The following is a 60,948-nucleotide window of genomic DNA, read 5'->3' on the forward strand; positions in this document are numbered from 1 at the left end:
TTTTCATCCTAATTCTGGAAAATGTCAAAGTTGTCCGATGTAGAAAGAAGCAGACTTTCCAACTGCATAACCCAGACCCCCTATTTGCAATGGCACCGTCTGAACCTTGACAATGCGAACGCCAGGTGTGTGTGCATGAGTTTAAAGTTTGAGCACACTTTGTAACTGGTTTTAATGTTGAAGTTTTCGAATGTATATGTCGAAATATACAATCATCCGAACCCTTATATAAGCCTGAACATACACTGTTATCAGTGACTTTTTTAGGTTTCAACATACGATGTAAACTTGGGGGGGAAACAATGTCAAGCTTAATTTCACTTTCTTAAACTAAAACACAAAAAAGTATTCCTTCATAAGTTTAAAATATTCCATGCAATTAGCTTATGGAATGCGTCTAAGCATATTTAGATTGGTATACAAAAACACGTAATGAATGTATTCTTGCGAATTAATTTTGTTTTCCTGGTGGCAAACGTAAAAGAAGTATACGCATAGCGCCGTTCAAAATTTGCCGGATGATCAACGGAGCATAACGGAGGTTAAAACGGAATGCAGATACCGTCTTCAGTCAACCAGAGCCCGTGGGGCCGCAGTATCATGGATGAGAGTGGGACGGACGGATTCATCAGGTGTGTATGTGTGTATATACATATCCACAGACACTGACACAGCTTGGCTGCTCTACAATCTGACAGCCTTTAATACTATATACTGCGAGCTGTGGGATTTGTTCTGACAATATTGTCACGGGTGCGCTTTATAACCTATATACACCAGGTAAGTCAGCACCCACCAGGAAAACTGTGAATTCATGTAATTCATGTTACTTAATTTGCAATCTAACAAAACCTTGTCCTTGGCTGTGGATTATATTTTCGCCAGATAATTACATGTATCTACATATGTAGACCTCTATGCTCGTTGACGGGACAGATGGTAGGCATATGGGCCTATGACTCACGGCTTGGACTCCGTTATGGTTGGACTGGAAACCACTAGTGAAATGCTCTTTTCGCATATTTTGGCCTTCTAATCGAATCAATTAATTGTGACTGCGTCACATCGTACTAATTGTCAAAGAAAACATTTTTAGTCTTACCTAAATCTAGCTACGAAATTATGCAGAGCTTTGATTTTTTATTTGATTATTGTATGGTCAAAACATTTTGCGATTTAAGCGGAAACCGTGAACCGTCGACCTTTGGCAAGTTACTGGTGAACTTTTCCACATGACGTACAATCTTGATGACCATACTGGCGGCAGACAAGTCGTCTTCAACGAATTAACGTTAAGGCTGCGTTAACCAACACAAGACAGCCACCGACAGCTGGCTGTCACAAAGGCACCGCGCACAGTTTGAGAGCAAGGGAATCAAGCGTGAACAGTGAATTTTTAACTGTACATATTTTCAGGCTGCAAAACTCCTGTAATGTTGTATGCGTGCAGATATTGTGCTGAAAGTGATCAGGCAATATGCCTGAAATTTCGTCATGTCCCTCAGCCTATATATGTATATAAATATATATATACTCCCACATACTCATAAAACATACCTCTACAGGCTTTAACATTACCACTAAGTCTGCTGGCGTAGACATCTTTTTTTGTATAAAGTTTGAGATGCGATCACGATTATATGCCCTGCCAAGCATATCAAAAAATCTCAAAATTATAAGCCTATACACTGTTTGTTCACTGTTCCTGATCAAGGTGTTCTTGGAGATATCACGTACACATCTTGCACAAGTGTTGCTACAAGTGCTAGTTGACTGTATGTGTCAATCTCTTAAAACTGAATTCATGTATGACATCCTTGTGTATTACACGTGGGCTTCGGTGATTGAACAGCACATTTATATCCTGCTAAAGGGACGTAATTATGTAGCACACTTTATACATCGACGTCATACATGTAGTATACAGCGCGCTGAGTAGTTGTATAAGGTTGAGAGGCAGGATACAATCACTGTGAACTGTATGTTTTTCTTTTCTAATAAATGCACATTAGGCCTAAAGGGTGGTTTTATTCACGCTAAAATATACATGCATTATATACGTGAGCAATGTGAAGGAACCCAAAACTCTTTGTAAATACGGACCTGTAGAATGTTGAACACTTGCTAGTTAAACGATCCAATACGGGCCTCCTTGACCTAGTCCTTAGCGTACTAACACAGCACAATGGCCCATTTAACTAAAGGGCCCAGGGTCCGTATTTATCAAGCAACGTAAGACTTAAGTCATAAATTGCATGTCCTTAAAATGCAAAACAGGAAAGAACTCAAATTGAGGTTGGTACATTGTTCTGTAGTAAAGAATGAGTGTACAAATATTAAACTTTCCAGAGCAAAACATCTTATTTGTAGCTGTTTTTGAATATTTGACTTGAGTCCAAAGACATTTGATAAATGCGGGCCCAGTTCAAGCTGGCTTCCTCTCCGGCCGTAGGTAGGAAAATCTGTCAACGATGGTCGTGGGTTTCCCCTCTGGTTCTCTCCAGTGTCCTCCCACCACGATGCTACCCCGCCCCCCCGTGAGGAAAGGTTCCTAAGTAAAACCCCAATCACATTTGTTGTGATAAATATGAAGTAAGCAAGGTAAGAACCTGTCTGTATGATGTTGAAGTTACATGTACATACCTTTGTGGTACAATTTTCAGAATGGGGTTACTTGGGATCGTGCTCTTGTTCCTGGGCGTGCAAGTGGGCGTGGACTCATGGCCGCACGGAGCCCCTGCTAGTGCCTGTGACACCATGCTTCCCGCCCATCACGGACAACCCCCATCCAACACCGAATCACCGTATAGCATTATTGTGTACGACGCAACTTACACACCGGGCCAACCGTTCACAAGTGAGTATAACCACGTATGTTTTACAGTCGTTATGGAAGAGCCTAACCATGAATATTGTTATTTGCTAACGTAATAAATGTTCCCTTGTTTTGAGATAGAAACTGTGGTTTTTAGGTCGTTACTCGATCTCTGCCGGCTTAACGTTCTTAGAAAACTACGATAGGTTTCTAGGCACACTGGCAAGCTTATACACGGCCGGGGTTATCAGTCATATGTGGATATCACTAGATCTGACATCTGTTTCCTTCTTCTCACCTTGACCTTTAGAAGCAATGTGAAAATCAATCTCTAATATTTTGAAAACCCATCTTAGATTTTAGAACATTCCGTGCCTCAAAAAAGTCTCAATCTTGACAGTGTGGTCATTATTTAAGTGGCATACTTTTGAAAAATGCTCGTTTTTTGTGTCACTTCAAATTTGATGAAACAATATTTTTAGTGATTGTAGACCAGTGACATCTAATGGACTGCTATGAATATTACTATATGTGCATTTTTTTCTCAAAAAATCTGCTTAAACAGGGGTATGAGGGGATGCATGTGTTTGTACTGTTTTAGTATTTGCATGAACAGTTAGAATAAAACCGTAACTAAGGGAAATGAGCAGAAGGCCAACTATCCCATAGCCAACTGTAACATTGCCAACTGTCACACTGCCAACTATCCCCACTGCCAACTGTCACATTGTCGTCGCTGGTCTGGTTTTACGTTGTAGTCTTTTGTATCGTAAACAAAAGACAATCCTTAGAACAATAATGCTAGATGTCACACAAATGTTTTCTCACTTCAAATATCAGCAGTACCAGCATAACAACAGAAAACATTGCTACATGGACGGAACATCGCTGAATGCAGGTAAGCATGGCTGTGTGCAGAATTCATGACTGATGAAAAGGAACATGGCTGTTTGCAAAAATCATTAACACTTACAGCGAAGATTGGTACTTACAGAGAACACTGATGCTTACAGAGAACAGTGGTGTTTACAGAGAACACTGATGCTTACAGAGAACAGTGGTGCTTTCAGAGAACAGTGGCGCTTACAGAGAACAGTGGTGCTTACAGAGAACATTGGTGCTTACAGAGAACACTGATGCTTACACAGAACACTGATGTTTACAGAGAACACTGATGCTTACAGAGAACACTGGTGCTTACAGAGAACTGTGGTGCTTACAGAGAACAATGATGCTTACAGAGAACACTGATGCTTAAAGAGAACAGTGGTGCTTACAAAGAACAGTGGTGCTTACAGAGAACGCTGACACATGCAGAGGACACTGACACATGCAGAGAGAACGGCGACTTGCAGAAATCATGGCTATTGAATAATATAGCATGGATATTTCTAAAGAACACTGTGTCCAGAAATGCGTAGCAGCTTTAGGCACTCTCATGCATAGGTTTACATACCTGTTGTCATCCATTTGTTAAATTTTGTTAAACTGAGTGAAGGATACAGTCATTGAATGCTAGGTTCAGAGGACATGGCTGGTTGCCGTCATTATGACTACATACAAAATGGGGCGCATACATAAATTACTGTTTGCAGACGGCATAATAGAGACGATTTCAGAAAGCAACGATGCTCGCCAAGACCATAGCTGCTGATATACAAGCCCGTGTCTCTTTGCTGATCATAGCAGCCTGTATGCTGTAGAGAACTACTTGCAGAGAACATGCTAACTGAAAGAGAACAAAGCTGCTTGCAGAGAGTATAACTATTGGAAGATGCTACGGTTGTTCAAAGAGAGCATAGCTACTGATAGAGAGCATAGTTGTTATTCAAAGAGAGCATGACTGCTGCTGGCATATAGCTGCTGAAAGAGAGTGTGGTTGCACAAAGGGAGCATAGCTCTTGAAAGAGAGCATAGCTCCTGAAAGAGAACAATGCTGCTGAAGGAGAGCAATATTGCTGAAAGGGAGCACGGTTGCTGAAAGGGAGCATTGGTTCTCACAGAGAGCACGGGTGTTGAGAGCACACATGTAGCTCCTGAAAGAGAGCATTGTTGCTGAAAGAGGACTTGGTTTCCACAGAGAAGAGATTCTGGCAGAAATCATTGCCGTTTGCACAAGAAGCAAAATAGGTTATCAAAAGCTAGAAATGAAAAAAACTGCTAGTATTTATTAATAAAGTATCTTAATAATAGCGCATATCAAATAAACAAAGGAATTGTATAATAATGAATTTCTGACTGCCTGAACTACAATATTCTTAAGTACTAAAATGGCGTTGACACAGGCAAATTACAAACTATCAAGATTTATTTGAAAAACATAAAAATGTGTTAAATACAGCCTGAAGACGTGTACATCTAGCACTAGACTGAGTGTATTACTGATCAAGCAATCACCAAATTCATAAACATACAATGAAAACCATTCTTGAAATTCATGTCACGTCTGTCGACGTAATACTGACCGCAGTCAACATAATATCCAAGAACGTACCAAATGACAATGCACTACTGATGAAGAATTTATTGACCGTAAGAAACATTAAATCCATGAACATAACACATGACCCCAAGTCAATGGTGAAGATAACAAGAAACCTATTAAACATGTCACATGATGTTGACCAAAAAAAAAAACATCAAATATATGAAAATACCACATGACATTGTGAGCTATTTGTGACCTACTTCTTTAACTTCACATGCATTTCTTAACTGAAGAAACAGCAGTGAAGGGCTGATTTTCCTCCACCCGAAAACCTGACCGCCGTCATTTAAGGGAAAAGTTCTTATTGAGTACGGCGTTAAACAGCAAACAATAGATCAATCAGTTAATCAAATTGATGTATTATTGGCATTTTTTTCACTAGACTGTTCCACGCAGAATCCATTAACAACATAATGCTTTCTCTCTCCCCAGTTTCTCTACTTGCTCTGAAGTCAGACCCGTTCCTTGGTTTTCTCTTGGAGATAAGGCAAAGCGACGGCGCCAGTACTGGAGGTTATATTGGTAGTATATCTCCGGTGGACGGAACCCAAAATATAAACGGATGTGGGGTGAGTAAAGTTGGGTCTATTGACTTTATTTTTTATTAAAGAAACAGAGTACTGTTAATTAATATAGAAGGACCCGTGCGAATGAAAATTAGTCATGAAAGACTCCCCTCCAGGTCTTCAAACATCATGGTCCTTGATCGTAATAGCAAGGAATTTAGAACCGTGATACAAGAACTGAGCACCAACATGTAACATGTAACCTGTTTGCGTTTGAAGAAAGATTAAACCAAGTGAAGAAATAATCTGCTAAAATTATTGTTATTAAAAAGTATGCATGTATATACAAAATAGTTGAATTCTTTGGGCAATGTTGATTTGTTTGCGCCATTGATATTTGTTCTATAGTATAGAGGGGGAGGGGGCTTCGTGCCCAAACCTTCGTGGTAAGCAAAATGACCCAGAACCCCCTCACCAATGCGGCCGCTGTGAGTTCAAGTCCAGTTCAGGTTGGCTTCCTTTCCGGTTGTACGTGAAAAGGTGTGTCAGCAACCTGCGGAAAGTCGTGGTTTTCCTCTGTCCGGTTTCATCCCATCACAATGCTCCCAATAGTAAACTATTATTGAGTTCGGCGTAAAATACCTTCATATATTCACAGCCAGCGACCTTGACTCACACGGACTCTAGCAAGAGATCCTTCCACAACCTAACCGTCGTATGGACACCTCCAGCTCAGACAGACGGGTCTGTTGTCATCAGGTAACAGCTTATTAAGGGAATCACTGTGATTCCAACAACAAGTCAGTCACAGTGAATCCAAACGCAATTTATTCACACTGACTCCAGTAAAAAGTTAAACAGAGTGCCTTCAATAGCAAGCGTATCATAAAACCCAACCAAAATCCGTCTCCTTCGATGTATAGACTACAGATTGAACATACTACATAGTTAAAGACGTACAGCCTAGAGAGTAAAACCAGAGCAGCGACGACAGTGTGTTAGCTGGCAAATGGTCACACGAAACCGGTGAAATACGGTAGTTTTGTAAATTTTTCTGTCAGGGTTTATTTCAACTGTTCACGTCTATGCACAAATAGTAACAATTTACACTCCCCCTAAAAGCATGGTTTAAGCAGAATTGGGTAAAAAAAAAATGTTATTTGATACTACGAAAATCTTGCTCCATATCCTGATTTCGGCTTACATGAATTTCATGACGTTTTATGTATGTGCGATCGCCGTGATTTCCAGTCCAGTCCTACATGGGAAGACTTGCCAGCAGCAGTGGGTGGACATGGGTTTTCCACGGAGTCTGTCCGGATTCCTTCCACCATAATGCTGGTCGTCGTCGCATAAGTGAAATAGTTTTGAGTATGGCGTAAAACTCCAGTCAGATCATTAAATTTTTATTTATGATAACATGACCTTATGATAATCGCTGTGATATCTCATGAGACAGACTATTAATGAACCTCAGAAGACTAATTAGACTCATGTTTTATGAATCTCTCGAACCATACTCATGCTTTACGAGCAGCGTGAGGCACAAGCCTCATGAAACAGATTCATGTTTTATCTGTTATAATGATAAAAGTCTTCTATTTTTTTTTTGCTTTAGAGCCACCTTAGTAAAGTCTTTCTCTACCTTTTGGGTGGACGTCAAGTCCCCTGTCATCAAGAAGGCAGCAGCAAGCCCTCATGTCGTGCAACATGGGGAGGGGCGGTTTGCCAAGCCTGGCACAACCAAGCCTGCAACAGAAGTAACAACCATGGTTAGTCCGGCAACTCAAATATCAGGCATACCTCCAGAAAACGACCGCGATCTGCAATCTCCAGCATTCTTAAGCGGGGTTTGCAAGGTAGGCATTGTTTCTGGTCTGTACGGGGAATATCGATGTCGGCTTTTCTGTATAGGTGAATTGACGGTAGCCTGGAAAAAACGTAATTTTAAAGGCAAAGAAGACAACAAATTGAAGTACATGTGAGATGAAAGACTATTAAACATTGTTTATAAAAATAGTTCCATTTACCTTTTCTTTAGAATAATTTCAACCTAGTAAAACGTTTGAATTCTACACATAGACTGCTAGATTTCATCATAAAAAGTATATTTATGAATACATTCGACTGGACATTGAAACGAGCTATTTCAAGCCAAAAATATGGTTGTGACGTCACTGATACCATCTGTCTCACTACAGACCACCGTAGAATCTGATGTTTTAAAACCATTTTACTCGATTGGAAACACTCTTAAAAGAATAAATCAAACTTATTTCTTGGACAGATTCCAATGGTCTGTAATCTGAAATATACTTCAGTTTAGTATTTCTTCAACTATTCACTGATTTTCATTTTTTGTCTCCTCGGACAGTGGCCGTTTGTGCAGTCAGTGTACACAGAAGACCACTTGTCTTAGAGCGAGGCATGGTGTACATACATTGTGTGTGTATGACAAAGGGAATGTTTGTCAACAATCAGTCGGTAGTTTATCCCAGTCATTGACGTACTTACGGAATCATTCACTAACGAAACTGACCGTCATTGCCTAATTGAAAAAACCTTGAGTACGCCTATGTGGTTAATAAACGATCGTCTGTAGGACGTGAAATAAATAGGGGGATTTCGGGTTCGAACTCTTTTATCTATGAAGGGTAGAAAAAGTTCAACTGTATCATGTGACTTCTCAGAAATGTTAGGCAACTGGTTTTGATCACATTCCCCATAACATGGGCGTCTGAAAAACGTTATTTAGATTAGACGAATGATGGAGGTAACTGAGAACCGGAAAGTATGTGAACTTGAAAAGTTCCTAAAGGAGAGAGGTGTCATTTGCGCCTCTAGAAAAAGACGAGACAGATAATTAGTAAATTAATTTCAGTAAAGGCTGCCGAGCATTTACAAGTAACATGACACAGTAGGACTGTTTTTACTCTTGACGACAAAAGGTTTCCAACTCGAAATTCCCCTTTTGAAGTGGTTATAGTACATGTTAAGTAAAAATATGTGTTGTTCTTGTCATTTCAGAATGTGAGTTCAGTCATTGAAAAGGATGCAGCCTGTGGGCGTTCTAAGGGTTGTTTCGTTAGCTGTGATTCCTATAGCTGTGAATACGTAGTCACGTGGGTGTCACGTGACGATGTGGTTGAGTTTGAAATCGCTGCCAGGACGAGAGGATTTGGCGATCAGTGGATAGCTATAGGCTTCTCGGATGACATTGAGATGGTAAGTATTTTGTCATAGAAAACGAAGTAATATTTTGCTCTTAAATTTTGTTGTCCTTCGTGGACATAAAGGAGGACATGGAAATAAATTTGCATTACTATGCATATGCTATTCTGCACACGGCCCTGTTAAAACTCTGCCATTTGCTGTTAATGAGGAGAGCAGATATTAAGCCATCTTTCAAATTAAAACTCCATCTACAGCATTTGAGATGAGCATAACAGTTCATAAATGTGTGGTCTTGTTTTCTGCTCAGGGAAATGACAGCGTGGTGGAATGCGTGAGTGAATCTGGTGCAGTCTCCGTCTACCAGTCGTTCAACTATATCTACTACAATACACGACTGAAACAGGTAATATGGTTGTTAAATGATTTCCGCCAACCAAAAACGTCAATTTTAATTTAGGCTTTTGTTACACATACATTACATAGGCCTACTAATCACACTACGATGTATATTAAGAGCTTAGTAAGCGTAAGAGCAGTGTTCAATTCTTACTTGAGTCACACCTTCAATTTTATATCTGTAGGTACTTCCTGTCTGGAAGGTCAGCTAAGTACACGTAAAAATCTCTTATGCTTTACATTTACAGCCACACATTGGACTAAGTGGAACCAGTGGTTGCCTGCACGACGGAGTGTTCTGGTGCAAGTTTGCTAGGGCCAAGAAAATTCCGGAGAGTAAAGAAATTAAAATATTTGATCTCAACAAGCCTTGGATACTGATGTTTGCTAATGGTGATGTGACGGATGGTGAGTTTCGTGCTTGTCAGCTCTTATTCAACAGCCTCACCCTTGCCAGTAGACCATGGTTTAGTCTTTAGTGTATGGCGACGTGAAATTAATAAAATGATGCTTCAATAATTTATTTCACTAGTGTTTTACTCTGTATTCTAGAAAACTGGAGAGGCCCCATTTAGTACGGCATCTTTCTTACTCCGGACAGATTCGAACACAAGTCAAGAAAGAAGAAATTTCTAAGAATAAAAAAAATTATGTCATCTGTTATCTACAAAATATACATTATGTTGTGAGACACTATTGGCTGACGACGTCTTTAATGTTTACAGCCGATGCCTGTCATACCATAGAGTTGTTCCAGGTATCATCTGCGAGCTTGCAATACTCCATTCATACCGTATCTTAATTGCAATTTTGTACAGGTGTGAAACAAATGCATGCAATCAGTCCAAAGTACGGTCCATGGACATCAGGCGAGGCCGTCAATTTCGAAGAAATGGCAATGGCGGGAAAAGGAGCGGGAAGTCACCTGCTTGTCAGTCTCCATGGTAAGTATATGTACAAACATTCCCAAAGAGACCATTCTTAACATGTAAAAGATGAATCTGATTTTACTGCGCAAACTTGGAATAATTAGAACTGATAGAAAGCGATGCATAGCTGCAATATGGAGAACTGAACATGGCAAATTTGTCCATAGCCATAGGTCCGACACAGTAAAGATTATAACGAGTCACATTTCATGTTTTGGCCAAGAAAAATTCCCAAAGACATTGGACCATTTTGATAATACCTTATACAAACTATTTTCTCCTTTTTACGAAACAAAGTGCAAACATGCCTGGTGGCTGTATGCAGGAAAAATATAAACTACTCGAGGAGTATCTACATAGATCAAGGTCTAATAGTCTCAGGAAAACTTGCAGCCACACACCATACACACTTTCACTTTCTGTTTTTATGGCTGGTGATAATAGCTTGAATGACATTTACTACTGGGCCATACTTGTAGCCAGTTACCATACATATTTTCCCTTTCTGTTTATTCAGGTTGTTTGATGATAATAGCATGGATGATATGTACTAGTGGCGGCATTGTGGCCTTTACAATACGCCCTTTCTCTTTCTGCTTGTGTAGGTTGTTTTATGATGATACCTGACTGACCTGTGCTAATAGTGCCATTCTGGCAGCCAGATACAATACATACTTTCACTTTCACAACATAAACTTTCTGTTTGTGCTGATTGTTTGATGATAACAGCCTGGGTGATCTATGCCAATGGCGGCATTTTGGCAGCCAGATACTATATACTTTCACTTTCTGATTTTGCAGGTCATCTGATGATAATAGCCTGGATGATATGTACCAGTGGCGCTATTCTTGGCGCCAGATACAATGCATACGTTCACTTTCAGCTTGCGCAGGTTGTTTGATGATAATAGCTTGGTGATCTGTGCCAGTCGTGGCATTCTCGTAGTCAGACACAATACACACTTTCACTTTCTGTTTGTCCAGGTTGTCTGATGATAATAGCCTGGATGATATGTACCAGTGGCGCTATTCTTGGCGCCAGATACAATGCATACGTTCACTTTCAGCTTGCGCAGGTTGTTTGATGATAATAGCTTGGTGATCTGTGCCAGTCGTGGCATTCTCGTAGTCAGACACAATACACACTTTCACTTTCTGTTTGTCCAGGTTGTCTGATGATAATAGCCTGGATGATATGTGCTAGTGGCGGCATTCTGGCAGCAAGATATTACAAAAATGAGTGGCCAAATATCACTCCCTTTGGACAACAGATGTGGTTCATGGTATATTAGCATGTTTTTTTTTTTAAAAATCGATCAGTTTCTGTAAAACAAAATTATTCCTGGTGGGTGCGTTTATTTAAAATTTGCAAGTGACATTATTATATCTAGGAATTTTCCACATTTTGAAAATTGAATTTCAGCAAATATTTAATTATTTTATGAGAAGATGACCCCATATGTTGTTATCCAGGTGTATGTGGTATATACCGCCAACGTAGGTAAAAGTACGTCCATTAAACCAGTAAAAATCTAGAAAGGCTAAAGTAACACGGCGAGGCGAAGCGTCATAGCTAAATACAGGTTATTTTTCCGACCTGTGCCGTGGCATTTTTTAACTGTTTCTTGATTTTGCCATTTTCAGTAGAAATAATAATAAACGTCTGAAAAACGTTTGAGCAATTTCTCATGCGACATTTCACACCTGTGTGAAATGCTATTTTATACCACGTGAGTGATTTTATATTCTTCTCATGGGTAATATGATGATCTGTGTGTATGGATTCTACGTCAGATATGCTGTGTCCCATGCAGTTGATTTTATATCTTCCGCAAAACTAAATAACCTATGTGGTTAATATTTATTTTCTTTTACGTTTTGCTACAACATCTTTGCATTAGGTTTCCATACACATGTCTGTTCGTGTTTCTAAAGAACGTTTTTGTTTGTGCAAAACATTTGTATACGACCTTTTCTTTTTAACTGTTTAAAAACTCTTTTATACGACCATTTTAACTGTTTCATTCAATTTGTTCTGCAGATACACCGAACTAGTTTAGTGGCGACTTTCAGTCTGGTTGTTATCGCATTTTTCATCATCTACGAGGAGGCCAATAGAGGATTTGGACCTGTAAGTTCCCAAGTATAGGTGCTGATTTGAATGATTCGTGTGCTCAATAAATTTTCACTTACGTGACGGACCCCAAAAGAGGTTTATGGTTGGAAGAAACATGAGTGCACGAAGTAAATCATCGACATTCGCTAGGCCATCGAGTGTGCGTGTGTTGTAGTATTGAAAGTATTCCCTAATGAATTATAACTGGAGAATTTAGCACGGCCTGTAGGTTACCGCGTCCCTGAAATCAAAACTGTAAACCGACACCCCGAAAATGTTCCTCGAATAAGTAAAATACTCTGGATTTCGGCGTGTAACATTTTAGTCAGATCAATAATGTACAGGTAAATAAACTGACAGTCATACTGCTTCACATGGAATATACTTTTCTCTTCTTTTAACATTGTAGGTTAGAAATGGTTATTCGACTGGCAAACTTTACGAGGCGGTTCATCCAACCCTTGGCGTTGTCACGTTTGTCATGACATTTGTTAATGTAAGTACATGTAGGTTTCTGCACGGCTGTGATATGATAAGGGAACGACATGATTTGTGAATAAAAATACTTGTAAAACTTCAATATTCCCGTTCAAACAGCCGTCCAAACATCTCAATTCGCAAAACCATTTGTAGACTTGAAACTGAATCACCGTTTTCTGTGGAGTGTTTCCAGATTGTTTCAACAGGTTTGAACGGAAACTAGCTTTTCTCCTTTTTCTACGGTGGCCCCTTAGTGCTATTCGAACTTTTTAACATTTTCTACTGTTTTACATTTTCCAGTGAAACCTATTATAAACACAGAATTTGAAGTATACGTGAAAGGAAATTAACGCAGGAACAAAAGCAGTTTTACATAAAATTCAACTAAACACTTCGAAAACTAGCGAAAAGCGTTTTCTTTGCAGTGTACAGGTTTTCTGTTAACTGTTTTTGTTTCTGTGTTAGTTTCCTTTTGCATATACTCCAAATTCTTTGTTCAGAATGATAAGTTTCATCAAAAAGTCCCCTAAATTGTTGTAATCATTAGAAAATTTCGAACGACACTAAGAGACCACCGTATTTTTGGTACTTATATACCTAGTCACATATGCCTAAATGTAACCCGGGACGAACTTAGTTGTATTTCTCATATCGAAATGTTGTGGACGTTTGATGTGTGCTTGCGTGCAATAGATCTCTGGTCTTTCTGGTTGCAGCCAGTCATGGCTATTTTCCGCCCCAAACCCGACGCTACGACTAGACCCCTGTTTAACTGGGCACATAGATGTGTCGGCGTTTTCACGTTTGTGATTGCATGTAAGTATAAAATACATGTAATTCTCTCAAGTTTCTTTTTTGGTTTTAGGCGAAAAACGACATGCACTCTCTGTTGAATTTTAGAAATCTTTTCTCAACTGTAATCAGTCTCTCACGATTTTGATACGTATTAAATTTCCTCGCCTGTAGAACATTCCTTTTGGAATCAGGGACGGTGGAAGCAAATTAAGATTGCCCCGACTATCTCAGAACAATAGGCGAGGGTCAAGGGGCCGCCTAGGCTGGGGACCGCTAGACGGCCGAGGAGACGTTGAAAGCGATTTCTGGCGTCTAAAATTAGGAACTACATTAAGATATTTGAAGTGTTGAATTCTTATTATTGACGCACATATCGATGCCCAATGGTGCAGAAAAATGCAATTGTTAGGGTGAAAAATGGGCGTCAAACTTTCACTAGGTAGCGAAAATTGGACCTCGAGTATTACATCTTTCTGGAATTTACCTTACGGGGGTAGGCATACCATATTTTGTACCTAGTGGCAAATAAAATTTCGAAATTCGGGGCTAAAACGATCATACATATCGGAAAGTCATGCCGTCATCTATATTTAAAGTCCCAAAGAGTATGCTTTTGCAGATAATTTACTCACTTTAACGATACTGAATCTGTGGGCCGTTAGCAAACTGCACGGTTCATTCTGTTAAAGCTGTGGGTCTGTGTGGAAGGAGTCAGACTGCAGTTTGGTTAAATCATTACTCGTTTCACTCAGACTTAATCATTTCGAAGCTGAAAATTCGAAATGTCTATTCCAAACTATTTCTCTCTAAAATCACGTTCAGAAATTCGCCAGAATCCGTCTGTCGAATGAAACCCTCAATGCGGTGACAATGTGCCTTCGACATCTGGGTCCCAGATAACCCCACAGCGTGCTCGCAAGACACGTGTGTCATCTACTCCCATTCAACAAAGATCGTTTGATTTTCCGTTCCGTGAGTTTGGAAACAAAACTATCGTTGAACGAAAGTTTCAAACGGAATGTTTTGATAAATGCACCTGGTTGCATTATCAAGAAAATACCGACTTAGCTTTCTGTATTGTATGCCTAAACGCAGCTTTTTCGTCAAGGTTACCCTCCAGCAGTAAGGTTGAGCCCACTTTCATATCAAAAGGTTCCAGCAACTGGAAAGAAGCACAGGGCGTATTTAGAGAACACAAAGATAGCAAGTGTCATAAAGAGGCCGTTGAACGTCTCATTACCTTACCAGAAACTTCTAGAGATATTGGCGAATCCCTCAGTCAAGCGCATGCTGAAGAAAAGGTGGAAAATAGATTCATTGTATATAAAACATTTTAAAATATACTTCATTTATGTCGACAAGGTTTACCATTCCGTGGAAGCAGTGTTGCAGCAGATGAAGCACTGTTAGATATCCTGTAAACTAATATTCAACCCGAGACATCTGGAGTTAAAGTTTCTTTGTCCTACGCGCTGGACTGTTCGTGCAAATTCACTGGGGAGCATTCTTGATAACTATGAAGGTTTATTTAACCTGTGGGAATAGGCATTACAATGTGCGGCAGACACTGAAGTGAAAGCTAGGATTATTGGTGTGGAGTCACAAATGAGAAAATTTGATCTTTTCCTGGGAATGTCACTCTCACACCTCATTCGTAAGCACTCCGATAATCTTAATAAAACATTACAAAGTTACAAAGTTTGTCAGCAGCAGTAGCTCAAGAAATTGCATCTTTGACTGTTAAAACCCTTCAGAAAATATGGCAAAACCGAGATTTTGACCTGTTTTACGAGATTATTCTCCAAAACGCAAAATAACTTGACGTAAAAGATCCCGCGCAAACGCGTGACGCCATCACGATACGAAGTTGACGAAGGGGCAGGGCATTTCCCTCAGACGCCGCCAGAGGTACACTGGCAACAGTGCTTTGAAGTTCTTGATCGTATCATTAATGCAATTCAAGACAGGATTGATCAGCCAGGGTTCCGACAATATAGAAATCTTCAGGATCTGCTTCTGAATGCCTGCAATAATAAAGAGTACAGTCAGCAAATAGAAGCCGTGGCGGCATTCTACACATCAGATTTTGATAAAGAGAGACTAAGTACTCAGGTAGATACACTTTCTGTAAAATTTGGCGAACGGGAAAACTCGCCTGTTGATTTGAAGTCTCTGATGTCCCTTTTTTCTGATATGTCACACCATGAGAGGACCTTTTTCTTTGAGGTTTGCATTGTATTCATTGCATTGAACTCTCAGACAATAGGCAATCAATCTTTGGGAAGTATTGATAGCCTAAATCGATCAGCAAGCAATTATACCCGTAATTATATCAACTAATTATGTGACACTCATGCGTCCACTCAGTACAAATCTGTAACAAACCTGTAACAGAAAAGAGCCTGTTTCTGACGGGCGAATACCAGCCCTTACAAGTCCGGTTCTCCGACTCGTTCTGTCTTTTCAATATACTACATTACTATTATATAGCTGGTTTTATGGGCAACAGCCTGCTTGCCAAGCTTCAAACTAAAGTAGGCCAACCACAACGTCATAGCCATAAATACGCGGTGGAAGTTATTGACTTGATACGCATTTGGAGTGAAAAAAAACACAATCTCTATTTGTCTATAGGTGCTGGATAATTTGTCTTCACTCTTGTTCAGCTTCTGATTCTTTTTAATTTTTTTTTCAACAATTTTTTTTTGGATAAATTGTTGCCCCAACCAAGGTCGGGGTGGTCGGGGCGGTACCGCCGCCCATGGGAATTATTGGAAAGTGGCCTAATTTCTTACATACGTTTTAGCTGGTTTGATTTGAGCGTTGGTTTGGAAATTGGTCTTGCGATTATTGACCTGGAACGATTATTAATATCTCAATTTTTGTCTAGATTTCGCACAATGGATTAAGACAATTTATAATCATACATTTTATATCTCAAATACAGACTTAATGTTTAGATTTTGATGACTTCATCTATGTATCTGTGCGTCAGAACAGACATTCGTATATCAGCCGTCATCGAAAATGGACGTTCCAGGTCAATAACTGCAAGACCAATTCCAAAAACGTTTAACACAAACCACCGAAGAAGTAAGAAAAGCAAAGAATAAAATCAATATCCACATCGTTTATCATCGTACTATTTATGTTAATAATAATAATGTTAATAATCCAAATATGTATCTCAGATGTGCTTTGATTGCAAATGTTCATACATCAAACGCGACGATCTCATGATGAATATAATGTCCTTTTGACACACCATTTCATTTCGGGTTTTATGCTCACGTTTATGTGGCCACAATAAATCTATATGCTAAACTGTTTTCACAAGAATTTTACGTCATAATGTACTGGTGGCAAATCTGACTGTAGCAAACACTATGTTTAAAATGTTGCGCTGTGCATTATAGTGTACATGTATGTCTTGTGTACAAGTGACATTAGATAATATGACGGCAAGTTTGTCGCCGAATGAACGAAGACATACTGAATAAGTATTGTGTAATTCAAGCCCAACACTTCACGTTAAAGCACTACTTCAGTCCCAAGAAAAACCAGGCAGAAATATTACAATGATACGAAGGATACCTTGTGGAACAGAGCTAACGCCGCAGTTCAAAAATCAGGTGAATAACTCTATTGAACCCATATGAATGATAAGTCCTCAACAATAAAATCTTCGGCAGTTTCCGTAAAATTTTCCTGATGTGACGTGATAATATTCCTTATGTGACGACGAACCAGACAGATTTGACAGCAAGTAAGGCAGTTATGTTGGAATGGGGTCATACGCGTTTGAAAGTACGACGTCATCTGCGTGATGGATGACGCCAAATGTTCCTGCATGACATCACATCAGGCCAAATTGGAATCGGCAGAAAACTATTGTTTCCGTACTTTTTTCCGAACTGCCAACAGTGGTTTTAATACATGCGGTTTTCTGAAGACTTAATCAAGCAATGTAGGCCATCCCGATTCTTATCATTTAACCCTGTTTCTAAGACACACATGCCTTGACACTGAAGTAGTACTTTAAGCCTAAAACAAAATTGGGCCGTTTTGGGAAACTGGGTCTAGGAATATCTGAGAATGTTAACATTATCTGTTTTACGATCATTAAGTCTACTCTGTAATATCTGATAATATGACATTGTACCTCAGTTTCTTCGTTTTTAATGGGCAGTATGCCTGTATGTGCAAAATCATAATAACTTTCTGCATGCAAGATATTAAATTGAGAAGTAAGTTTTCAAGTGTAGCCACATTTGTGACCTAAAACTACTTTTTCGCCTAGCTCTGCATGTGCGAAGTGTAAGCAAATGCAGCGCCTATTTTTCAATATGTATTATTTACATGGTGTGTTATACGCTTAAAAAATGTTTTAATGTACGGAAATTCTGTTTTCTGAGTGATGTTAGGATGTATTCTGTTATTACAGCAGATTATTCTGTTAAATATAACACACATATTCAGTTAATTCAACACAACGAAACTATGAAGCCAATAGGATATTCTGTTGAGTGAGTGAGTGAGTGCTTGGGGTTTAACGTCGTACTCAACAATTTTTCAGACATATGACGACGAAGGAATCATTAGGGTGCATGTACGTGTAATGTGCCTCCTTGTTGCAGGACGGATTTCCACCGCTCTTTTATTTAGTGCTGCCTCACTGAGACGACTTACCGAAGGCAAGTAAGCCGCCCCGCCCGAGCCATTATACTGATACGGGTCAACCAGTCGTTGCACTATCCCCTTCATGCTGAACGCCAAGCGAGATATTCTGTTGATTATTGTGTTATAATAACAGATTCTGGCATCACTCAGACAACAGACTTTGTGTTAAATATAACAGATTAATTTTTTGAGTGTAAATAGCATTCTATCATTCTTTGGATTTTGCTACTACACATGCTGTACATTCAAAGTTGAACAAAGTTGTGTCACATAAAACAGCAGGCTATGTTCAATATGACACAGCATTATTTAACAATAACAAAATGCATTCTAACATCACTTAGACAACAGATATTATATTAAAATTCACAGATTATTTTTGAGCGTATTTTGGCATTATCATCGTCAATCAATCCTCATAAACTCCGGAAAGATCCGAGAGTGACATTGTGAACGTGGTTGTCACCATGGAAACATGAAGTGCTTTCTCCAAATACTTGTGACATGTTTGATAGAATTTCTCATTTGCTACATCGACAACGAAATACTGCCCTTGTATGCTCGTGGACAATAACTTTGTGTCTCATCGGCACTTTGGCTGTGTCTGAAGTCAGTGAAGATGTGGGCAAATTAACGATTTTTTTGCTTTCTCCAGGAAACAACAGTTTATCGACCTGTCACGACGGTATAGTCTCTGAACAAATGTCACTCGAAGAGTTCTACATCAAACTATCAAACCCTTGGTTGACCTGTATCATATCCTTGACAACAAAAGGAAATAAATCAACTACTCGATACTCCGTAGCAACGGGTTACCTGAAGTGTCATTAAAATGGCGGGGTATAGATCTGCAGCTGGCCATGACAGAATTCAATATCAAACTTAGAAACTTGCGTGGCAACAGATAGACATATCAGAAGAAAAGACTTTTATCTTTTTGTAATAAAATAGAGCAGTTTATATTAGACGTGAAATTTTTCTGAAAGGAAATAATTTGAGTAATTCTTAATTACTACAGAAAATAGGATTTTTTGTTAAAAAAAACCCTCCGGTATAGCCTCTTCAAGCAGTGTCCAAAAATTAGTTGGATTCATGGTTTTAAAACGTTTCCTATCAATTGGGTATCGATGATGTCAGGGTCGTGTCTTTTGGTTGAAATGGTTCAAGGTCCTTTCGGCGAATGCATCCATAGCTCTGTATGTATGTGCATTTTGAATGCAGCAAAGGAGAGAAAGGTGTGTGTGATAAGTGACTGATGTGCTTTTTCACTGGTGAGAATGTCATCACAAAAAGCCATTCTGGAATACAATGTTTCAGATACATATGCAGCAGATGATTTCTCCCAATTATTTCGTGTTATGCAAAGCTTCAGTTGATGTCCATCAAGACTCGCTTCAAGAGCCTAAAACTCTGCACTTGAAAGACTTTGGCATTCTTCGCGTGCTTTTTTCAACAGTTTTGAAAAGGATTTTGTGGCAGGGTATCTCTCGATTGCTTTTTCTCGGCAATGTTGATTCCTCAACCACTGGCAATTGGAAGTTGTGTCGTGTTCTTTCGTAGCACATGCATGGTAGAATGCTCCATTCCATTATTGAAAGTAACAAACATAATGTTATCTGGTTTTGGTCAAACTGCATTGACCTTTAAAAAACTCCCTTAGAAATATTCCCCAGAAATAGTCGACATTGGAGTTTGGATCCTCAGTGTTGAAGATGCACTTCACTTTAAGCCGTTGTTCTTACACCCGTGTGCCATTTGGACAATACCCGGCAATAGGTTAGTCAAGAGTTCGAACTCTTTGATCGCTGAAGGTAACGGAAATCCTTACGTACCTGCCAGAAATGTTAGGCAGCTAATTGTCTATATAACATGGTCTTCCAAAACCAGTTTCAAAAAAAGATATTTAGAATAGATGGACGATGGAGAAAATTGAGATGCAGAGTATTTGTGATCTTTAGAAATTCCTGAGGGAAATGTGTGTTATTTGTACGCCCGGAACGCCACAGGGCAGACAACTGGCAAATTAATCTCAACAAAAGTTGAATACAATTTTTGATAGAAACTTTATACAGAAGGACAAGTGTTAGATATCAAAACTGTCCCACTGGATCATTGCATAAAAATGTGATTCTCTACACAGACAAATCATGCATGGAAGGTACATGTAGGCTGGTATGCACAGATTGCCAGACAATGTCAACAGCCTGCGACTGTCCACTTTGTGATCGTAAATGATTTCTGTGGACATTCCTACGATATTTGACTGCTATATAAAACACCTCCTTCCTCTGCGAGATAGATCAGAGTGATCAGACTTAGTTAATTACCTTTTGTAAATTTGCAATTCGACAAGTATTCTGATCAATGTAGAACATTACCCACCACAAACTAGCCGATGGTCATCTACTCCATCAAACACTAAGCTATTTACATTTTTAAACATTACACGAAATGTTTGTTCTTCATTAATTCATAATGTAGGGCGTCCAGGCAATTGTTCATTCCTCATTTCATTCTGTCTTTCAATCGGATCAGCGATAAGCTCGCACACCCCACCTTCCGCCGCCATATTGAATGACGTGCAGTTCTCGTGGTTCTTACAGTGAGCTGAACACGTGACCACACTTGCTGAATGAGTTGCCCCTATTAGAGGATTTCTGGATCGTTTCCCCTCTCGCACGTCTAAGGCATTATATCGCACTGCAAAACAAGGTAAACATATATTAGAGCTAGTCTGCTGTATGTTGACCGTTAAAATTGATGCCTGTCAAGTGCAGGTCGGGACTTTGTACATGCGGGATGGAGTAGTGCATTCACATGAAGCTTAAAACTTTTTAAGTTACAGCCAACTGTTTGCTTCCATAAATTCGTTACTGAAGTTTTTTTTAAAAAGTAGAAGCAAGACTTGACCAAGTGAATACATTTACATGCATCGAAAAAGAATGACATTAAAAGTTGCACAAGTATAACTTTTTATCTATATGATGTTTTGAGATATCGCAGTTCAATGAGAGTAAAATCGCGCAAATGCAGAAAGCCGAAAGCGCCATTATCTAATCAGTTTAAACCAACCAGGAGCGAGATATTCCTATAACCCGAGAACACAGCCATTTTCTCTTACCTCATCCGAGCCTTAGTTTATCTAGTGATAAGTGCTTGGAGTACTAGTGACGTACCATCGTGGTTCCGTTGGTTCAAACATAGCGTATCTCAATGTTTATTAAGAATTTTGTATCAAAGCTTGGTTTACAGAGCTACCAAGAACGTCACAAATGAATGGGCTTCGCTATTTAGGCTTGTTTCCACCCTGTTCCTAATTAAGTCAGGTTACTATTTGTTGTTTTAAATCTTAATAATTTCTCAATTGGCGGTCAGCCTGAAGGTCCAGCCACGCCATAACTACACGACTGCGATTCGTCGTGATCTTATGATTCTTACCTGTAGATTTCCCATAAACTTCCACTTTGCACATGGTCAGTTTTCTAGGTTTTGTTCTGTGTTTTGTTTTTCGAATATATCTCCCTATGACTGGCACGATGCAATGTAACGTTGTCATTTTGCCTGAAGGGATGCGCTTCGTTTGGCTACAGCAAATCGTCAGGTGGATCATCTCCATAGACGTGTCGTTCCAATGCAGAGAAGGTTCAATCGTTATGTTTCTAACTGTGTTTCCTGCGCCATGCATAACAGAGAAAATTGCATTACATACATTAATTTTATTTCCTTATTTTACTTATTTTTATTGGTATTTAATGCCATACTTAAGAATTTGTCACGTCCACAGAGCCGTCGGTTTTTTAGGTGTCAGAAATCAGAGCGCCTGGCGTAAACCACCGACCCTTGGTATGTCTCAGACGAACATTCCACATGTGACGATATGGACACCATGCTGGTGGAAGACAAGTGGTCTTCAATAAATTTTTCAGTTAACTTACATAAACAGCCACACATCGACTTGAACCGCTCACTATCCCCAGTGGCTCACAATTAATGAGGACGGGCGAATTACCTTTTAATGAAAATATTCAAAATTTTCATCAAAATTTATTAAAATATCAAATAAGTTTTAGGTGGCGTTAATTGTATATAAGTACGTTTATACGACCCGTGTCATGTAAAATTCATTTTTTAATTTAAAATTATTCATGTATATAACAAATTAATAGGTACATGTTACAGTATAATCGCTTCACCATCTGATGCAGACACCTTAATGGGATATCTACGCTGATTGGCTGACAGTGGAGACAGGATTTCCTGGGTTAACTCCTACAGCCTTGAGTAAATGTACCATATCTAAAATTCAGCTTAGGCTAGGTATAGCCTGTGCTTGCTTATCTCTCATCCGAGTCGATCAGAATCAATTCTGTATCCCTTTAAACAATTAGAATTTTACTTATAAGAGTTGACAGAATGTCGACCTGCGTTATAAAGTAGATATCTTCCAGATCCACCATCCATCAGATGGCTCCGATATGGTAATCCGTCCATGTGCGTGTCTGCTGAGGGCCAGTCGCCATTATGTTTCCCTCCACCGCTGCCACAGATTTTCCTGGATGCGTAACTCCGTCACTGATGTATTCCTGCGTACTTATTTGAGTAGTTGGTCTCCCTAAGGCAAGGTTAATACCTAGCTCGTCTGGATAATTGAAAAAGAAATCGCTGTGATGTTAATTGAACATTTTACCCTCTTTCTGTAATAACAGAAATGATATATGCATTTTAAATGTGTCCATGTATTTACTTTTTTTTATAGAAATGAACTTTGAAATACATGTCACTACAATATAAGCTACACAAGGAATATCTAAGACATTAAAATGTGGAGGAGGCCATACTTATCATAACCGTTTACACATCCAAGCAGAAAAGACACGTGTACCAGAATGGTGAAAATCATTGTAGCGAAATTATTTGTTGACTGTAGCCTTCTGTCCGTATTTAGATGAGCTTCTATAAAAGACCTGCGTGATGTAGGACTACTTTCGGATGCCAAGCAGTATAAATTGGAGGTTCGTCGAACCATCAATTTACATATACACCTGTAAGCAGTTGGACACGGAAATGGAAAAAGCTTGTAAAGCTGAGTTCCTTAGGCATTATTCCGTATATAGGCAACAATTGATCGCATGCAATAATGGTACAGTACGACATATGAGAACAATACCTTTATGAATATCAGGAGAAACCTTGGGAAAGATTCTCATAATTCATTCACTACACTTCATTTGAAGCATTTGTCAGGCGGGAAAAAATACGCTAGTTATATTACAAAGAACTTTCACAGCGATGACGAAAGTAGATTTCTGTTTACCGTCTTGCTCTCTTCGGTAATTTTTGTCTCTCCTGTGTTTTCAGTGTTCAGCATCGCTTTTGGCCTGTGTATGGAGAAGGTGGGTGCGCCTCCGCTTGGGCTGTACGTTCTTCTCGGGTACGGGGTGTACCAGTGTGCCGTGGCTGTCTCCTTGGAAGTCTGGGGCTATCTAAATACACACCTTGGTGACGGTATGTTTCTTCATGATAAGAAATCAAGATATTCACCGTTGTCATGCAATATTTGATAAATGTCTTTATTTTTGCATTATATTTAAAGTAAACTTACACAATGTGCCAAATCAGTTCAGTGATCAGAATTACTTCTTACATATGCGTGTAGGGTATGTTAGCTAGTGTTTCTATGGAATAGCAAGGCTAGTCCACGAGTTGGAGTAAGATGTAACAGATGCCGTAAGGCTGCAAGAATAATCATAGAAGCCGCCACAATAGAGTGTGTCAGTTGCTGTTTAGAAAGGCCAGGTGTAAGAATGCACATTAGAGTTGGCTCTTCATAAAGGGCATGCTAGCCTGTGCGTTAGAGTAAGCTGATGCATGGGAGTAGAAACAGATTTAGACCTACATGAAGTTGATGTAGGTCAATCTGTTTGGATATAGGGTGTGTCAGCTGATGTTTGGAAAGGTCATGTAACCCTTCAGGTTAGAGTCAGTTGTTCCCGTATATGTAAGTCTACCTGTTTGGATATAGGGTGAGTCAGCTGATGTTTGGAAAGGTCATGTAACCCTTCAGGTTAGAGTCAGTTGTTTCCGTATATGTAACTCTACCTGTTTGGATATAGGGTGTGTCAGCTGATGTTTGGAAAGGTCATGTAACCCTTCAGGTTAGAGTCAGTTGTTCCCGTATATGTAACTCTACCTGTTTGGATATAGGGTGTGCCAGCTGATGTTTGGAAAGGTCATGTAACCCTTCAGGTTAGAGTCAGTTGTTTCCGTATATGTAGCTCTACCTGTTTGGATATAGGGTGTTTCACTTGCTGTTTAGAAAGATCAGGTAATCTTTCAGGTTAGAGTCAGTTGTTCCCGTATATGTAACTCTACCTGTTTGGATATAGGGTGTGCCAGCTGATGTTTGGAAAGGTCATGTAACCCTTCAGGTTACAGTCAGTTGTTTTCGTATATGTAACTCTACTTGTTTGGATATAGGGTGTTTCAGTTGCTGTTTAGAAAGATCAGGTAATCTTTCAGGCTAGAGTCAGTTGTTCCCGTATATGTAACTCTACCTGTTTGGATATAGGGTGTGCCAGCTGATGTTTGGAAAGGTCATGTAACCCTTCAGGTTAGGGTCAGTTGTTTCCGTATATGTAACTCTACTTGTTTGGATATAGGGTGTTTCAGTTGCTGTTTAGAAAGATCAGGTAATCTTTCAGGTTAGAGTCAGATGTTCCCGTATATGTAAGTCTACCTGTTTGGATATAGGATGTGTCAGCTGATGTTTCGAAAGATCAGGTAATCTTTCAGGTTAGAGTCAGTTGTTCCCGTATATGTTAGTTTACATGTTTGGATATAGAGTGCGTCAGTGGCTGTTTAGAAAGACCAGGTAACTCTTCAGGTTAGAGCGTTCTTTCAGTATATGCATAAACCTACATTGTTTTCGTGTATTTAATCCTGAGTGTATGGGCAGGGTTTGTGAGTTGGTACTTATAAAGACTGCGATCTTTCCGCAAATTAGAGTGAGATTTGTCAGTTGATGGACACCCCCTATGTTTGGGATAGTCTATGATGGATGGCGTAAGAAGGGTCATCATGCCTGTAAGCGATACTGATAAGGTAGGGCCGCGGTATAACATGTTTCACGGCTTAATATGTTCTAAGGCTTAATATGTTTCAAGGCTTAATATGCTTCAAGGCTTAATTTGTTCCACGGTTTAATACGTTCCAAGGCTTAATACGTTCTACGGCTAAATGTTTTCCAGGGCTTAATATATATGTTCCACGACTTTGTATGCTCGAAGGTTTAATATGCTCCAAAGCTTAATAGGATTCAAGGCTTAATATATTCAGAGGCTTAATATATTTACAGGCTTAATACATGTATGTTTCAATGCCACACGTACATGTATACGAGATACATGCGTATAGGTCATTACTGGACCAGTCATCATGATTGGTGATATAGGTTTAGGATACAGGAGAGACTTACAGCGCTCTGTTTCAACTGAAAATATGAAATCTTTATTTACAGTATAACCAGTCAACTAAACAATAAAAACATTTACACATCTAACTTTAAGATTATTTTTCTCTGCAGGTTCACAAGACACTGATGATAGTAAAAGCGAATATGAGACTCTGATCAACAGGGAACAATTAAGTCCAGAGGTATGGAATATTTTGTTTTCGTGTGTTTAAAGATTAGGCTCATGTGTAGTGAAGATCGGTGCTAATTTTTAAATGATGAATCAGTGATGAATTTAGTCGTATCCTAAATACAATGTCAAATCTATATACAGGAGACATCCGATTCGAACCCCATGCGTCTATACTTACTTTATACCACACAGATCCATGAGCACAGGGTTTACGCATTTTATGCCCACAAATCCCCTTGAGTATACATGTACACGTGTACCCTTATAGGTATATTCCCGAATAAATTGAAGAAACTTTGCAATAAAAATACACTCAGTACAAACTAATCTAACTAATGTACAAACTAATTTAACAGAATGTAAGCTGTCAGGGTGAAGCTAGAATTGTGTTATTCTGTTATTGCAGCCGATTATTCTATTGAATACCGCACAAATATTCTTATCAATTCAACGTAGATTCTGTTTGACCAACATAATATTATGCTGATTCTGACGCAGTATTGTGGTATATTAGCACAATGCATCACATTCTGTGAAAACTGATCAGATTGTTTTTTGAGTGTACTTTTTGTGGCGTGATATGTCAGTTAAAATAGCATGCATAATTTCAGTGCTATATAGTTTCGTTCATTGTTAAGAAATTGTTTCTTAACGTGCTGAAACTCACGGCTTTTGAGTGATACTTGTTGACGGTCCCTTTCATTGTCTGATTTGTAAAACATCGATTGATCTTTTTTCTAAAGGCGAGTGGAGATCACTGGCTGTCGGTGAGTAGATGTTCTGTTCATCTAAACGATGAGTTCAGCAATGCAGTGCGATTCAATCAATAAATCGATAAATACATAAAGTAGGTAGGGCAATGTTGGTTTGTTTTGTACCGAAACATGCAAAATTACATGTGATTTGATCATAATTTTGGAACCCTTATTGTTGATGAGAACATTAGCGCAATGTATCCAAATAATGTCGCGAAAGAAACTATGTTTTTCACGATGTATATTACGATGTAGAAATTTGAAAGTGATACGGCCACCACAAAAGGGCGTGTGCAGAGGAGTCACCCATGCAGACGGCTGGAGGTGCCATGAAATAATTATCGGTCGTTGAATACTACATGGAGAGCATATCTGAAGACACATGGAAAAGTTCGCCAGTAACTTGCCCAAAGCTAATTTCTTGATGTCACAAAAATGACCACTATGCTGGATACGTGTAAGTGAAAAATTCGAGAGTGTTTATGACATTAAACAACACTTAATAAATAATCGGTGAATTGTTGACATTGCAGGACTTCTGGACATGGAAAGTGATGCTGTACGGTGGTAACATGTTGATAATGATTAGTGTGGCAATATTCCTCATGTATTTGGTCATTGCCGACTTTTCATAGAGGAATCCGGATATAAGGTCCACCATTTACTATCGGAACCATTCAAGACCTCACGGACGCCTTCGTTGATGATAATGCTAAGCGTTAAAGGAGATAAACAAATAAATGTTATTTTTTGCAAATGAGTTATATATTTGCTTCATTAAGGTTAATTAATGTTTCTTTGCAATGCTTTTTTTTCTTTCTGAATTCAGCTCTTGCGTCTACGACTGTACATAGTACCATTGCTTGGGCTAAAAGTCTATATAAATAATTGAATTCCACGTGGATAAAAAATGAAATGATGCTGTACAATGGTAACATGTTGATAATGATGAGTGTGCCAATATTCTTCATGTACTTATTTCGTGATTGCTAACTTTTCATAGAGGAATCCTGGATATAAGGTCCACCATTTACTATAGGAACCATTCAAGACCTCACGGACGCCTTCGTTGATGATGATGCTGCTAAGTGTTAAAGGAGATAAACAAATAAATGTTTCTTTTTGCAAATGAGTTATATATTTGCTTACGTATAAAGCTACACGTACACTGAAAAAGTAAATTTGTTCATTTTGACAGAAAGTCTGTTGTCTCAGTGATGCTAGAGTGTATTCTGCCATTGCAGCAGGTTATTCTGTTAAATATGACTCACATATTATATAAATTCAACATAAAGATTAATTCTATTACACTAACGCGATATTATTTTGAATAAGACAAAGTACCACCTTATAATAAAAGAATACCTTCTGACATCACGGAGACAACAGATTTTCTGTTAAAAATAACAGACTAATTTGTTGAGTGTACAGTACATATACAGCCTTCACAACTCCAAGGAAATTCACCTCACACGTGTACATATCAGGAAAAGCCTCCTTACCATAAATAAGTGCATCCCATAATACTGACTCTCAGACTGCAATAGGATATACATATATACGAGTTGGATTTCACCATAATTCCAAACTTGTGGAAAATCATACTTTTTACCCCAGATTTTTATTTTCTTATGTAATCATAAACGGATTAAAAATTTAATTGTCTCGAGAGTGTTCTATGATGATAAGTTGCCGTGAGAATAAAATGGTTTCAATCGAGCAGAAACACCACTGATGAATTCTGTATATAAAACTATAGATTTGCTTTTTCACTGAATCATACGCATTCTGTATATATGGTGGCAGTACTTTGACAGCACTGACTCACTCTGCAACAGGAAGACGCAGAAGATTTCACGTATTGCATGGAGAAATAAGGATGTCACCAGACAAAGCCCGCCAAATAATTTTGGCATGCGCCGTTCTGCATAATATCTGCAAATGGAGAAAAATACCTCAATGAAGAGGAGGGTGAAAATAATGGAGTTGATCAACAAGGGAATGGTGCCATTGCTGCAGATGCCAATGTTGAAGGCGTTCGATACCGACAGCAATTTGCCGATTTTATTACTGACTGATCTGCCTGTTGATTAACTTATCCCTCCTTCTCTCAGTCTCATGCTGCATGTTCTTTGTCCAAAAAATTGTGTTCAAAATAAGCCTCTGTTTTTGTTTAGCCCATCTGCCCCATTATCTTATACTAGTCATATATTAAACTTTTATTGCTGTACACATCTAGTCGAATGAATATGTAAGTGCTCTCTGTATCATTTTTTTCTGCGAATAAATAAACACAACGGTTGACATTTTACTAAAAAAAAGACTTACGTTTACTAAATATGAGCAATGGAATATGCTTGAGTTTGATTCCACTGCTTGCCTTGCGCACAGCTTCACGATATCCCAGCCACGTAATGGCAGCCAGTTTATATCCAGGGCAAGCAACACTGGATCACATCACTTTTTCAGTTAATGTTAATTGCCAGAGCTTGATCAATGCTAGATGACTATCTTTCTGTAGCTTCAGTACATACTGAAGGTTCCACAGTCAGTACATCAATTTTCTGAAACTGTACTGCATATCTGACACCATTTCTTTTTTAGTCATTTTAATATCAGGTCTCAATTATACTTTCCTTTTTAACTTATGCTAACACTGCAAGTGTTGTAATCCAAGGACACCAAAGCTAAGTGACAAGTTACTGACTTACTTTTGTCACACATTATCTGCAAGAAAATGGCAGAATCCAGGTTTACACTCATATCCTCACAGCTGAAGCACTATGATCTTGACAAGATTCAGCCAATTTTCCCCTGCGGTATTTTAGCTATACATTTATACTTCAAAAATGCTAATAATAAACCAGAGAAAGCCGAACAGAACAAACTTGAAGTGAAAGAGACTCAGCAGACATACATTGATGAATACAAGTACATTTTGATGGGCAAATTGGAAAAGAAAAAACTTGCAGGTAGTGACAGACATGCTAAATGCCTTTATCACAAATGTCAAGGATCTGAGGAAGAAATGCAATAAAAGTGGCACAATATTTTCATTCAATTTATTCTTCTTGATTTTGTTTTTTGCAATTTCATTTCATAATACTGAATCTGAAGTTTGAGTTTTTTGATCTCAAGGTCCTGAATAATCTCGGTCTTGCTTGGGTTTGGAAGTGGATTCTGTGCTTTATGCTGAACCACTGGTGCGACAGGTGAAGGTATCTTCACTTGAGTCTTTAGGTGGGTGATGTCCTCTGCCTGACTGGCACTAGGGCGAGCATCCAAATATGTGATGGGCAAAGGTGCTGGTGGAAAGTATGGCATGTCAGTTGTGCTGAAATGTAGACATATACATTTATACAAATATACAAAACATACATACTATATCAAGAATACAGTTATACAACTATAACTGACCCTTTAAAGAAACTTAAGTTGGTGGGACTTTTAAACAACAAATATAACTTAAGTTGAATAAAACGCAGCAATTATATATAAAACAAAAATTGGATTTAGTAACTTTTTAAACTTGCTTAACACAACATGTATTTGAAGCACTGCGATAAATACTAAATTTACTCATTCATTTTAATTTATCATTGCAGATTCCAATTAGAGAAAAATTACTTACTGAGATTCATTAAGATGAATTAAGGTGGAATCTATGCCATCACCAACTCCCCCAAGACAAACATTGTTTTCCCCTAGAATGGACATTATCACCTCAGCTATAGAACTTAATGGCTTTAATGATGGTCCTCCACCTGTAAAATAAGAACGTATATGTCCAAATAATAATATCTTTCATTGTATTTGATCTCAACTCATTTTAGACTTACAGCTGATGATGCAATCAATGATCTTGACAATAGGTTGTGTTATAAATAAAGATTATGTTTGAAAGTAACAATTATGTACTACCAGTCAAGTTGCAAAAAAAAGTTAATATGAAAAATCCTTTGAACTTTCAATTCAGTGAAAGTTGACACTGAGTTGTTTAGAAATAAAAAAATAACACAAATAGGCCAATGGGGCACAGATGGTCTCTGGGTCAAAGTTTGAAACATAAGCACATGAGAAAATAAAAAGTGTGCAAGTGTTGGGACAGGTTAAATGGTCTATTTGCTAGGTGAATTTCTATAATATGATGAATAAATCACTGTTTACGTAACAAAGAAAGCCATTTGTTTTGATTTATTTGGTTGGTGTTTTACGCCGTACTCAAGTATATTTCATTTATACGACAGCGGCCAACATTTTGGTGGGAGGAAACCGAGCAGAGAAACCCACGACCACCCGCAGGTTGTGGCAGACCTTCCCACGTATGGCCGGAGAGAAGGCAGCATGAGCTGAACTCACAGAGACCGCATTGCTGAGAGGCTCCCAGGTCATTACGCTGCGCTAGCGCGCTAACCAACTGAGCCACGGAGGCCCCGTGATTTGTTTTATGCCATACTTAACAACATCTTTTGGTTATAAGATTAATCCTTACATATTCTAAAATTTCACTTATTCACGTAATTCATTATGACATGAATCAAAATATAGGTCTATTTGAATGAGGTTTTGTCTGTGGTAGTGCTCAGTATAAAAATGCCACCTAGCTCATTGATAATTTTACAGCTAGTCTCCATAGTTTGGAAGTCTACATATATTAGAGAAGTACCTACATTTGCGTTTTAAATTAAATAAATCAGTTTCCCTCGCGCATAAATATTCATAAACTTAATAAATGAACTGCTTTCACTCACTTTACAAAAATCTAGTCAGTAAAGGCCAGTTTCAGCATCCTAATTTAATGTGTCGTTCACTTTGATCATTTGCAATATTATTTTTTCCAGTGCACTACACTTCATACACCCTCAACTTCAAGTAAGAACGATGGTTTTAATTATTCACTGTGCCGTTTTTGTTTTAGTACGATGTTTGAATTATAGTCAATGCTTAGCTGCATTTATGAGAGATAATCGAGTCGACAGCTCTCGAATTCCGGGTACAAACAACTGAATTGGATTAGTTTTCAAAGGCAGTTTCGACAGTTGATTATTTCCAAAATAACTACCGAAACTAAGGTTTAGCGAGACTTGATCTAATCTTATAAATATTAAACACCGTTAGACTATTCCAATTAAATATTTTACATAAAATAACTTAAGTTCACATACCCGTCGCACACTGCGCTTTCTTGTAGGTCGAGGTTTCCGATTTTGTTTAGGAGAAAATATTGTGTTACTTTTTCTCCACTTCTTCTTGTGATCGCTTGAAGGCTGTGAAGGAGGCATTCAACCTGTCCGTCACCAACTTCCAAGTAGTTTTTTTTTTCCTTTCTGAGGTCAATCCTGGACCCAATTTGCCCCTCAATATGTCCTTGCATTGTGCCATGTAATTGGCCAGGCTCAACTTGAATGAATGCATTCTTAAATATTTTCTTAGCTAAGAGTAACTTCCATACTTAAGTATAAATTCTTAGCTGAATGATAACAATCCTTATGAATACGGGCCCTGGTCTTCCTTGTCCCTACCTTCATATCGATCATCATCGGAGGTCGGATATATAACACTGGCGACGAGGATTTCGGAAAAGCGTGAGACAAAGGCCCAAGCTTTGAGTATGATCATATTTCTTGTGAACATTTGGCAAAATGGCGCAAATGATGGACTTGTTGCGTTCTCAATTTCAAGCATTTGACCCACATGCTAATGGTGTTGCGCAACAATGGGACACATGGACCTAATCGTTCAGATACTGCCTCAGAGCCTCTGGTGTTACAGACAACGTCCAGAAGAGAGCACTTCTGCTTCATCTCAGCAGACCTGCAGTTCAAGAAATTTTCGATGCGCTCACCGAGGAAATCGAAGAGGACCGTCCAGCATCTTTCGACACAGCACTCAGCGCCCTTACAAAATACTTCCGGTCGAAGTGGAATATAGCATTTAAACGTCACATTTTCAGACGAGCTTTGCAGAATATATGTGAGTCAGTTGAATCTTTCTGTACAAGACTGAGAGTTTTGTCTTCAATTTGTTCATTCGGTGATCAAACTGAAGAAATGCTGAAAGATCAAATCATTGATATATGCCGCAATGTTCCATTACGACGACAATTTCTCAAGGACCCCGGTTTGACGTTTAATTCTCTGCTAAACATTGCTCGACTGGCCGAGGCAGCTGACAGTCAGGCTCGACAAATTGAGACTAGTCATTCTGCTAATAATTTCCCGTCTCCCACACCTGCTGTGAAGGAAGAAGTTTACCAGGTTAAATTTCGACAGGCCGGAAATCTAAATCTTCAGGGAAAAGACAATGCTTCCGATGCGGATCCTACAAACATCTTGCTGATAAATGTACAGTCGTGGTGAATAAAAACTGTCGTACCTGTGGTATACGCGGACACTTTGCATCAGTGTGTCAAAATCAGAAGAAATCCGACAACAGTTCCAACCGTTCGAGTGGTTAATAAACAAGCTAACAGCGGTCGCGGACAGAAGAATTTGACGGAAAGAAACAATTTCTTAAATCTGTGAATTTCACCGATGCTGCCGAACTATCTTTATCAGACAACGATTTTGTGTTTGACATCGGCCTATTCTAGACTGTCAGGAACATGTAAGCAAACCCTCCGGTGACAGCCGACAACAGGATGTCATTTGCAACAGTGTTTCAAACCCCGCCCCAACTGCAACAAATGTTTCAACGCTTTACAGTATTGTTAACAATGTTGGAACTCAACATCAGCAAATGTTGACAACACACCCAGTGTAACAAGTAACGTAAATGCAAACAAACATGCAACATTTGTTGAAACTGGCAGTGCCGAGATAAATGTTGATATTGATGGTCAAAATGTATCAGAATTGGTTGATTCTGGGTCTTCGGTAAATTTGATCAGTGAAAAATTTGTACACAGCCAAATTCTCTCACATTCCACTTCAGAAAGCTAAGGAAAAAGTTCTTACTTACGCCTCTACAGTCCCACTCACCATTATTGGTTAATTTGATGCTAGAGTTACAGTTGGCAATGTATCTCCAATTGCTACATTTTCTTTAATACCAGGTTATCACCAGTCTTTATTGGGACCTGCTACATCTTGCTAATTATCAGAGTACCACAACTTAACAGTGTGAATGGTGAAAAATCCAGTGACAAAGTCTTTGAAGGTGACACGTCTAATGACAACATCTTTGAAGGTTTAGGTAAACTTAAAGATTTTTAACTGCACATACATGTTGATAAAAGTCAATCCAGTTGCTCTGCCCATACGCCGTCTACCGTTTGCTACACATAAGAAAGTAGACAAAAAACTGGGCGAGTTGTTGAAAGCTGATGTTATTGAGCCTTCTACCGGTCCGTCGATTTGGGTCGTACCGAAACCCAATGCGATGTTCGTATATGTGTAGAACTGCGCAGTGCGAACCGTGCCGTGATACGCGAGAGACACCCAATTCCCACCGTGGATGAGGTAATACAAGACATGCAAGGCGCGACGATCTTTTCGAAGCTCGATTTGACGATGGGCTACCATCAAATGGAACTTGCCCCTGAATCTCGCGAGATAACTCCCTTTGCCACACATTGTAGTCTTTTTCGCTACAAACGCCTTATGTTTGGTTTAAAAAGTGCATCATAATGATATCAACACTGTATCCAACAAATCATAGCCGACTGCGATGGCGCGCGAAATCTCTCCGATGACATCATCGTTTTCGGATCGACACGCGACGAACACGATGCCCGTTTACGTGCAGTTCTCGACAATGACCGAGTACGTGCAGTTCTCGACAAAGTGCGTGCTTCCGGTTTGGCTTTGAACAAAGACAAATGCATCTTCAGTGCAAGTGCACTGAATTTCATGTGTCTTGTTATTTCCGTGAAGGGAATTTCCCGACAGAATCCAAAGTTATTTCGATTCAAAACACTCCCGAGCCAGAAAACGTTTCCCAACTTCGCAGTTTTCTAGGCCTCACAAACGACGTTGCTCGGTTCATTCCTGACTACAGTACAATTACCGCCCCGCTGCGAGATCTGACCAGGAAGAAATCTACATGGTCATGGACATCAGAAAAAGCGTTTGATCTTCTGAAATCGAAGCTGACGAGTGATCAAGTCATGGCATTCTACAACCCTACCTCAGAAACGCAATTAATTGTCGATGCAAACCCTTACGGATTAGGTGCCGTTCTGTGTCAGAAAAACTCTGACAATGGTTTCAGTCCCCTAGCAAGTCTTGCACTGACTGACACAGGACGACGTTACTTTCAAACGGAACGAAAAGCCCTTGCTGTTGTATGGGGATGTAAAAAGTTCCATCTGTACCTTTATGGCATAGAGTTTGAGTTGGTTACTGATCATAAGCTCTAAATCATATACAGCCCGACATCCAGACCACCCACACGCAATGAACGTTGGTCACTCCGCTTGCAACCGTTCAGCTTCAAATTGGTGTACAAACGAGGGCCATAAAATGTTGGCGATTCACTTTCACGACTGCAACTTTCGCAAAAAATTGCAAATCAGAAAAGAAATATAACTGAAGATTACATCTGCTTCGTGGCAAAATCTTCTGTTCCCACGTCAATGTCCTTAGAACAGATTGATACCGAATCTGCCTCTGATCCTGAGCTGAGTACACTGCGAGAATGTATTTAGACGAGAAAGTTGAACTCTTGCCCACCTGCATAAAGATTTTGCAGATCTGTACAGGGTAATGTTATCCTACGAGGAAACCGAATCCTGATGCCGTGTAGTTTGCGCGTGAACACGCTGAAATTCGATTAAAGGTCTGATTAGTCTGATTAAAGGTATGGTATAAAGGCCAAACATAAACAAAGAAATTGTCACATTCGTGTCAAACTGCCACGCCTGTCAAACCAATGGTCCCAAGCCACAACCTGAACCCTTGAAAGCGACAAAAATGCCAAAATACCCATGGGATCATATTGCAATTGATCTCTGTAGACCTCTACCATCGGGTGAAACGTTAATCGTAATGGTTAACTATCACTCACGTTATGTTGAAATGGGAATAACAAAATCCACCACAAGCAGCCAAATCGTAAGATATTTGAAATCGCTTTTTGCTGCACATGGACATGCTCAAAATCTTCCTCAGATAATGGCTCACAATTCATTTTAGATGAATTCAGTACTTTCATGAATGAGAATGGTATTGAACTCCGCAAAGTTACCCCCCCCCCCATCCGCCCCCTCCTTCGGCCTTCTGCCAATGGTGAGGTAACGAGGTTCAACAGAAATCTCAAAGCTGCTCTGAAGAAAGCCCGAATGGAAAACAGCCCGTGGCAAGACTCCTTTCCAGAGTACCTGTTTGCCTACCGAAACATCTCGCATTCTGTGGCAGGTGTTGCCCCTTCACTGGTCTTGTTTAACCGCGTTGTTCGCGATGGTTTGCCATCTGTGGAAAACAATCACAAAACCCGAAAGCCATCGAAAGCAAAAGTAGCAAAGATATGCAAACACGATGGTGAATATAAACGCAAATCCAAAGAATACACCGATCAGAAATGTCGTGCTGCCAAATGCAAAATCAGGATAGGTGACAAAGTACTAGCGCGACAATCGAAGCATAACATGCTATCGCCTCATTTTGGTCCGGAACCGTTCAAAGTAATTCATATTTCAGGTAGCCAGTTGATTCTCCTTTCTGACAACAACAAAGTACTCCGGCGCAATTCAAGTAAAGATCGCAAATTCACTGGCCAAGTCAACGACAACCCTATCGCACACGATGAGTCAGACGACTTCTCTGAAACGCAAGTACCCAATGTCTTTACAGACCAAGCAGTCGTTCTTCAACGCCCAATAAGACAAAGCAAGCAACCAAATCGTTTTAGAGATTTTCACATGTACTAAAGTGTACAAAATCAATTTGATTGTAACCTTTTAAGCAGACGTATTCAATAGTTCCTGTATGATTTTCTGATTTCTTATACACGTATTTCAATTTTATTATACTAAAGTGTTTCGCTGAATTCCATCCAAATATTGGTTGTTTCACTGAGCTAAGAAATATCTTTATTCCAGTTTTCAAATATCAGATAAATATTGTAACATGCAATGAATTTGATTTTATTCTATTGCTTTGAATAATTCGATTTCCGCAATATTAAATACTCCACTCCTGTTTTCTAAACTAAATCACAGATGATTTCTAAATCTAAACAGGAGGGGGGGATGTTGTGTTTGCACATTATATTGTGTACTTAAATCACTTGCTATGAACTAAATTCTCATTATGCAAGAGATATTGAGTGACAGATTTGTTTGACGCCACCTGTTTCCTTTTGTCTTAGAGAGTATGCAGATGAATAAAGATGGCAGTCTGAATGAGACACTGGTCTTCATTGTCCCTACCTTCATATCAACCATCATCGGAGGTTGGATATATAACACATGGCACACCCTCTAATAGGCTACAGTATACTGTGGTATATGTGGTCCATATAATCGACCATGCACCTTGCTATCAAAGTACATGCAACTGACTACATTTAATTCTGAGAAAAAAAAAGTAAGGTATTTTCAAATACAGTTTTCACTGATCATTCTTCTTTTCCTTACTTCAGTTTATAGGGTCCCTTTCTTAAAGTACAGCTTTGCAAAATGTGCTTTACGATCAGAATGGCGTTATTTTCATATTTATTTTATTTATTTATTTATTTGATTGGCGTTTTACGCCGTACTCAAGAATATTTCACTTATACGACGGCGGCCAGATACAGGGAGGGTGGAAACCAGGCACAGCCCGGAGGAAACCCACGACCATCCGCAGGTTGCTGCGAACCTACCCACGTTCGGTATTTTTATATTAATTTTATTATAGCGACAACAGGGTGTTCATGAGCTGCACTTGATCTCTCAGCGACCGCATTGGTGAGAGTCTCCCGGGTCATCACGCTGCGCTAGCGCGCTAATCAACTTAGCCACACAGGCCCCCTAGGGTAAGGGTGGTCCGCCGGGAAAGATGACGTTTATATGGGCCGGTAACCCAAGCTGCTCTGATCAGAAAACCTCATTTTAATTTACTATTAATTATTTCTAAGTGAAAATGGGTTGCTGTCTTCCGAAAAATGACAAGACGGAACGAATGTCGGCATATAATCAACTAAACAATATAAAGTCCGTTTCCATATGTTAGAGTTTAGATTTTTGTATATCCTCGAGGAATAGCCGGAAGCACGTGTTGAACATGAAATAAACAAACAAAACGGTTATTGTCAGAAAAATGTAAAAATTCCATGTATATTTACCATGGCAGAGGAAAGTGTGATTCCCGCGGCAAAAATTCGAGAAGGTTTTACTGCTCTAGCTAGAGAAGCAAGAGGTAAAGTTGTACTATACAATGTACACGGGGTTTGAAATTAATAGCGGTGGCGAAAAGTGGCATTTGCATAATCCATCTTCTCAAAATAGATACACGTACATAAATATTTACTTTGGATTTATGTTCCAAGTGGGCGTTGAATGCATGGAAATAGTGGTTCAGCGAATAAGACATCCAAGCTTTGTGTTTATCATTAAATTATACCAAAGTACTTGGGACTGGTATATGTACATTTAATTGTCTGACAGAGGGATGGAGAGAGATACCTCCCTTTCACCTCCCTTTAATAAGGCCAAATGTACAGATTTTAGTAATTCTTCTGGGTTTGTACAAACGTTATGGTTTTTACAGAGTTATACTTAGATGCTGAGGTTGCTGAACTGACATCTGTGCCAGATCCGCTGTCGTTTTACAGAGAGTTTGTGTCCCCTAATAAGCCAGTGGTCATCAGGGGTGGACTGGATTGGCCGGCCCTTACAGTGTGGACTCCTCAATATTTGAGGTACGTGTACATTTCGCAACCTGCCTGCGGTCTCAAGACGAAACGGTCAGTTCATCATTAGCTAGGCCTGCCAAACCCATATCCTCTAAATAAGAGCCCTACTTTTTTTATATTAGAATGTTCAAAATTTTTTTTTTTATTTAAATTTCAATTTCTATAAAATCCATATCTTTTTTTATTATCCAGCATAAAAAACAAAGAATTCCTGACTGACCAGCTATTTTTTTATAGGGTTTTACTACGTCAATAAAAAACGTTTTCGCCTCTAATTCTGTAAGATGGGTCGGAAGGTAGAGGCCACCTTAGATCTCCTTAGTAAAAAATGACGTGGGTGAAGAAAACAGTCCTCCCAACATTATTGCATAGCAAAATGCTTATTTTTGAATCGCTGTCAGGGATCTTGTATCTGTTGGATTTGTGTAATTTTCAACTGTCCAGATAGTCTGAGTATATCTGCAGAGCTTTCAGGATGCTACTTTGAACAACTGGGCCTTACTGATTGCTAGCAAAGTGGCAGAAAGTGACCTTCTCTCCAATGCTTTAACATTGGGTGGCCATTTTGTTTTTGACACAGGTGGCCACGTGACCCCCAACTTCGGACCCGTTTTAAAGAATTACCTCAGATTAAAGCTGTGTTTAGTTATCACGTTATAGAGAGAAATAATTGATAGTATTGTGTATGTGTCAGAATGACGTGGTTCACGTTAGGTTTAGCATTTTTCAAGTGACACATTTTGCTTGAGTTTGATTGGTTCAATCATCTTTTGTATGAAGTTTGATTAATTTTCTGTCATTTTAACTAAGGCCTTTATGTGCTTCTTAAAGAGCAGTTTTACATATCAGTCTTCAGTTTACAGTGCCTGTATTTTATATTGATAGTACTTCCGCTGTTATATTAATTTTGTATACTTTGGCATTGACCAGAGTATGATGGTTAGATATATACAATTCATATTATTTTCAACTACAGTGATAGAATATTAGTGTAATTCCAAGAGATGTGGTTTCTTCTTGCTGTTCTCCAGTTTCCACAGTATTTGGAAGTAGAGAAAATATGTCTGAAATCTTTATTCTGGAAGAAAAACACCAAGATACATAATGGACAATAATTTGGAGCATTCTACAAAACCTCAAAGTTTATCCTGATTCTTTCCATATATTAGCGTTATGTTTTTCATCAAAGGAGAAGAAAACTTCTCCTGACACCATAGGCTGAAAAGAGCACATTTTTATGTATCTGGTCGTGCCTGTTGCATAATTTTCACTACCTTCTGGGAAGAACTGCTCTTTGGTGGTTTCCAAAGGCAATTCTCCTCCTAACACAGAAGACTTCAGGACTAGTTCTTAGGCAAAATGGAGTCGCCCACAGCGGATTTTGGTGCTGACTTTATTTATAATTTATCAACTTGAGGTACATATTAAAATTTTTTTATGGCATGCACCTGCGAGGAAATGCATACTCTTTTAAATTTTATTTGATTGATATTTAAATTCTCTTCTCCTGTAAAGAAATTGATGCTTATGTATAGTTAGATATATTATGTGGATTAGCTGTTTGTATTGCAGATGTAAAGCCGGGAGATTGCCTGTCAGTGTGGCCGTAACTCCCAATGGCTATGCGGATGCTGTCAATGGAAACAATTTTGTCATGCCGGAAGAACGTAGAATGATCTTGGCTGAGTTTCTAGACATCATAGAACAACCAGACTCTGCAAATGGGGTTTTCTATATTCAGAAACAAAACTCCAACTTCACTGAAGAATTTGATGATATAATTGGTGACGCAGGACGAGACATATCCTGGGCTACAGAGGCATTTGGTGGGTTTTTTCTTTCACACGTCTAAATATAATACTAATTTCATTGAATTTCCAAAAGAAATCAGATATCTTCCAATCAGCAGATATATGCTTGCTGGTTCCTGAGGAAGTTTTGTGTGATTTGTGGCAAGGTGAAGTTTTCCCCAGAATCTGGCCAGTGTCATAAGGGTGAAAAAAATGTAAAAATTACATGAAGTTCAGATGAAAGAGTGTGAAAAGTTAGTTGTAAATGTGTTCTTCAATATATTTTTTTCAACTTTTCTTTAAAGAAAAAAAGACAATTGAAAATAGTTTTTGTATGGTGGGTATTTGGGACCACCTTTTGGTATTCAAGCGTTTGAGTTATAATGGTATAAATGATGATGTAATGCATAGTTAAGTTTGTCTTTTCAGCTAACATGTATTCAACCTGTATTTTGGTCATATTTGTATTTTTGATATATTCATAAATATTAGAAAAAGCGTTTAAATGCATATGTTTAGATATAAACAACAAATTTACATTCAGATGTATTTTAGACATGCATAAATAAGGATGTGTATTTAGATTATTGTTATGCAACAATGACAATTACAAGAAGGTGGTCCCAAATACCAACCATACAAAAATACCCCTTTCTCCTGACACTTTTTATTTGTCTTATCCTTTAAGGTTCCACCCATAAACCATCATTCCTAAATGTATGAGTCAAATTGAAATAAGGTTGAAGAGGACATAAAGTCACCAATACAATCAGTATATCTTTTGCGTTTGTTCAAAATGATAAAAATGATGATTTCTTTAGAATTGTTTTCTGTGGCACTGAGAGAGAAGATACATGTATTGAGAGCAAAATAGACAAAATCTGTCTGTCAATAAATGTGCAGCTCAGACATTTCTAGTACTGCAACATGTTTTTCAGAGCATTATTTTCATCACAGTACACTAACATGGGAGAAAATAAAGTTGTTACATGACGTGGCCAGAAGATCTCATTGATGTGTTTGGTTTTGGGGTTTTTTTCCAGGAAAGTCCCCTGATGCAGTGAATTTCTGGATGGGAGATGGAAGGGCTGTGACTTCATGTAAGATGTGGCCAAATCCTACATTGTCTTTAATTTGAAAACATTTTGTAGATTTATAAGTGACAACATACAATAATTTCAAGTCCAGCTTATGTAATTTCCGGCCGTATGTGGGAAGGTCTGTCAGCAACCCGCAGATGGTCGTGGGTTTCCCCCGGGCTCTGCCCGGTTTCCTCCTACCATAATGCTGGGCGCCGTTGTATAAGTGAAATATTCTTGTGTACGGCGTAAAACACCAATCAAATAAATAAATAAATAATGGCAGGGTCAGATGTGGTGGATGAGGGGGGTGGGGGTATCATTGGGAAAAGTGATTTATGTAGTTCGTCCATGTTCTTTCCATTATCCTTTGAGCTCTAAATTTCATTGACTTTTTGGAACGGACCTTAGTACACTAGTGTAAATTGTCACTTAAATAATATATATATAGTAGGGATGCTATGAAATTACCCTTCCATCCTCAGTCGACTATTTTGATATTTTTGTACTTCGTCTTTTTTACCCTGTTTTTCTTATCTGTTAAACTTAAGCTTAATATAATGTGCTCAAGACTGAAAGGCTATGTGTTGATCTCTTTCCCCACAGTACATAAGGACCATTATGAGAACCTATATTGTGTGGTATCTGGATGGAAGAAGTTCATCCTCATTGCACCAACAGATCTGCCATTTGTCCCTTATGGTAAGAGCTTTTCTTAACGAGAAAAAGGTGAGGCACATCAGTTGTAGGAATTTAAATAGGCACATACATGTTGTCCTGGGTTCAAATCTGTAACTAGCCAGTTTTATGCATGTACTACTACACTGGGCTTCCGTGGCTGAGTGGTTAAAGTTATAGCGTAGAAAAATGACTTAAGAGCCTCTCAACAATGCGGTCACTGCCCGGTCATACGTGTGAAGGTCTGTCAGCAACATGCATGTGGCTGTGGGTTCCCTTTGGGCTTTTCCTTCTGTCATAATGCTGGCTGCCGTCAGAACATATTCTTTAGTGTGGTGTGAAACACCAACCAGATAGATAAAGACTACAGTGTAGTTGGTAGATGAAAGGACTAAAGTTTCACTTGGCCAGAGTACATGTTCTTGAGTGGTAGGCCTACTGTAAATTACCTCGAATTTCACCCTTCACTAAGTTTGCACAGTTAACCTAATTCCAAGAGTTTTATTGATCTGGTAAAGTTGTTTTGATATTTTGATTGGAAGGTAGAAATACATGTACATCCTACTCCAAAAAATGCAGGCTTCCACACCAGAAGTATGTTTCATGACATTTGTTTGCCCGTAAAAATACATTATTTTGGGCAAAATTGCAAGTCAGTAAGTGTAGTTGAACATACTGCATGTTTTACACGTTTACGTTTACCACAAGAAAAAGTAATGTGTTTTTTTGTTCAAGATCAGTTACTGTCCTGGCTGGAGTCATAGCCATGGCGATCGGCTGTGGTTTCCTCAAGCCTTTGCCTCAGTATACTGCACTCATAAGCCACCATTCTTGTGAGTTTCCCCTGGGCTTTGCTCGGTTTCCTCCTACCATAATGCTGGCTGCCATCATATATGTTAAGTGAAATATTCTTGAGTACGCTGTAAAACACCAATGAAATAAATGAATAAATAAATAAATAAATTTAATATCGATGAAATAGATAACTTCCTTTTTGTGAGAAGAAATAAACTATTCTTTGTTCAGTTGAATTTGCATGGTTTAATGTATAAATGTGTGTGTTGAAAAGTTATTTTTTCACAGGTTATAAATGGTTTTTACCCCTGACGATCGGTTCTGGACCATTGGTACAGACTGGATCAGTCTCCTGCTGGTTTGGCTGGACCTCATGGTGGTGAATTGCTCAGAGTTTCCTCCACACATCAAACTGACCATTGTTCTTGGCATGTACTGATGCACTTAGGCCCATTGTACATATATGTCATTAAAACACCAATCCTGTAAAGAAATAAGTTGTGTTGTCACTCTGTTGTTGTATGAGTGAAATGATCTTGAGAACTGCGTAAATCACCAATGAAATAAATTTGTACAACTTAATTTTGTTTAATGAGGTTTAATTCATTTATGTGTCTTTTTTCAAACGATGAGGTTAAAGATCCTTTCACATTATGATCAAGAGCTTTATAAATGTCGTGTTCACAGATATTTACAAGCCTGCTCATTACAAGGAATTGAAGGGAGAGTTTGTAATTCAACAGCTGGACGAGATGCCAGAGGTAAAATTAATCATTCGATCATTGGTTCATCCGGTATCTCATTCATAACATTATATTCTCTGTTCGTTTATTTGTTTGGTTTGATATTTATAAATTTACTTTCAGAAGCACATAAAAGCCTTAAAATGACACTTCTGATGCCAACACATACTGTAAGTTTTCCTTGGTAAGAAATTTGGTGAATGAATTTGTCAAAACAAACAAAATCAATAAAATATCACCTGAAAATGCTAGACTTTTATTGGTGAAATATGATACTTCTGACTTTGTCATTGATGAAGGACTTACATGTATGTGTTTCCTATGAAATGTTGCCTGTATGAAATGTTGTCTGTGTGAAATGTATGAAATGTTGCCTGTATGAAATGTTAACTGTGTGAAATGAATGAAATGTTGCCTGTATGAAATGTTAGCTGTGTGAAACATATGAAATGTTGCGTGTAAGAAATGTTAACTGTGTGAAATGTATGAAATGTGGACTGTATGAAATGCTGATATATGTGTGTTTCTACCTGTATACAGTCAGGTCAGTTGTGCTGTATGTTGACTAGGTACCCTGGATTCCGGTTGACCCTCTAAACCCTGATATGGAGAGGTACCCTGAGTTTGCCCACACCCTCTGTTACGAAGTCACAGTGAATGCAGGAGATATTCTCTACCTGCCGTCACTCTGGTTCCACCATGTCAGACAGTCACACGGATGCATCGCAGGTACTGTGATTTTCAAATACTTTGTAGGTGATAATAAATCATCCAGTTTGATTACATTTATTGAGAATTTTGCCAGAGATTCCAGACATTGATTTTATTCAGATATCTAATGGCGTTTAAAGCGACAGGAACATGTAGGGGCCAGAGGGATATCAGTCTGAAATTCACTACACCAGTGTCTGGTACATTTCTGAATGTCTCTTTCCCCGTGTTTTATGTGGCATGATGACATCTGACAAATCTGGAGAGTATGAAGTGACTGTCTGTCTCACGGACATGTTAGAACAGGGTCAAATCAGATTGAAGACTGAAAACATGATTTGATTAATAAATTTATTTTTTTGTTTGATTAGTGTTTTACGAACATCATTTAAAGGTCAAATATTTCACGCATAAAACAGTAGTGAAGTTGTGTATGTTTATTTATTTATTCATTTATTTATTTGATCAGTGTTTTTACACCGTACTCAAGAATATTTCACTTATACAACGGCGGCTGGCATTATGGTGGGAGGAAACCGGAGAATAGACCGTAGGAAACCCACAACCATCCACAGGCTGCTAGCAGACATTCCCACGAATGAAAAACATACACAACAAACAATGACATTGGTGTCTGATTTAAAGTCATCTGTGTGATGTCAGAATATTTGTATTGAAGTCTACTTTTATAAATTTATGGTACATGCGTTCTTCAGTATGACTTAAAATTACTAATCAGCTGCCAATATTTACAAATATGTCTGTGACAGAACTAATGAGATAATAACTCTTTAAATTGTATTTAGTTATCATATTGTACATTCATGGTCATTTTGCAAGAAACTGGAATCTTTTTTTATTCTTTATACTTTTCAGTGAATTACTGGTATGACATGGAATTTGACATCAAGTATAATTACTTCAAGTTTGTGGAAAAACTGGCAGAAGTTCAAGAAACTCACAGTAAGAAAGTTCCTCCCAGAACAACCATGAAGGACAGTACAGTCAGCTGATGTCAGACATCACCATGCAGTCACAGGCATGAAGGACAGTGCAGTCAGCTGATGTCAAACATTACCATGCAGTCACAGGCATGAAGGACAGTGCAGTCAGCTGATGTCAAACATTACCATGTAGTCACAGACATGAAGGACAGTACAGTGAGCTGATGTCAGACATCACCATGCAGTCACAGACATGAAGGACAGTACAGTGAGCTGATGTCAAACATTACCATGCAGTCACAGACATGAAGGACAGTGCAGTCAGCTGATGTCAAACATTACCATGCAGTCACAGACATGAAGGACAGTACAGTCAGCTGATGTCAGACATCACCATGCAGTCACAGGCATGAAGGACAGTACAGTCAGCTGATGTCAGACATCACCATGCAGTCATAGACATGAAGGACAGTGCAGTCAGCTGATGTCAAACATTACCATGTAGTCACAGACATGAAGGACAGTGCAGTCAGCTGATGTCAAACATTACCATGCAGTCACAGACATGAAGGACAGTGCAGTCAGCTGATGTCAAACATTACCATGCAGTCACAGACGTGAAGGACAGTGCAGTCAGCTGATGTCAAACATTACCATGCAGTCACAGACATGAAGGACAGTGCAGTCAGCTGATGTCAGACATTACCATGCAGTCACAGACATGAAGGACAGTGCAGTCAGCTGATGTCAAACATTACCATGTAGTCACAGACATGAAGGACAGTGCAGTCAGCTGATGTCAAACATTACCATGCAGTCACAAATATGAAGGACAGTGCAGTCAGCTGATGTCAAACATTACCATGCAGTCACAAATATGAAGGACAGTGCAGTCAGCTGATGTCAAACATTACCATGTAGTCACAGACATGAAGGACAGTGCAGTCAGCTGATGTCAAACATTACCATGCAGTCACAAATATGAAGGACAGTGCAGTCAGCTGATGTCAAACATTACCATGCAGTCACAAATATGAAGGACAGTGCAGTCAGCTGATGTCAAACATTACCATGTAGTCACAGACATGAAGGACAGTGCAGTCAGCTGATGTCAAACATTACCATGTAGTCACAGACATGAAGGACAGTGCAGTCAGCTGATGTCAAACATTACCATGTAGTCACAGACATGAAGGACAGTACAGTGAGCTGATGTCAAACATTACCAGCTGATGTCAAACATTACCATGTAGTCACAGACATGAAGGACAGTGCAGTCAGCTTATGTCAGACATTACCATGTAGTCACAGACGTGAAGGACAGTACAGTCAGCTGATGTCAGACATTACCATGTAGTCACAGACATGAAGGACAGTGCAGTCAGCTGATGTCAGACATTACCATGCAGTCACGGACATGAAGGACAGTGCAGTCAGCTGATGTCAGACATTACCATGCAATGCGTCAAATGCTGCTGCACATCCTTGGGATTTAGCTCTGTATGAAACAAGGGTCAGTGGTATCGGGTTACACAACAAACACCCAGACAAAGGTGTTAAAGTCTATTCTCCCCAAAAATTTAAAATGTGGCAAAAACTGCATATTTTTAGCTGCCATTGTGTTTTACTCCCTTCACAGAGGTCATGCATTGTGGACCAATCAGCAGCCATGGCAGTTGTCCTAGAGACATCAAAGCTGCGTATATATGATGTCCTGTCTAATTGTTGCATGACGTAGAAGTGTAAAAGTTTACTGTACATGTATTATGACGTCATACCACTGAGCTCAGATTAGAACATCTTGAAACAAATGTTTCTTTTTCAGTGTCTTGGCGACTGGGTGTAAAATATGAAAAATGTAAAAACAAAAGTGATATCTACAAACTTTGTGAAATAACACTTTTATCACATAAGAAAATTCCGTTAGTTCACATTTACATACATCATGAAGCAAATCTAACTAGTAAAAAAGAACTAAAATTTTTATATTTATTAACATAAACAGCCTGAAATGGTTTTACTCAGGGAGGTAAACATACTGGCCGGTGTTATGCGTGACACTTGATGTGGTTTGAAAGGTCATCTCTATTTAATATGTGTATTTGAACATGGCCCACAACTACAAGCGGGGTAGAATAAAGGTTAAAAGCTATTTATTTTGCTGAAGAAAGAGCTGAAGTCCAGTGGAATTGATCATTTCATTGGTAAACATAAAACATATACAATGCACATGTACTAGACTAAACCTGTACAACTTATTGTGATTAGCTCAAGTGGAGAAAAATGGTGACAGGTATTGACAGTTTGGAGAGGAATTTTTTTAATTTAATCAGCACATGCATGTACATCTAGCAATGTTGCTAGGAATTTGGTTTTTCGTCATAATTAACCATATATAATTTATAGGTATAGACTTATATACATGACATTATGTTTCCTACATGTGATGACCCAGGAGCCTCTCACCAATGTGGGAAGGTCTGTCAGCAACCTCTGGATGGTCGTGGCTTGTGGCTTTCCCCCAGGCTCTGCCCAGTTTCCTCCCATCATCATAACCGGCGTATAAGTGAAATATTCTCGAGCACGGCATAAAACACCAATCAAATAAATAAATGTTTCCTACATGTACAGCAGAGTTCTAACGATGCATGAGGTTTTCTTGTATTACCACTAATCTGTCAAATGGTAATATTACAACATTCACAGTTTAGCCTGCATTTATATGTAATCTATGCATGGTGTTAAATCATACTATATATATAGATATGCATCACACCTCCATGTATGGTAACCTACATGTATGTGTGTATCGTACAAAGCATGTCTTCAACATAGGCTTCCATGTTCTCTTCTATTATCTGTTCAGGGTATATGTTTTTTTTTAAATATGAACAAATGAAATCTGTGATAGAAACTATAACACACTGCATGTGTTTATTTGTGAATAAAATTTTTGATTTTTGATATCGTGAATAATGTCACACTTTTTATATTAATATATAATGCTCTTGCAGCAACCTGTGGATGGTCTTGGGGTTTTCCCCAGTTTCTGTTGGATTTCTTCCCAATTATGAAAAAAAATGATAATGTGGGTTTGGATAAACAGCATGATAACATGTATCACTTGTTTGTACATGTATTACCATATATATATATGTTATGAATGGCGTTCGAGTTATGTGAAATTCTGAGCTCGATTCTTTATTTTTATCTGTAGTGCATTACTAAGCATTTGGTAGTCCGTTGTTTCGTGTGGGTTAGCCCACTATCCAAATTCGGTTTTTCTGTTAACTGTCATGACCGTAGTGCTCGCGCTTACATTCAAGCGGTAACCTGTTGAATCTTAGTTACAATGTTTTAAAGCGTAAGTTCTGAGTATTTTTATATATATATATTTGTTGATTTCTTTGATATTTTTCGTGTATATCTTAAAGTAATTATGTAATGTCTACCTTTCTACTTCAACCCTTTGTTGAGTTCAGCTTTCTTCGCTTTTGTTTTTAGTTCGGTTTCAACATTACAGTCTCATTCTCAGACCGTCGGACTCGGAGAGCTACAACTACGACAATGAGTCGTTGTTGTCACACTTTCCTTATTTTCACCTAACAAGGGAGAATTTGAAGGATTAATGTAGTGTTGTTGTTTTATTAATGCCATTAACTCTAAACCGAGAGGCAAATATGGACATTTTGCTGAATTTCCAGAATAATGGATTATGATGAAAAATTAAAATACCTTGGTCTGATCAACCAAATGAAGATTCGTTTCAACGTTCACTATTTTCACGCCAACATGCAACGTTGATCGGTTTTTAATGGCTGAGACATGGTGTGGCATCAGAGTTGTAGGCCTGGTACATGTGTGTCTGTACACATATCTGGATACTGGCTCAAGCCACGGGTATACACAGTTGTTTCCCGTGGACTGCTTGTACACAAGGCAACGTTGATCGGTTTTTAATGGCTGAGACATGGTGTGGTATCAGAGTTGTAGGCCTGGTACATTTATCTCTGCACACATCTGGATACTGGCTCAAGCCACGAGTATACACAGTTGTTTCCCTTGGACTGCGTGTAAACGAAGTACAGGCGCCAAGGTATAATATCCCAGCAGGTTGTAGCCCTATACTGGTCTAGCTAGTTTGAACAGAAGACAGATGGGGATGTCTTTTTAAACTGAGGTAAACATTCAGTTACGTGACATGTAATCTTTCTGGAAGCTTTCCAGACCATGAATACAGTTTATATCAGTTTTTTCAAAAAGGAAGCTGCTCATATGTAGGGCCTACAATACTAAAGCCTTCATGTACTTGAAATAAATAGTTTGAATCAAGCTGAACATTGTTTCATCCTGTTCCCTCTTGTCTGATTGTTTGTGGGGCTTTTTGACAGGACTTATGGAGTCATTTCTGCTCTCTTGCATATATTGAAGATCCTTTCCGACCGTACGTCGCCAGGTGTCCCCGGGCTCTGCCTGGTTTCCTCTCACCATAATGCTGGCAGCTGCTGTATAAGTGAAATATTATTGAGTATGGTGTAAAACACCAATCAAATAAATAAATAATTATATTGAAGACAACAAAGTACTGGTACTAAACTCTTCACCAGAATCATGGCTTTATCATTGACTTGCCAGAGGTCATTTGTTTGCTACAGGGCGAGGCACTAAGGTTTCCTCCACCCACAAAACTGACCATCACTGTAAAAGTCAAATACTTGAATATTACTCCAAACAACAGTTAAGCAGGTAAATAATTTCTTAGTGCATACGTGGGAATGTCTGCCAGCAAACTGTGGATGGTCGTGGGTTTCCCTCTGGCTCTGCCCGGCTTGCTCCCACCATAATGCTTGCTGCCGTTGTATAAGTGAAATATTCTCGAGTACCAATCAAATAAATAAATAAATAAATAAATAAATTTCTTAGTGTCTGTTCTGAAAGACCCCCAGGTGATGTGACAGTTGTATACATATCCTGAATACCCTAAGATTTTGACCAAAAACTGCATTTGAGGCAGATAAAACAATTTTTTTTCGGTGGTGAAAGTTGAACATTTTCCCAAAAGGATATCATCCTTCTAAACAAACCTCAAAACACCTTTTTAAAATCAATGGAATTCATCAAAATTCTAGAATCAGGAAATATTACCAACTTGGTCATGTGCCAAGTTTTAGGTCAATTTGGGTAGATGCACGTCTTGATGTACATGTACCTGATAATACAAGATTATATCACACTGACTTCTGGACTGCTTGGGTGGCCTAATGGTTAGAGCGTCCGCCTCAGAGTTGGGAGATCTTCGATCAAACCTGGGTCGGGTCATACAAAAATACTTGCGTCTACTTTGCCAAGGACAGCGCTGAGAGATTTGAGGAAGGAAACAGGACTGGTGGGATCAGTGTCAGTAAAATATGACTGGGTGGGGTGTGGCTGGTGTTTTCAGCATGAAATTTCAGTGCCTACAGAGTATATGTATACACACCTAATGACTCCTCGTTGTCATGTCACTGAAAAATTGTTGAGTATGACTCAAAAACACATGCATACATACATAATCTGAATTCTGTGTATTAAATGTTGTTTCAGGTTGGTTATTCTGGTGCAGAAAGAGTGTTTTGAGATGTGTAGGTAAAGGTGTGAAAAGACCTGCGTGAATATCCTTCGGTCACTCACTGCAGAGTAGATGATGAGATCGGTAAGTACATCTAAATACACCTGTACATCAAGTATCATCTTACATACCTATAAATGTATCTTACATGTACGTCATTGATCGTGGTGTGTTTGTCACTTTGACACTGTTACAATTTGATGATGATATGTTTGCATGTTATAATGGTCAGAAGTGAGCATGTCACGATAGCTGAGTAGTTAAGTTGCTACATGTAAGTATTAGTTTGCTGTGACACACAAGTGTTAGTTCTAAATCCAGTATCCTTGGATAGGAAATTTGTGTATTTGGCTGGATGTACATGTAGATTTCATTCAAACTTAATTGATTTTCAGCTCGGAATTTAAGATTACCTTATAGATTTTTATTTTAATACTTGTCTTAGACTTTTATGACAAAAATGAAAATTGAGTTTGATTTTGAACTCTGCATGGTTTCCTCCCACCATCTGGCTGCTGTGGGATAAGTGAAATAGCCTTCGGCGTGGTGTAAAACACGTTTAGTATGGTGAAATGGCTCAGCAGCCCCTCACCAACACGACCAATGCAGTTGGCATTGAGTTCAAGTCCAGTTCATGCTGGCTTGCTCTCTAGTCTCGGGAATGCCGAGCAACAACCTGCGGGTCGGTGTTGGTTTCATATGGACTGTGCATGCTTTCCTCCCACCATAATGCTGACCACTGTTATATAAATAAAATCTTCTTCAGTATAACATGAAATGCCAATCAAATCAATACATAGATTTACTCTAATTCCTTAACCTTTTCGCATATGAAAGAGCAACTTTCAGTGCCATTTATGCATGTTTCTATTTTGACTTTAGAGACAATACTACTTTGGTTGGATAGGCCAATTTCAGGGCTTTACAAAAAGTATGATTTTATCAGTCTACAACGAATAATGCCCTCAGAATTTGCTTTAATATACACCTTGTAAACATGCAAAAAGGTTGAAGAATTACAGTGTAAGGCAGCTTCAGTGGGCCTTTGTGGCATTAGTGGATGATGCGTTTATGGGTGGAAATGCAGTCTATGAACATCGCTTGAAGAGCCCTTACTTGCGTCTTGACTTCCACCAAATTGATGTGCATATCTGTATATACATTACATGTGAGAAAGTTTGCTAGTAATTTGTCAAAAGTTGGTGTGGGTGATCTCTCATGCAGTTCAGTGAAGATCATTTGCCTTCCAGCAATATGCCTTGTACATGTACATCACATTTGGGAAGGTTTAAAAGTCGACCTTTTATTTCGGCCACTCCATGTTCAACCACCTAGTCCATGGAACTGAGCATTATCACACAGGTTAAATGTTGTGGGTACTGCTTAAATATCTTTTAATCTTTAAGAAATTTCAGGCCAAAATTCCATATTCGCTAATGAAATCAATTTTGCTGTATTTACCAAGAAAGCTCAAATGACTGCCTTTCAGCAAGTATCAGACTCTTACTAGTCCTGTACTATTTATAGTGTTAACATGACTCTGGTTTGGAAAAGTTATTATGTGACCAGCTTTATAAATGCTGAAAACTTTATAACGGATTTTGAAGGGTAAGGTGTGTACAGAAGAGGCTGATATTCTGTGAAGGGTAATTTTTAAGGGGGGGTATTCTATAAAAAATAGCAGAAATCGAAGGGATTTGCACTGATCGCTTTTTTGCCCAAAATCACTGGTATAGCCTCATGCTAATAAATCAGACAAAATCAAAGTGCATGTATGTGTAGGGCAGTTGTCTGCAAAATACAAGATGCAAATTAAGGCTTTACAATTGGAAAACATTTCGGAAAGCTGCCTGCATGTTAAACACTATTACTGATATCAGAAAATACTGATAAATTAAACAGTATGGTATAGACCTGATCATATTGTACATCACAACAGTCCTTTAAATATTGGTTGATTGTCTATATACCCGGTAGCTATTTGCTCAAGACTGGTGCTTGCTGACAGAGTTAATGGTCTGCCAGAATGAGAGTGCAAGTCAGAATTGTTGCAGTAATTATATCTCTTTAATGTACAGGAGGCCACATATGTCATGGCCACAGTGATATTTTCCTTTATTATAGCTTTGCTATTAAGAAAATACCTGGCAGGTAACATTTTCATGTAGAACAAACGAAAAGTATGTCTATGCATCATGTAGGAGGTCGTTTCGATCATGCTGATTCCTGAGATGGTTTTCATGATTTTTAGCTCGTTTTATAAAAAGCAAATATAGAGGTGGGAATTTTGGACCTTTCTTAACATGCTGAATCACATTCAGTATAGCTTGAGTTTTCACTTTATATTCACATTGCGTGAATTTTCAGCACATTTAAAACAATATTTTATGAGATTTTGTATTTATCAAATGGGTCAAAGTTATATTTATATATCTCATAGGTGGAAAGGGAAAAGATTAACAGTTATTCTTTGCATATACGTTGTATGCTATCTTTCATTTCATACTTACAGTTTTCAGTGTCCGAAGTATGTTGCTTAATGAAACAGTTGGTCAATGTGTAATGCATTGACAAAGGCATTGATGTGTACTTCTATGTTATAAATACCTTCAACTTGTTCACACAGCGGGAAACAGCATACTGAAATTGATCATTTTTATGCATGCATGTATGCAGTGCATTGCATACTAGGTGGAGAATTCTTGAGTAAGGGCGGGCTTCTGGGTTAAATATTAATGGTACGTTTATAAGTGAGCATGTTTTTATAGAAAAATTGAATTATGTACAACTCTGGCTCTGTTACTTGCACTGTTACTTCAGTGGCTTTGGCGATGTCAAGCTGTATTACACATGAGTACTCTGTAGTGGTGCTGTACCTGTACACAATGTGTGCTTAGGGTTTGCCTGTGTCATTTAGGTTATATTCAGTATTCACCTCACTATTTTAGAAGACACAAAAGAAAACATTATCAGCATACATTGAAGTTCAAACTTGGTCTTCCCTTTGCTTTTTAGGTTTTATCATTAAACCCAGCACAATTTTGCTGTTAATTGGTCTTGTAGTAGATAACTCATAGATAACACTGTTCCTTGGTTAATACACTTGTTATATGACTGTTAATTGATATATCAGTTCATTGACCATTTATGATAAATATTGTAAATTTGACGCTATTTTGGTATGCATGGTTCTGCCTCAATCCTAAAATGTCATTCGAATTTGAGTTTTGGGTGTGGAAAAAACTTGGAAATTCTTTGACTATACAAACCCAGATTTAATGACAACAGTAATAGCACATACATGTCCATGCAAATCATCATGATTTGTGGATTCATTTTCCTACCAGATGAGTCTGTTCTTGAACAGTTACATGCATGTACTGCAATACTCTGCTTGCTAAAAAAAAGATTCATATTTTGAAATTTGAGCTCCAAGGCTGGCCTTCAGTGTAGATTCCTTCATGCATGGATCTAGGTTTTCTATTTGATCATGGCGTTTGTCAGTCATTTTGTCCTATTTAGAAATTTATTTATTTATTTGATTGGTGTTTTATGCTGTACTCAAAAATATTTCACTGAATATTATAAGAGGGCTTACTGATTTGCCTGTCATTTCTGTACATTAATGTAAAATCCAAGTGGTTTGGCTGTCTGCCAATACTTAACAGTATATGCACTCAGTTGACGTAATATTTGAAAAGCATGTCAAGACAGACTATTGAATTTGATGATTTCATCCTGTGTAATTGGTTCGTAAATGTAATAAAAATACAGATCAGTTTACAGTGAAAAGTGTTTTTGGCTGTATACTGTTATCGGAACTGTGTGCCAAAGGCAAATATTGACTGATGAGTATATGTAGTGTGTATTTGGTGTATTCTTAACTTCTTGTATTCTTGTATGTGCCCAAAGAACTGGTATCACATTTACTTTCAACTTACAATGTTAGCTGTGAGCAGAGCAGAATTTACTTTTCATTGCGAACATGACTGTGCACTATCATGCTGGGTTGACCTGTTTACCTCTGTTTTGACCTACATCCACACATCAACAGCTTTGGGCAAAGGACTCTGTTAGTGTCTAACTCTGCCAACATTTATTACCCAGGTAGGTGAATACTGTTTACAAGTATGCAACGATCACTGAAGATTTACATGTATACAGTGTATGGTTATACTGTTATGACCAAAAATTGATCAACCAGTGCAAAACAGATTGAATTTTGTAATACTATATGTACCCTCCACAAAATATCAGCTGCTTGTGTGCATATGTTACCATTGAAGATTGGTAAGAAGTTCCTGAGGTTTATAAAGAGGGTTACATTATAACTTTTTCAAATTTTTTTTTAAAATACAGTAGTGCAGGGAAGGGTCTGATATTTGCTGAAAAGCTATAATTTGAGCTACTTTAATTCTTTAAACTTTTTACATGTTTGCAAGATTCTGTTGGCATTTCGTGTTGACTGATAAAATATACTTTTTGTGAAGCTCTGACACTAGTCAATCCAACCAATGTAGTTTTGTCTCCGAAATCAGAAGTAAAAATGTGCATAAATTGCACTGAAAGTTGCTCTTTCACATGCCAAAGTTTTGATGAATTAGGGTAATTTGTACATGTAGATAGAGAAAATTTTATTTGATTATGCAATGTGGATTTTTTTTGTCAAAAGTCTCTTGTATAGCCTTGATCTTTAAAAGAATTTTCAAATTTTAACCTCACCTATCTCACCAATGTAATTTTAATGATATAGCATTATTGGAACTAGTTCACAAATACATCATTTAAATTTTATTAATTTATTTATTGATTGCCAAACTCAATTTTTTTTTTTTGGGCTTATACAGGAAAATTAGGAGAGCCAATTTTGTTGAAACCTTACATGTATCACTATAAATATGCATAATATGTCAGTGTGTTACGCCATCATACACATAAAATAAGGTTACACCATGTTCTGTGAAAAATTGACAAAAAATAGTTTTTTGAAGAAAGATGGATGTTAACAAAAATTTTCAGAAATACTTTTTGTGAAAGAAAAATGTGAAAAGTAATCAAATTTGTTGTCTATAAGTACTCCAGTCAGAGTATATACAAAGAAATTGTATTCGCTTTGCTGATGGATTTATTATGTTCGCACTTGATCATTCATTTGACATTATAAGGTGCTGAGAATGTATTGCGTTGAGAAGTACGTGTAGCTGAACAGTTTGACTGGACTTTTTTTGGAAATGGTGGTAATTAGTGAAGGCTTTTGTCCAGTAATCAAGGAGATCTGTGAGGTTAATGTTGGCATGGTGACTGAGGTGTTTGTATATTGGCAGGGGTGATTTATGTGTGTCCTAGATTATGGCAGATCAATACACTGCTCTGAATGCCCTCAGATTTCTGACTTCTGTCAGTGCATGTATCTGATGTGACCTTTCCAATTTCCTCTCCCACCTGCGTGCATGTATATATATTCTTTCCTCACAGTCAGTATGGGGCGTTAAAGAACATGACTGGGTCATGCTTGATGTAGTGTGACTGATACATTCTATCGACCCATGTGTATACCTGTGTATTGACCTACCTGTGTATTGGCCTATCTGTGAAAATTCATGGAGCCCAGAACTGCTGTATCATTGCTGCTTCCACATATCACATTAAGAATTCATGAGCCTTTTTTATTTTGAGTATCTATGTATAATTGCATATTTAGTATGATTGTCTTTGGACATGTTGAAGGTTGACAGCAGAAGAATAACTTGTCATCTGTCCTTACAGAATGTGTTTCCTACTATTTTATGCCCCTCAGACAGTATAAATGTAAACCCATAAACAAACATTTGTTATAATTTCTGACCATAACTGCAGTATAGTAACTCATACATGTCAAAAAGTTCACATTCAGTAGGTAAAATTTTGTAATTTTAACTTAGTTAGCTGCATATTTATCACACCAGGTGGAGAAATTTTATTTAAAATGAGCTTATGTTCATGGAATAGAACACAAAGCTGTGCTGAATGACAAACAGTTTGAGGCTTACAGAAAACAGAATCAAAATTACATGTAAATAAATAAACTAATCATCATAAACAGACTGCTGAAAATTACATGTACGAGTAATAATTTAAATGCCAGTGCAACTACATGCGTAAAACAATCTTTTCAGATACATGTTGCCGAGTTCACAGTATTTTCCTTGATACATTGAAGCACGATTTATTCCTTGATACATTGAAGCACGATTTATTCCTTGATACATTGAAGCACAATCTATTCCTTGATACATTGAAGCACGATTTATTCCTTGAGACATTGAAGCACAATCTGTTCCTTGATAGATTGAAGCACGATCTGTGCCTTGATATATTGAAGCACGATCTATTCCATCACAGTTTCATGATTTTAAGTCATTTCTACACAAATTATTCTTCAAGTCTGTCTGTTGTGTTTGTGTTGAAAAGTATAACCTGCATCTAAAATCTGCTGTTTCATGAGATGATAAACATCTACAGACAGTGTATATGTATTTATGCATTTATTAGATTGGTATTTTACGCTATACTCAGGAATATTTCACTTTTATGATGGCAGCCAGCATTATGGTGGAAGGAAACAGGGCAAAACACGAAGGAAATCCCCAACCGTCTGCAGGCTACTTGCAGACCTTCCAACATAGGGCCGAAGAGGAAGCCAGCATAAGTTGAAAAAACATATAAGCTGATGTCCAAAGGAGGACGGATATGTGGGTGCATGTTAAGTCTGCGGCCTTGACTGATAGTTTGGGAGGCCATGAAGAATTGGTGCAAATTTCACAGACTGTGTATATAGACTAAGAGTGCAGGCTTTTATAAACCTATGCCTTATACAAATATTTTCTCTGTCTAAGATACTCATTTATAATATGTCAGGATGAGATCTCACGATAACTGTGGGTAACGTCTAAGATACATGTAGAACACCTATTGGCTTCACACGTCAGTCAGATAATTCAGGTAATGTGTTAACATCCAGGTGCTTATTTCTAACTTGTACATGTGTGTTGTAGGTTTACATGTCCCAAGTAAATCTAGTGGAAATGTATATGTGTATTTGTATTAGGTGACACAAGCTCACTCGTACATGTACTTGTGCATGTGTGAGGACAGACAAACAAACTGCTAGATCAAAGAAACACCTGTTTGTGAATATATATTTGTGTCAGGTCAGATAAACAAACTCCTACTTGTACAGGTGTATTTATGTCAGGTCAGACAAACAAACTCCTACTTGTACAGGTGTATTTGTGACCGGTCAGACAAACAAACTCCTACTTGTACAGGTGTATTTATGTTAGATCAAACAAACTCCCTTTTGTGTATGTTTATTTGTGTCAGGTCAGACAAACAAACTTCTACTTGTGCATGTGTATTTGTGTTCGGTCAGACAAACAAACTTCTACTTGTGCATTTGTATTTGTGTGCGGTCAGACAAACACACTCCAACTTGTACATGTGTATTTGTGTCCGGTCAGACAAACAAACTCCTCCTTCTGCGTGTGTATTTGTGTCCGGTCAGGCAAACAAACTTCTTCTTGTACAGGTGTATTTATGTCTGGTCAGACAAACAAACTCCTATCTGTGCATGTGTATTTGTGGAGGTCAGACAAACAAACCTCTACTTGTGCATTTGTATTTGTGTTTTTTCAGACAAACATACTCCTACTTTTGCATGTGTATTTGTGTCCGGTCAGACAAACAACCTCCTACTTCTGCATGTGTATTTGTGTCTGGTCAGGCAAACAAACTCCTTCTTGTACAGGCATATTTATGTCTGGTCAGACAAACAAACTCCTCCTTGTACAGGTGTATTTGTGTCCAGTCAGACAAAACACACTCGTACTTGTGCATGTGTATTTGTGTTTTTTCAGACAAACACACTTGTACTTGTGCATATGTATTTGTGTCCGTTTAGACAAACAAACTCCTTCTTGTACAGGTGTATTTATGTCAGATCAGACAAACAAACTCCTATCTGTGCATGTGTATTTGTGGAGGTCAGACAAACAACTCCTATTTGTGCAGGCATGTTTTTGTCCGGTCAGACAAACTCCAACTCGTACATGTGTATTTGTGTCCTGTCGGACAAACAAACTCCTACTTGTGCATGTGTATTTGTGTCGGTTTAGACAAACAAACTGCTACTTGTGCAGGTTTATTTATGCAGTTCAGATAAACAAACTCCTACTTGTACAGGTGTATTTGTGTTGGGTCAGACAAACAAACTCCTACTTGTACAGGTGTATTTGTTTCTGGTCAGATAAACAAACTCCTACTTGTACAGGTGTATTTGTGTCCATTCAAACAAACACACTCGTACTTGTGCATGTGTATTTGCATTCGGTGAGACAAACAAACTCCTACTTGTGCATGTGTATTTGTGTCAGGTCAGACAATCAAACTCCTACTTGTGCACGCATATTTATGTCAGGTCAGATAAACAAGTTCCTACTTGTACAGGTGTATTTGTTTCTGGTCAGATAAACAAACTCCTACTTGTACAGGTGTATTTGTGTCCATTCAAACAAACACACTCGTACTTGTGCATGTGTATTTGCATTCGGTGAGACAAACAAACTCCTACTTGTGCATGTGTATTTGTGTCGGGTCAGACAATCAAACTCCTACTTGTGCACGCGTATTTATGTCAGGTCAGATAAACAAGTTCCTACTTGTACAGGTGTATTTGTATCCGGTCGGACAAACAAACCCCTACTTGCACAGGTGTATTTGTGTCAGGCAGGACAAACAAACTCCTGCTTGTACATTTGTGTTTGTATCAGGTGAGACTCAATTTTTCAGCCAGATCTTGTGAAGCGGATTGATGAAAAGCAGAATAAGATTAAGGATGAATGAATGAAACCTTTAATAAAAGAGGGTAGCTCTGTCAAATTTAACTTTGCACTTCCCAGAGGCGCTCTCTAACAATACATGAAGATTAAAACAAGTACTAACAGTATATACAATTCCAATTTTTAAAAAACCTCTACATTTTTAAAAATATCTCTACATATATCAGCTTATATAAATTTACTGGTTGAAATAATTTTTCAAATAACGTGACACGAAAGCAGAAAGTGATGGTGCTGTTTTGATGAGACATTCTAAACTGTTCCAAGCAGGACAGCCCACAATGGTAAAACTGTTTTTATAATAGTTAGAGCTATGCTTATCAATATGAAGGTTGTTAACAGTTGATGTAAGAAACTTATTGTGTACTTCTGTGTTTTTAACAAGCAATTCTATTAGATATAGTGCTGACTCATCATGCAATTGTTTAAAAATAAGACAAATCATACAATATCTGATGAGATCAGAAATTTTCATCCAGAGTAAATCTAGGAGAATTGGAGCTGTAGAAGTATGTATTTTAGAGTCTAAAATAATTTTAGCTGCTCTTTTTTTTTTTGAAGCTTAAATAATCTGTCAATAAGTGACTGTGAACAAGTTCCCCATAATGAACTACAGTAATCAAAATGTGGCAAAATATGGCAATGAAAAAAAGTTTGATGATATGATTTTGTTATTTTAATACTGGACAGGTAGATGGATGGGCCACTCATTTAAGGTCTTTTGAGATATCATTTACATGGATATGTCCAATTAATTATTAATAATTTTTTAACACTAGTACTGGCCTGAGCCCAAGTACCAGTATCAATTTAGTTTGCTTTATTATGTAACTTATGTCATCTGTTCATTACTGTCATGACTTTAAATGAATAGAATATTTAGAAGGGAGTCTGTGAAGAAGCACATGTATATGTATGGGGACATGAGGTGGATGTTAAGGTGTACCTTTTTGTTCATGTTAACTATAAACCTGTATGTGTTAACTATAAACCTTTATGTAATTTACATGTACACCTGTTCAAAAATCTTCAAAATGTGGAACATGTCGTTGCTTTGAAATACCCTAAATGACCTAAACTTTCGTCCATGACTAAGTTGCTCATTTTTCCAG

The 60,948-nt window shown here is 38.3% G+C and overlaps 1 protein-coding gene across 1 annotated transcript; it reads left to right on the forward strand.

Moving 5' to 3' along the window:
* Positions 1-37,980: 37,980 nt before the first annotated feature.
* LOC135469738 (bifunctional peptidase and (3S)-lysyl hydroxylase Jmjd7-like) lies at positions 37,981-45,647 on the forward strand. The gene is made up of 8 exons (XM_064748310.1): positions 37,981-38,116; positions 38,468-38,618; positions 40,185-40,438; positions 41,446-41,502; positions 42,088-42,183; positions 43,642-43,715; positions 44,267-44,426; positions 45,285-45,647. The coding sequence occupies exons 1-8, from the start codon at positions 38,044-38,046 to the stop codon at positions 45,419-45,421; spliced, it is 1,002 nt and encodes a 333-aa protein (XP_064604380.1). The 5' UTR covers positions 37,981-38,043; the 3' UTR covers positions 45,422-45,647.
* The last annotated feature ends 15,301 nt before the right edge of the window (positions 45,648-60,948 follow it).

This window comes from Liolophura sinensis, chromosome 7 (assembly GCF_032854445.1).
Source record: "Liolophura sinensis isolate JHLJ2023 chromosome 7, CUHK_Ljap_v2, whole genome shotgun sequence".
NCBI lineage: Eukaryota > Metazoa > Mollusca > Polyplacophora > Chitonida > Chitonidae > Liolophura > Liolophura sinensis.

Coding starts and splice junctions, on each gene's coding strand:
- LOC135469738 (XM_064748310.1), top strand. CDS start 38,044: ATGGCAGAGGAAAGTGTGATTCCCGCGGCAAAAATTCGAGAAGGTTTT. Junction 42,184..43,641: donor TCTGCCATTTGTCCCTTATG/GTAAGAGCTTTT, acceptor TCGTGTTCACAG/ATATTTACAAGCCTGCTCAT. Junction 44,427..45,284: donor GTCACACGGATGCATCGCAG/GTACTGTGATTT, acceptor TATACTTTTCAG/TGAATTACTGGTATGACATG.